General features: G+C 48.5%; 1 protein-coding gene across 2 annotated transcripts; it reads left to right on the forward strand.

The window, feature by feature from the left end:
* Window positions 1-14,498: 14,498 nt before the first annotated feature.
* Window positions 14,499-52,066, forward strand: LOC140467935 (Fc receptor-like protein 5). Of its 2 annotated transcripts, XM_072564000.1 has the most exons (14): window positions 14,499-14,794; window positions 19,157-19,280; window positions 21,206-21,235; window positions 24,876-25,118; window positions 28,323-28,589; window positions 29,184-29,462; window positions 30,677-30,961; window positions 34,990-35,292; window positions 36,401-36,502; window positions 37,529-37,559; window positions 40,049-40,140; window positions 43,218-43,283; window positions 46,324-46,355; window positions 49,298-52,066. In XM_072564000.1, the coding sequence occupies exons 2-14, from the start codon at window positions 19,226-19,228 to the stop codon at window positions 49,427-49,429; spliced, it is 1,917 nt and encodes a 638-aa protein (XP_072420101.1). In that variant the 5' UTR covers window positions 14,499-14,794; window positions 19,157-19,225; the 3' UTR covers window positions 49,430-52,066. The 2 variants fall into 2 exon arrangements, with proteins under 2 accessions (XP_072420101.1, XP_072420102.1); XM_072564001.1 differs by lacking the exons at window positions 40,049-40,140; window positions 46,324-46,355; window positions 49,298-52,066 and having other exon boundaries at window positions 43,218-43,281.
* Window positions 52,067-72,089: the final 20,023 nt, after the last annotated feature.

A 72,089-nucleotide genomic window follows, 5' to 3' on the forward strand; every position in this document is an offset into this window, starting at 1 on the left:
TAAATTGGGGGTTTATGGGGATAGAGTGGGCATGGATATGGGGGGATAGAGTGGAGGATATGGGGGATAGAGTGGTGGGGATAGGGGGAATACAGTGAGGGGGATATGGGGGATGGAGTGGGGGGGATATGGGTGATACAGTGGGGGGGATATGGGGGTTAGAGTGGGGGGATATGGGAGATAGAGTGGGGCATATGGGGGATAGAGTGGGGGGATAAGGGGGATAGAGTTGGAGGGATAAGGGGGATAGAGTGGGGGGATAGGGGATAGAGTGGGGGGATGGCGGGATAGAGTGGGGTGGATATGGGAGATAGAGGGGGGATATGGGGGATAGATTGGGGAGGATAGGCGGAATACAGTGAGGGGAGATATGGGGGATGGAGTGGGGGGATATGGGTGATACAGTGGGGGGATATGGGGGATAGAGTGGGGGGATATGGGGGATACAATGGGGGAATAGGGGGGATAGAGTGAGGGGGTTAATGGGGATAGAGTGGGGGGATATGGGGATAGAGTGTGGGGGATGGGGATAGAGTGGGGGGATAAGGGGGATAGAGTGGGGGAATATGGGATTACAGTGGGGGAATGGGGGATAGAGTGGGGGGGGTATGGGGGATAGAGTGGGGGATATGGGGATAGAGTGGGGGGATATGGGGGATAAAGTGGGGGGATGGGGATAGAGTGGGGGGATATGGGGACAGAGTGGTGGTGGACATGGGGGATAGAGTGGGGGGGATATTGGGGATAGAGTGGGCCGTATACAGGGGATAGAGTGGGAGGATAAGGGGGGATAGAGTGGTGGGGAATATGGGGGATAGAGTGGGGAGATATGGGGAATAGAGTGGGAGGGATATGGGGGATCGAGTGGGGGGGAATATTGGAGATCGAGTGGGGGGGATATGGGGGATAGCATGGGTGGATATGGGGGATAGAGTGGGGGGATAGGGGGGATTGAGTGGGGGGGATGGGGGATAGAGTGGGGAGGAAAAGGGGGAAAAAGTGGGAGGGATAAGGGGGATAGAGTGGGGAGGATAAGAGTGATAGAGTGGGGTGGGTTTCAGGAGGATAGAGTGGAGGAGAATAAGGGGGAGAGAGTGGAGGGGGTTAAGGGGGATAGAGTTGGGGGGAGAAGTGGGATAGAGTGAGGGGGATAAGGGGGAAAGAGTGAGGAGGAATAAGGGGGATAGAGTGGGGGGATATGGGGGATAGAGTGGGGGGATAAGAGTGATAGAGTGGGGTGGGTTTCGGAGGATAGAGTGGAGGAGAATAAGGGGGAGAGAGTGGAGGGGGTTAAGGGGGATAGAGTTGGGGGGAGAAGTGGGATAGAGTGGGGGGATAAGGGGGAAAGAGTGAGGAGGAATAAGGGGGATAGAGTGGGGGGATAAGGGGGATAGAGTGGGGGGATAAGAGGGATAGAGTGGGGGGTCAAGGAGGATGGGGGATGAGTGGGATAGAGTGGGGGGGATATGGGGATAGAGTGGGGGGATATGTGGATAGAGTGGGGGGGATATGGGGATAGAGTGGGGGAAGATGGGGGATAGAGTGGGGGGATATGGGGGATAGAGTGGGGGGATAGGGGGAATACAGGGAGGGGGGATGGGGCAATACAGTGAGGGGGATATGCTGGATGGAGTGGGAGGGATATGGGTGATACAGTGGGGGGGATATGGGGGATAAAGTGGGGGGATAAGGGGGATAGAGTGGGGGGGATAGAGTGGGGAGGATAGGGGGATAGAGTGGGGCGGATATGGGGGATAGAGTGGGGGGATAGGGGGATAGAGTGGGGCGGATATGGGGGATAGAGTGGGGGGATAAGGGGGATAGAGTTGGAGGGATAAGGGGGATAGAGTGGGGGGATAGAGTGGGGAGGATAGGGGGATAGAGTGGGGGGATAAGGGGGATAGAGTTGGAGGGATAAGGGGGATAGAGTGGGGGGATGGCGGGATAGAGTGGGGTGGATATGGGAGATAGAGGGGGGGATATGGGGGATAGAGTGGGGAGGATAGGCGGAATACAGTGAGGGGAGATATGGGAGATGGAGTGGGGGGATATGGGTGATACAGTGGGGGGATATGGGGGATAGAGTGGGGGTATATGGGGGATACAATGGGGGAATAGGGGGGATAGAGTGAGGGGGTTAATGGGGATAGAGTGGGGGGATATGGGGATAGAGTGTGGGGGATTGGGATAGAGTGGGGGGATAAGGGGGATAGAGTGGGGGGATATGGGATTACAGTGGGGGAATGGGGGGATAGAGTGGGGGGGATATGGGGGATAGAGTTGGGGGATATGGGGATAGAGTGGGGGGATATGGGGGATAAAGTGGGGGGATGGGGATAGAGTCGGGGGATATGGGGACAGAGTGGTGGTGGACATGGGGGATAGAGTGGGGGGGATATGGGGGATAGAGTGGGGGGTATACAGGGGATAGAGTGGGGGGATAAGGGGGGATAGAGTGGGGGGGAATATGGGGGATAGAGTGGGGAGATATGGGGGATAGAGTGGTTGTGGGTTATGGGGAATAGAGTGGGAGGGATATGGGGGATAGAGTGGGGGGGAATATTGGGGATCGAGTGGGGGGGATATGGGGATAGCATGGGTGGATATGGGGGATAGAGTGGGGGGATAGGGGGGATAGAGTGGGGGGGATGGGGGATAGAGTGGGGAGGAAAAGGGGGAAAAAGTGGGAGGGATAAGGGGGATAGAGTGGGGAGGAATATTGGGGATCGAGTGGGGTGGGTTTCAGGAGGATAGAGTGGAGGAGAATAAGGGGGAGAGAGTGGAGGAGGTTAAGGGGGATAGAGTTGGGGGGAGAAGTGGGATAGAGTGGGGGGATAAGGGGGATAGAGTGGGGGGATAAGGGGGATAGAGTGGGGGGATAAGGGGGATAGAGTGGGGGGATAAGGGGGATAGAGTGGAGGGGGTTAAGGGGGAGAGAGTGGGGGTTATAAGGGTGATAGAGTTGGGGGGAGAAGTGGGATAGAGTGGGTGGGGATAAGGGGAAAAGAGTGAGGAGGAATAGGGGGGATAGAGTGGGGGGATAAGGGGGATAGAGTGGGGGGATAAGGGGGATAGAGTGGGGGGTCAAGGAGGATGGGGGATGAGTGGGACAGAGTGGGGGGGATATGTGGGATAGAGTGGGGTGTATAAGGGGATAGAGTGGGGGGGATAAGTGGGATAGAGTGGGGGTATAAGGGGTTAGGGTGGGGGGATAAGTGGGATAGGGTGGGTGGGGATAAGGGGATAGAGTCGGGGGGATAAGGGGGATAAAGAGGGGCCATAAGGGGGATAGAGTGCGGAGGGATAGATTGGGGGACATAAGGGAGATGGAGTGGGGGGATAGAGTGGGGGGGATAAGGGAGACAGGGAGTTGCATAAGGGGGATGTTGTAGGGAGGCTTCGGGGGTGCATAAGGGGGATGGAGTTGGGGGGATAAGTGGATAGAGTGGGGGGGTGGCATAGGGGGGATAGAGTGGGGGGGATAGAGTGGGGGGGATAAGGGGAATAGAGTGTGTGAATAAGGGGGATAGAGTGTGTGAATAAGGGGGATAGAGTGGGGGGGGATAGAGTGGGGGGGATAAGGGGGATAGAGTGTGTGAATAAGGGGGATAGAGTGGGGGATAAGGGGGATAGAAATGGGGGGCTGGGGGGTACAGTGGCAGGGAGTATAAGGGTGGATAGAGTGGGGGGTTATGGGGATAGAGTGGGGGGGATAGGGGGATAGAGTGGGGGGGATATGGGGGATGAAGTGGGGGGATAGGGGGATAGAGTTGGGGGATAGGGGAGATAGAGTGGGAGGATGGGGGATATGGGGGGTAGAGTTGGGGGGTATAGGGGATAGAGTGGGGGTATGGGGAGGATAGAGTGGGGGGCATAAGGGGATTAGGGGGATAGAGTGGGGGGATAAGAGGGATAGATTGGAGGGTATGGGGTGTAGAGTGGAGGGGTTAAGAGGAATAGATTGGGGGTATAGGGGGATAGAGTGGAGGGGATAAGGGGGATAGAGTGGGGGGATAAGGGGGATAGAGTGGGGGTATAAGTGGGATAGAGTGGGGGGGAATAAGGGGGATAGAGTGGGGGGATATGGGGGATAGAGTGGAGGGGGTAAGGGAGATAGAGTGGGGGGATATGGGGGATAGAGTGGGGAGATATGGGGGATAGAGTGGGGGGGATAGGGGGAATATATTGAGGGGGGATATGGGGGATGGAGTGGGGGGATATGGGGGATAGAGTGGAGGGATAGGGGATAGAGTGGGGGGATAGGGGAATAGAGTGGGGGGATAGGGGAGATAGAGTGGGGGGATATGGGGGGTAGAGTTGGGGGGGATAGGGGGAATATATTGAGGGGGGATATGGGGGATGGAGTGGGGGGACATGGGGGATAGAGTGGAGCGATAGGGGGATAGAGTTGGGGGGATAGGGGAATAGAGTGGGGGGATAGGGGAGATAGAGTGGGGGGATATGGGGGGTAGAGTTGGGAGGGATAGGAGGATAGAGTTGGTGGGATGGGGAGGATAGAGTGGTGGGGATGGGGGGATAGAGTGGGGTGGATAAGGGTATAAGAGGGATAGAGTGAGGGGATAAGAGGGATAGATTGGAGGGGATGGGGTGTAAAGTGGAGGGGGTAAGAGGAATAGATTGGGAGTATAGGGGGTATCGAGTGGAGGGAGTAAGGGGGATGGAGTGGGGGGGATAAGGGGGATAGAGTGAGGTGGGTTTCAGGAGGATAGAGTGGAGAGGGATAAGGGGGATAGAGTGGGGGGCTAAGGGGGATAGAGTGGAGGTTATAAGGGGGATACAGTGGGGGGGATAAGTGGGATAGAGTGGGTGGGGATAAGGGGGATAGAGTGAGGGGAGATAAGGGGGAAAGAGTGAGGGGGAATAAGGGGGATAGAGTGGGGGGGGATAAGTGGGATAGAGTGGAGGGGTATAAGGGGATAGAGTTGGGGGGGATAACTGGGATAGAGTGGAGGTATAAGGGGGATAGATTGGGGGGATAAGTCGAATAGAGTGGGTGGGGATAAGGGGATAGAGTGGGGGGGATAGGGGGCATAAAGAGCCGCCATAAAGGGGATAGAGTGCGGAGGGATAGATTGGGGGGGGGGGGATAAGGGAGATGGAGTGGGTGGATAAGGGAGACAGAGCGGGGTGCATAAGGGGGACGGAGCTGGGGGGATAAGGGGATAGATTGGGGAGCGATAAGGGGGATAGAAATGGGGGGATGGGGGATAGAGTGTCAGGGAGTATAAGGGGGGATAAAGTGGGGGAATAAGGGGGATAGAGTGGGGGAATAAGGGGGATAGAGTGGGGGGATAAGGGGGATAGAAATGGGGGGATGGGGGATAGAGTGTGGGATAAGGGGGATAGAGTGGGGAGGATAAGGGGAATAGAGTGGGGGGATGGGGGGATAGAGTCGGGGAGATAAGGGAGATGGAGTGGGGGGGGATAGGGGATAGAGTGAGGGGTATAAGGGGGATAGAGTGGGGGGTTATAAGGGGGTTACAGTGGAGGGAATAGAGTGGGGATATGACGGGAATAGAGTGGGGGATAGAGTGAGGGGGATAAGGGGGATAGAGTGGGGAGATAAGCGGGATAGAGTGGGGTGGTTAGAGTGGGTGGATAAGGGGGATAGAGTGGGGGGATAAGGAGGATAGAGTGCAGAGATAAGGGGGATGGAGTGGGGTGGTTAGAGTGGAGGGATAAGGGGGATAGAGTTGGGGGGAATAAAGTGGGGGGATAAGGGGGAATAAAGTGGGGGTGGATAGAGTGGGGGTGGATAGAGTGGGGGCATAAGGGGGATAGAGTGGGGGGGGGATAAGGGGGATGGGGTAGGGGGATAGAGTGGGGGGGATAGGGGGATAGAGTGGGGGGTATAAGGGGGATAGAGTGGGGGGGATGGGGGATAGGGATGAAGTTGGGAGGATAGAGTAGGTGGGGAATAAGGGAGACAGAGTGGAAGAGGGATAAGGGGGACAGTCGGGGAGGATAAGGGAGATGGAGTGGGGTGGATGGGGGATAGAGTGGGGGTGGGGATAAGGGAGATGGAGTAGGGGGATAAGGGGAGGTAGAGTACATGGGATAAGGGAGGTAGAGTCAGGGGGAATGGGGGGATAAAGTTGGGGGGATAAAAGAGATGGAGTGGTGGGGGATAAGTGGGTGGGGATAAGGGAGATGGGATAGGGTGCATAAGGCTGGTAGAGTGGGGGGGATAAGGGGGATAGAGTGGTGGGGGGTAGGGGGGATAGAGTGGAGGGCATATGGGGGATGGACTGGGGGGATAGAGGGATAGAGTGGAGGGAGTGGGGGGGATAGAGTGGGGTTATAGGGTGATACAGTGGGGGTATAGGGCGATAGAGTGGGGGTATAGGGGATAGAGTGTGGCGGAAAGGGGGACGGAGTGCAGGGATAAGGTGGGATAGAGTGGGGGGATAAGAGGGATAGAGTTGGGGGATAAGGGGGATAGAGTGGGGGGATAAGGGGGATAGAGTGGGAGTGATAAGGGGGATAGAGTGGGGGATTGGGGGGATAGAGTGGGGGTTAAGGGAGACAGAGTGGGGAATGATAAGGGAGACAGAGTGGGGGGCATAAGGTGGAGGGAGTGGGGGGTAAGGGGGACAGAGTGGGGATAAATAAGGGGGACAGAGTGGGGGTGAATAAGGGGGATGGAGTGGGGGGGATAAGGGGGACGGGGGGGGGGGGGTGAATAGAGGGGATAATAGACAATAGACAATAGGTGCAGGAGTAGGCCATTCTGCCCTTGGAGCCTACACCACCATTCAATATGATCATGGCTGATCATCCTTAATCAGTATCCTGTTCCTGCCTTCTCTCCATAACCGAGGTAAAAACAATAACTGCAGATGCTGGAAACCAGATTCTGGATTAGTGGTGCTGGAAGAGCACAGTAGTTCAGGCAGCATCCAAGTAGCTTCGAAATCGACGTTTCGGGCAAAAGCTGCTTTTGCCCGAAACGTCGATTTCGAAGCTACTTGGATGCTGCCTGAACTGTTTATCTCCATAACCCTTGACTCCACTATCCTTGAGAGCTCTATCCAACTCTTTCTTAAACGAATCCAGAGACTGGGCCTCCACTGCCCTCTGGGGCAGAGCATTCCACACAGCCACCACTCTCTGGGTGAAGACGTTTCTCCTCATCTCTGTCCTAAATGGTCTACCCCGTATTTTTAAGCTGTGTCCTCTGGTTCGGCACTCACCCATCAGCGGAAACATGTTTCCTGTCTCCAGAGTGTCCAATCCTTTAATAATCTTATATGTCTCAAGCAGATCCCCTCTCAGTCTTCTAAACTCAAGGGTATACAAGCCCAGTCGCTCCAGTCTTTCAGTGTAAGGTAATCCCGCCATTCCAGGAATTGACCTCGTGAACCTACGCTGCACTCTCTCAATAGCCAGAATGTCTTTCCTCAAATTTCAAGACCAGAACTGCACACGATACTCCAAGTGTGGTCTCACCTGGGCCCTGTACAGCTGCAGAAGCACCTCTTTGCTTCTATACTCAATCCCTCTTGTTATGCAGGCCAGCATGCTATTAGCCTTCTTCACTACCTGCTGTACCTGTATGCTTACCTTCATTGGCTGGTGTACAAGAACACCCAGATCTCTCTGTGCTGCCCCTTTCCCTAAATTGATTCTATTAAGGTAGTAATCTGCCTTCCTGTTCTTGCCACCAAAGTGGATAACTATATATTTATCCACATTAAACTGCATCTGCCATGCATCTGACCACACACCTAATTTGTCCAGGTCACCCTGTCATCTCCTAACATCCTCCTCACATTTCACCCTGCCACCCAGCTTAGTATCATCGGCAAATTTGCTAATGTTATTCCTAATACCATCTTCTATAACATTAATATATATTGTCAAAAGCTGCGGTCCAGCACTGATCCCTGAGGTACCCCACTGGTCACTGCCTGCCATTCCGAAATAGAGCAGCTTATCACTACTCTTTGTTTCCTGTCAGCCAAACAACTTTCAATCCAAGTTAGTACTTTGCCCCCAATACCATGAGCCCTAATTTTGCTCACTAACCTCCGGTGTGGGACTTTATCAAAAGCTTTCTGAAAGTCCAGGTACACTACATCTACTGGATCTCCCTCATCCATCTTCAGAGTTACATCCTCAAAAGAGGACAGAGTGGGTGGGATAAGGGGGATAGAGTGGGTGGGGGGATAAGGGGGCAGAATGTGGGGGGATAAGGGGGGCAGAGTGCGGGGGGATGGGGGGACAGAGTGGGACGGATAAGGGGGATAGAGTGGGGGGAGTATAAGGGAGATAGAGTGGGTGGGATAAGGAGGATAGTGTGGGAGGGATAAGGGGGATAGAGTGGGGGGGATAAGTGGGATGGAGTAGGGGGATAATGGAGTAGAGTATGGTGGATACGGGGGGATAGAGTGGGGCGATGGGGGATAGAGTGGGGCGGATGGGGGGATAGAGTGAGGGTGATAAGGTAGATGGAGTAGGAGGGATAGAGTGGGGGATAAGAAAGATGGAGTAGGGGAGATAGAGTGGGGGGATATAGTGGGGGAGAAAAGGGAGACAGAGTGAGGGTTATAAGGGAGACGGAGTGGGGGGGATAAGGGGATAGAGTGGGGGTGGATAGAGTGGGGGGATAAGGGGGATAAAGTGGGGTGGCTAGAGTGGGGGGGATAAGGGGAATAGAGTGGGGGTGCATAGAGTGGGGGGATAAGGGGGATAGAGTGGGGGTGGATACAGTAGGGGGATAAGGGGGATAGAGTGGGGGGATAAGGAGGATAGAGTGGGAGATAAGGCGGATAGAGTGGGGTGGATAGAGTGGGGGGATAAGGGGGATAGAGTGGGGGGATACGGAGGATAGAGTGGGGAGATAAGGGGGATAGAGTGGGGGTGGATAGAGTGGGGGGATAAGGGTGATAGAGTGGGGGGATACTGAGGATAGAGTGGGGAGATAAGGGGGATAGAGTGGGGGTGGATAGAGTGGGGGGGATAAGGGGTATAGAGTGGGGGTGATAAGGGGCATGGAGTTGGGGGTTGGGGGGATGGAATGGGGGGATAAAAGGAGGATAGTGTGGGGGGGATAAGGGAGATAGAGTGGGGGTATACGCGGGATAGAGTGGGAGGGATAGGGGATAGGGAGATGGAGTAGGGGGCACAGAGTGGGTGGGGATAAGGGAGATGGAGTAGGGGGATAAGTGTGGTAGAGTAGTGGGAATAAGGGGGATAGAGTGGGGGTGGGGGGTAGAGTGGGGGGGATAAGGGGGATAGAGTGAGGGATATAGTGGGGATAGAGTGTGGGAGATAGAGTGGGGGGGAATAGAGTGGGGTGTTAGGGGGGATATAGTGGGGGGGGAATAAGGGAGATGGAGTAGGAGAGATAGAGTGGGGGGTAGAGTGGGGGGGATAAGGGAGACAGATTGGGGGGATAAGGGGGACAGAGTGGGGGATATAAGGGAGCCGTGTTGGGGGTGGATAAGGGGGTTAGAGTGGGGGGATAGAGTGGGGGGGGGAAGGGAGATGGAGTAGGGGGATAAGGGGAGGTAGAGTACGGGGGATAAGGGGGATAGAGTGGGCGGTAGAGGGATAGAGTGGGGGAATGGGGATGGAGTGGGGGGTTAGAGTGGGGGGAATAGAGTGGGGGGATAGGGGACATGGAGTAGGGGGATAGAGTGGTTGGGAATAAGGGAGATGGAGTAGGGTGGATAAGGCTGGTAGAGTAGGGGAGATAAGGGGGATAGAGTGGGGGGTAGGGGGATAGAGTGGAGGGCATGGGGGGATAGAGTGGGGGTATGGGGGATAGAGTGGGGGTATAGGGGATAGAGTGGGGGGGATAAGGGGGATGGAGTGCGGGGATAAGGGGGGATAGAGTGGGGGGATAAGAGGGATAGAGTGCGGTGGGTTCAAGGGGGATAGAGTGGGTGGTTTAAGGGGGATAGAGTGGATGGGGAAAAGGGGATAGAGTGGGGGGAGTATAAGGGGGATAGAGTGGGTGGATAAGGGGGATAGAGTGGGTGGTTTAAGGGGGATAGAGTGGGTGGATAAGGGGGATAGAGTAGGCGGGAATAGGGGGATAGAGTGGGTGGGGTGGGGGGGATAGAGTGGGGGGTAAGGGGGACAGCTTGGGGGGGGAAGGGGGGACAGAGTGGGAGTGATAAGGGGGATCGAGTGGGGGGAAGGGGGATAGATTGGGGGAGGATGGGGGGATGGAGTAGGGGGAATAAGAGAGACAGAGTGGGGGAGGATAAGGGAGACAGAGTGGGGGGCATAAGTGGGATGGAGTAGGGAGGGATAAGGGGGACAGAGTGGGGGATAAGTGGGACGGAGTGGGGGGGATAAGGGGGATTGAGTGGGGGATAGAGTGGGGGATAAGAGGGATAGAGTGGGGGGAATAGAGTGGGGGGATAAGGGGGATAGAGTGGGGGGGAATAGAGTGGGGGGATAAGGGGGATAGAGTCAGGGTGGTTAGAGTGGGGGGATAAGGGGGATAGAGTGGGGGGGAATAGTGTGGGGGGATAAGGGGGATAGAGTGGGGGTGGATAGAGTGGAGGGGATAAGCGTGATAGAGTGGGGTATAAGGGGATAGAGTGAGGGTGGATAGAGTGGGGGGATAAGGAGATAGAGTGGGGGTGGATACAGTGGGGGGAATAAGGGGGATAGAGTGGGGGTGGATAAGGGGGATAGAGTGAGGGGGATAGAGTGGGGGGATAAGGGGGATGGGGGGATAAGGGGGATAGAGTGGGGTGTTGGGGGGGTGGAGTGGAGAGAATAAAAGGGGGGTGGAGTGGGTGGGATAAAAGAAGGATAGAGTGGGGGAATAAGGAGGATAGAGTGGGGGTATAAGTGGGGTAGAGTGGGGGTATAGGGGATAGGGAGATGGAGTAGGAGGCATAGAGTGGGTGTGGATAAGGGAGATGGAGTGGGTGATAAGTGGGGTAGAGTAGGGGGTAGGGGGCTAGAGTGGGGGGGGATAAGGGGGATAGAGTGGGGGGATAAGGGGGATAGAGTGGGGGGTGTGTAAGGGGAATAGAGTGGGGGATTTGAGGGAGTGTGTGTGTGAGAGAGGGAGTGTGTGTGCGAGAGAGAGTGTGTGAGTGTGAGTGTGTGTGTGTGTGTGAGTTTGTGTGTGTGCGCGTGTGTGTGCGCGGGGGTGTGCGAATGTGTGCGCGCGTGTGCCAGGGAGGAATTGTTTGCCTTAGAAAGGGGTTGAGGCCAAATAATTGAATGTTATTTAGGAAGGAGCTGGAGAAATGCAGGAAGCATCTGTGGTGGGGGGGAGAGACAGAAACATTTCAGTCCAGTCACCCTTCCTCAGAACTGAGGGACAAAGTTCAAATCCTAGACTTATACTAGCTTCATCAATCCAAAGGCCAAATCCTTAGTAATCCCGAGAATGTGGTCATCAACTCGACTCGCTTCACATTAAAGGAAGATGACCAGTTTTTACATTCATTCATGGGACGTAGGTGTCACTGACCAAGTTAGGGTTGGCCAACCCCATCCCTAATTGCCCCAGAGGGCAGTTAATAGTCAATGGCAGGGAGTCGTAGAAGCCTACAGCCCAGAAAAAGGCCCATCGGCCCATTGAGTACGTGCTGGTCAGAAACAGTCACCTCACCATTCTCTCATCCCATTTCTCCAGCACGTGGCCCATTGCCCTGGTGTGTGAGTGCACACCTAAACCCTTCTTCAATGTGATGAGGGTTTCTGCCTCTCCCCTCCTTACAGGCCGCGAGCTCCAGATTCCCCACCCTCTGGGTGAACAACATTCCCCTCGGGCCCTCCTGACACACACACACACACACACACACACACACACACAGACACAATTGGTGCTGTAGTGGACAGATTAGATGTTTACTTAGATTACTTACAGTGTGGAAACAGGCCCTTCGGCCCAACTAGTGTACACCGACCTTCCGAAGAGCAACCCACCCAGACCCATTCCCCTACACCTAACACTACGGGTAATTTAGCATGGCCAATTCAACTAACCTGCACATTTTTGGACTGTGGGAGGAAACCCACGCAGACAGAGGGAGAATGTGCAAACACCACACAGAGAGTTGCCTGGGGCGGGAATTGAACTCGGGTCTCTGGTGTTGTGAGGCTGCAGTGCTAACACTGTGCCACCCGCAAAGTGAAGAAGCTCATCTGGGAATGCAGTGAGATTTTGATCGAGTGAACTAGTCAGCTGAAGAATGGCAGATGAGTTTTATTTGGATAAATGTAAACTGTTGCATTTTCGTAAGACAAACCAGAGCAGGACTTATACAGTTCATACTGGATTAGTCGTGCTGGAAAAGCACAGCAGTTCAGGCAGCATCCAACGAGCAGCGAAAGCGATGTTTCGGGCAAAAACCCTTCATCGGGGCTTTTATTCCTGATGAAGGGCTTTTGCCCGAAACGTCGATTTCGCTGCTCGTTGGATGCTGCCTGAACTGCTGTGCTCTTCCAGCACCACGAATCCAGTATTTGCTTTCCAGCATCTGCAGTCATTGTTTTTACCTTATCCAGTTAATGGCAGGGCCCCGGGGGCTGTTATTGAATAAAGAGATCCAGGAGTACGGGTTCACAGCTCCTTGAAAATGGAGTCACAGGTAGGCAGGGTAGTGAAGAAGGATTTCAGTATGTGTACTTCCATCGGTCAGAGCATTGTGTACAGGAGTTGGGATGTCTTGTTGCCGCTGGACGGGACGTTAGTGAGGACAGGTTGGAGAGGCTGAGAGTCTTTGCCTGGAGTGTAGGAGGCGAGGAGTGACCTTGTAGTGGCCAAGATAATCGTGAGGGGCATAGACAGGTTAGATAGCTGACAGCTCTCCCCCAGTAGGGAAATTTAAACCTAGAGGGCTACACTTTAAGGTGAAAGGGGAGAGGGACAAGAGTCCAGTGGTAAGTTTTTCACACAGAGGATGGTGAGAGTCTGGAACAAGCTGCCTGAGGTCGTGGTGGAAGTGAGTATCGTTTTGTTACTTCAGAAACATTTCAGCAGATACATGGTTGGGATAGGTGTGGAAGAATATGGACCAAACACAAGCATATGGAGCTAGTTTAAATTGGGAAAACTGGGCGGCCAGGGCACGTCGGGCTGAAGGGCCTGTTTCTATGCTGTCGACATCTACGCCTCTATGTCTCCACTCACTCACACACTCCGTGTCTCTCTCTCACTCACTCACTCACACAGACACAGTCTGTCTCATGCACATTCACACATGCTATTTTCTCTCAGATGCACATACTATCCCTCACACACACTCTCTCTCTCACTCTCACACATATCCACACATGCCATTCTCTCTCTCAGACACACACACACTCCCTCCCTCTCTTACACACACATACACACTCTGTCTCATCACATCCACACACACCATTCTCTCTCACACACACACTATCCCTCACACACACACAGTCACATACATTGTCACACACACAGTCTCTCTCTCTCTCACACAGACACTCACATACACTGTCACACACATACTCTTTATCTCACACACACACTATCCCTCACACACACACTCACATACACTGTTACACACAGTCTCTCTCACACACACAAACACAGACTCTCACACACATACTCTCTCATTCTCATTCTCTTTCTCTCACACACACACACACACACACTCTCTTTCACACACACACACTTTCTCACACACACTCTCTCTCATGGTCTCTCATGCACACACATTCTCTCTCTCTCTCTCTCACTCTATCCCACACACTCTCTCGCACACTCTATACCACACACTCTCACACACACACTCTCTCACACACACACTCTCTCACACACTCACTGTCTCACACACACCCACACTCTCTCTCTCTCACACTCACTCTCTCACAGTGTCCCACACACACACTCTCTCACACTTTCACTTTCTCACACACTCTCACACTCTGTCTCACACACACACTCTCTCACACACTCACTCTCTCACACACACCCACACTCTCTCTCTCACACTCACTCTCTCACAGTGTCCCACACACACACTCTCTCACACTCTCACTTTCTTACACACTCTCACACTCTCTCTCTCTCTCTATCTCGCTCCCACTCTCTCTCTCACTCTCTCATACACACATGTCCTATCCATTCACGAAGCCACCCCCTGCCCTTTACCTGAAAACTAGACTTTGAAAATAAGGAGAAACTTGGGAGTTCTGTGTAAAATTGACTCGCTGTGCAGTTAACAATTACACTGCCCAAGTACAGAAAACAGAGGGCTGAAGTAACAGCCAAATGGATCACTTGCAAAGACAGTGTAATGAACAGATTAGCAAAATGTTAAAAAGTCAATAGAAAGGGCAACACAAATGTTTCTTTTAAACATAAATAGAAAAAGAGAATTGAATCCAGGCTGGGACAGCTTAGAGTCAGAAAGAGAGGACAAATAATGCAGATTTGTGGTGAATGCTGATTTTACAGAGAGGAGGGAACAAGATAATGTTGTTCCTCAGGGAGTACATATCACCCACTGAAGAGGATTAACACAAAGTCTGCCCAGAGGGGATCTCTAATCACACATCTGTTTGGTGCTGTGGTTCACGTGAACATCTTCAAAAACACTATCAGCATTTTGCAAAGGCACGGAGATTCTCTGAAGTCCTCGAGCAGTTGAAAAAAGTCGTTGCTTGGATTCCAGAGGCTGAAGCAACCTTTGAGAAAGTTGAAACACATTCCCACGGAGAGTTTCCTTATCAGAGGGATCGGGAAGTCAGCGTCTGTGAGTCACAAAAAAAATCGCATCAAAGTTCAGCAGGTGATAGGGAAGGCAAACGGCCTTCACTTCGAAAGGTACGGTTTATAAAAACTCAGGCGGGTTACTGAAAACGACGCAAGGCACTCGTCTGACCACAGCTGGGAGACTGTGAATAGGTGTGGGGTACCTTCTCTCAAGGAGAGACTGGGTATTGGAGGCAGTCCAGAGAAGGGGTGGCATGGTGGCTCAGTGGTTGGCACTGCTGCGAAACAGCGCCAGGGACCCGGGTTTAATTCCTGCCTCAGGCGACTGACTGTGTGGAGTTTGCACATTCTCCCCGTGTCTGCGTGGGTTTCCTCTGGGTGCTCCGGTTTCCTCCCACAGTCTAAAGGTGTACAGGTCAGGGTGAATTGGCCATGCTAAATTGCCCGTAGTGTTAGGTGCATTAGTCAGAGGGAAATGGGTTGGGATGGGTTACTCTTCGGAGGGTCGGTGTGGACTGGTTTCCACACGGTAGGGAATCTAATGTAAAGGTTCACTCAGCTGATCCCGGGGCTGGAGGGACTGTGTGATAAGGGAGAGGTTGAGCAGGTTGAACCTGTCCTCATTGGAGTTTAGAAGCATGAGAGGTGACCTTATTGATGTTTCTCAGAGAGACTTGACAGGGGAGATGTGGAGAGAAGTTGTTTCCCCTTGTGTGGGAGAGTCTGGGACCAGAGGGACATCATCTCCGAATAAGGGAGGGTCACCCATTGAAGACGGAGATGAGGAGGAATTGTTTCTCTCCAGGGGGAGTGAATCTGTGGAATTCTTTATCACAGAGGCTGCGTCTTTCAGTATATTCAAGGCGAAGATAGGGAGATTTTTAATCAGGAAAGGGAATCGAGGGTTACATTGGGGAAAGGTAGCAAAGTGGAATTGAGGATGATCAGTTCAGCCACCATCTCTTTGAATGGCAGAGCAGGCTTAATGGGCTGAATGGCCTTCTCTTAGTCTTACAGTCATATGGACTCCAGTCCCATAGGGATGGAGTCACATACTCTTCTGTTTCCTTTCTGACAGAGTGATACAAAGTTATTTTCAAACCTGTCAACCCCCATCTTTCCTCTTCAATTGAACAGCAGCGGACACACTTTCACCAGGAGTGGGGCCACTAGGGTCTGAGACAACGAACACACTGTGTCAGGTTCCAAAAGTAACAGAGTGCAGGATTCTGGAGATCTGAAACCAACACAGAGAGCACTGGAGGAACACAGTAGGTCTGGCAGCATCGGTACAGAGAGAGAAAGAATGAGTTAATGTTCCAGATTATACAATACACACAAAAAGGTGCTACAGAAATTCAGCAGGTCTGGAGGCATCTGTAGAGAGAGAGAGAGAGAGAAACAGAGTTAATGTTGCAGGTTATAAATAGGGAAAGTGCTGGAGAAACTCAGCAGGTCTGTCAGTATCTATCTATATATATAATATACACACACACACACATATATATATATATATAGAGAGAGAGAGAGAGAGAGAGTTAACATTTTGAGTGTATTGACTCAGTCCTCTTGCCTTCCTGTGGCAAGTGTTTCTGTCAGATAAGGAACTCGCTGTGTCAGCTGATGAGATTCAGTTCCCCTTCCTTTGTGTTTCAGTTGCAGGCCATCCACAAGACTTGTCTCTCTGTGGTTAGTATCATTGCCTGTTCTCTCTAACCCAAGATGGTCCCACAGACACCACTACAGTTTCCCTGTGAGCGGACAGGTGAAGATTCTAAGCTGCGGACCGATTGACAGATTCTGGAGCCTGATCTCCCCCTTGAGATTGTCTCTCTGGTTCCTGGGGTGGGAGGAGGACAGGGGGAGGGTCAGTCCCTGGACGACCATGTGCCCTTTGGAAAGGTTGTGTACAGATAGGACAGGTTTATCTGGCTTATTAATGGGAGAGAAATTAGATTAGAGTCCCTACAGTGTGGAAACAGGCCCTGCGGCCCATCTAGTCCACACCAACCCTCCCAAGAGTAACCCACCCAGACCCATTCCCCTTAACTAATGCACCTAACTCTATGGGCAATTTCCCATGGCCAATTCACCTAACCTGCACATCTTTGGATTGTGAGAGGAAACCGGTTCAAACGGGGCGAATGTGCAAGCTCCACATAGACTGTGAGGCAGCAGTGCTAACCACTGAGCCACCGTGAGGTCCCAGTGAAAGGGAAATGAAAGGAGGCGAATCACTCTCTTTGAAGAATCCATGGAGAGATTGATCCTGGTGAGAAGTCCTCGAATGAATGAAATAGAAACGCCTGAGATGCTACTGGTATTATTAAACTAGAAAGAGGCAGAAAAAGATTGAAAAGGAAGGGAGGGTTTGAGTTAGAGGGAGAGGCTGGATAGGCTGGAATTTATTTTAACCCTGGAATGGAGGAGGGTGAGTGGTAGAGTCATAGAGATTTACAGGACAGAAACAGACCCTTCGGTCCAACTCGTCCGTGCCGACCAGATATCCCGACATAATCTAGTCCCATTTACCAGCACCCGGCCCATATCCCTCCAAACCCTTCCTATTCATATACCCATCCAGATGCCTCTTAAATGTTGCAATTGTACCAGCCTCCACCACTTCCTCTGGCAGCTCATTCCACATACACACAACACCCTCTGGTGTGAAAAAGTTGCCCCTTAGGTCCCTTTTATATCTTTCCCCTCTCACCCTAAACCTATGCCCTCTAGTTCTGGACTTCCCTACCTCAGGGAAAAGATTTTGCTTGTTTACCCTATCCATGCCCCTCATGATTTTGTAAGCCTCTATAAGGTCACCCCTCAGCCTCCGACGCTCCAGGGAAAACAGACCCAGCCTGTTCAGCCTTTCCCTGTAGCTCAGATCCTTCAACCCTGGCAACATCCTTGTAAATCTTTTCTGAACCTTTTCAAGTTTCACAACATCTTTCCGATAGGAAGGAGACCAGAACTGCACGCAATATTCCAACAGTGACCAAACCAATGTCCTATACAGCCACAATATGACCTCCCAACTCCTGTACTCAATCCTCTGACCAATAAAGGAAAGCATAGCAAACGCCTTCTTCACTATCCTATCTACCTGCGACTCCACTTTCAAGGAACTATGAACCTGCACTCCAAGGTCTTTGTTCAGCAACACTCCCTAGGACCTTACCATTAAGTGTATATGTCCTCCTAAGATTTGCTTTCCCAAAATGCAGCACCTCACATTTACCTGAATTAAACTCCATCTGCCACATCTCAGCCCACTGGCCCATCTGATCAAGATCCTGTTGTAATCTGAGGTAACCCTCTTCACTGTCCACTACACCTCCAATTTCGGTGTCATCTGCAAACTTACTATCTATACCTCCTATGCTCACATCCAAATCATTTATATAATCATTTACATCTGAAGTTTGAAAGTTCTCATTCATAGATTTAAGTCCCACTGTGGCCTCAAAATGTGAGACCTCCTCCATCCTCAACAACATTACACCTCTCCCACAAAAAAAATCTCAATTCCTCTTCTGGCAAACACTCTGCATTCTCATTGAAGATTCCACTTTCCAAAATTCCCTCCCCAAAGCCTCCCCACCCTGGTTTCTTTTGAAACCCATGCCTTTGACAACCTAGGAATAGAAGAGTAGGTGACCAATATCCCTTAATTTTATTTTTGTTGAGCAAAAGGTATTATCTGTCCCAGGTTTAAAATTAACTGGTCGAATAGTTTTGAGCCATTCCTTCCCGATTACCTGCCTTTACATCTCATTGTATTAAGATACCACATTTACATATACACACACATAAACATGCTGTCGATACAATCTAACCCAAGCTGAATAAATAAGCAAATATTAACAATGATCTCTAAGCAGGGAATTCGCTAACATGGTTATGCTGAGGAGATTGGTGACAGTTTATAAAATTGCGAGAGGCATGGATAGGGTCAATAGCCAAAGTCTTTTCCCCATGCGGATGGGAGAGCAAAACTAGAGGGCATAGGTTAAAGGTGAGAGGGGAAAGATTTAAAAGGGATCTGAGGGTTTTCTCACAAACGGTGGTACGTATATGGAATGAGCTGCCAGAGGAAGTGATAGAGATGGGCACAATTACAACATGTAAAAGACATTTGTACTGGATGGGATTGGACTGGAAAGGTTTTCACAGGAGAGGGGCCAATCGCAAGCAAATGGGACTAGTTGAGTTTGGGAAACCTGGTCAGTATGGCAGACCTGGGCCGAAGGGCCTGTTGCCATGCTGTATGACTCAATGTTTGCTGAGTTCCTTTACATTCTGCAGTTAAAGGGAGAAAATTAATGGAAAAGGGGGAGGTGAGGCAAAACCATTTTGTAATGCACACAGGGAGAAAGATAGTCACAGATTTCAGGTTTCTATCACTGGTAGATGGACCAAGTGGACTCATTCCCTGCTCAATGAAGCCACAAGCCCATTTATTTTCTTTCTCAGGAAGGCCACAGGAGAAACTAACTGCCTCCCTGAAGTATTTACCCGTCCAGACAGAAAGAGCTCAGCGTTATGTTTGGATTCCACACGACGATGCATGTGAAGGTGTTTTACCTGCTCACTTTCTGTAAGTGGATGTTCCAAGTTTATATTGAAATGAAACATTGGTGTATGTTTGTCTCTCAGATGAATGAGATGCCAGAGCCATGCTGTGTTAGCAGGAGCTAAAATGATTTAAATTGATTTGTGTGTTCGAGGTTTTAAGTAAAATTTCTGTAAGAGAGGAGAGTGGGGCGAGAGAGAGAGAGGTGGGAGCAGGATTAACAGAGGGGGAGAGAGTTGGGGGCAGAATTAAGGAAGAGAAAGGGATGGTGACAGGATAGAGAGAGAGATGGGGGCAGGATTAATGGAGGGGAGAGAGGTGGGGGCAGGTTTGAGGGAGAGAAAGGAATGGTGACACGATAGAGAGATGGGGGCAGGATTAATGGATGGGGAGAGAGATGGGGGCAGAATTGAGGGAGGAATGGAGGGAGAGAAAGATAGAGCAGGATTGAGGGATACAGTGAAAGAGATGGGGTAGAATTGAGGAGGAAAGAGAGAGATGGGGGCAGGATTAAGGGAGTGAGAGAGAAAGATGGGGCAGGATGAATGGAGGGGGAGAGAGATGGGGACAGGATTGTGGGACAGAAAACGATGGTGACAGGACAGAGAGAGAGAGAGAGAGATGGGGGCAGGATTAAGGGAGAGAGAGAGAAAGAGATGGGGGTAGAATTGAGGAGGAAAGAGAGACAGATGGGGGCAGGATTAATGGAGGGAAAGAGAGATGGGGCTGAAATGAGGGATAGAAAGAGATGGTTACAGGACAGAGAGAGAGAGAGATGGGGGCACATCCAGTGTTCTGGTGCTGCTTGCTTTCTGGAGCATTGAACCCCACAGGCTCCGCACTCTCTGGGTGAAGAGATTTCTCCCCATCTCAGCCCTACCCCATCTCCTTTAGACTGGGACCCCCTGGTTCTGGACATCTCCACCCAGTGACTGGGAACGTCCTTCATTTTTGGCGGGGACAGTCAGGATGGGTCGAAGCGTCTCTCCTGTACTGAGAGAGCTATTGGAGTAAAGTGTACATTCCTTATCACCTACTGTTACCCAGATTTCTGTCTTGCCTTTCTCCAAAACTAGACAGCAGAGGTTTAGGGTGAGAGGGGAAAGATTTAAAAGGGACTCGAGGGTGAACCTTTCCACACAGAGGGTGAGTGCGTGTATGGAACAAGCTGCCAGGGAAAGTGGTGGAGGCTGGTATAATTACAACAGTTAACAGACATTTGGACAGGGACATGGATTCGGAAGGTTTAGAGGGATATGGGCCAAACTGTAGGCAAGTGGGTGGAAGTGGGGACTGCAGATGCTGGAGGTCAGAGTCAAGATTAGAGTGGTGCTGGAAAAGCACAGCAGGGCAGGCAGCATCTGAGGAGCAGGAAAATCGACGTTTCAGGCAAAAGCCCTCCTGGTAAGTGGGACTAGTTTAGTTTCGGAAACTTGGTTGGCTGAACGAGTTGGGCCGAAGGGTCTGTTTCCATGCTGTATGACTCTACTGTGGGATATCCCAAGTTATGGATCTATGCAGATTGAACAGACATCGCCATTCTTATGAAGCTCTGTCCCCAGGACCCTTCCTTATCACCTCTCTGTTAAACTCTCCCACTTTCTCTTCTCTTCTCCATTTGGAAAGGATTCCCCAGCTCCGTTCTGATATTCCGGACTCAGCTTTCCATTTGGACATTAGTCTGTGGAGTCCCTGAAATACATCATTTCCTTATGAGCTGCAGTGTTTCGAACACAAACGTACGAACTCAGGGCAAAAGCAAACAGTGCATCCCTTTGACAAACAGGAATCCTCCCCCAAATCCTGCCGCCACACGATTTCAAACAGCAGAATCCTCTTTCAGCAGACGACACACGATCGTGCGGGGGGTGTGCATCATCTGACAGAGTTTACTTTGTACTCACCTTTTGTAAACCTGACGGTGAAGTCTCTCTCTTTTCTTTTCACAGTAAGAGGCGTTTCGCATGTGGAGGGATACGGTATGTTGGAAATGTTCCGTGACCTGATTTACACACAAAGGGAGGGAGAGCTTTGGAACTCTCACCCACAACCCACACGGGAGGCTGGCACAGGTGTTAGTTTTCAATCTGAGAGAGATTGCATTTGCTAAGGCATTCATGAGATAAGGGCCAAAGGCAGGTCTATGGAGATAAGCCACAAACCAGCCATCGCTTAAAATGTGTTGCTGGAAAAGCGCAACACTGCACTGCACAGATCAGCCATTGAATGGCAGATCAGGCTCAGGGCGTGGCACGGGAGCTCAGTGGTTAGTACTCCTGCCTCACAGCGCCAGGGACCTAGGTTCGACTCCAGGTTCAAACTGTTTGGAGTTTGCACGTTCTCCCTGGGTCTCAGTGGGTTTCCTCTGGGTACTCTGGTTTCTTCCCGCTGTCCAAAGATGTGCAGGTTAATTGGATTGGCTGTGGGGAAATTGCCCATTGTGTCCAGGGATGTGCAGGTTAGGTGGCTTACCCATGGGAAATGCAGGGTTACAGGGATAGGGTCAGGGGGTTGGTCTGGGTAGGATGCCCTTCACAGAGTTGGTTGGGTTTGATGGGCCAAATGGCTTGCTTCTGCACTGGAGGCATTGTGCGTTCCTGTGGATCCCCAATGTCGAAAATTGATTGATTGATTGTGTTTTCCTCGGTACTCACACAGTGTGGAAATTCACTGCTCTTGTCCACTGCACATCATAAATGTATAACGGCTAGAAGGCAGAGGCCATTCAGCCCCTTGGGAGCCTACTCTCCCATTCCATATGGTCACAGCTGATCCCATTTCAGCCTCAATTCCACTTTCCTGCTTGTGCTCCATTTCACCCATCAATGATTAAAACTATATCTGTCTCCCCCTTCAATTTAATCAGTGTCCTGGCACCCACCCCCCCCCCTCCCCACCCCCACCAACGCTTGGGGATCTGGTGGGGGATATTCCCATAGATTCATCCCCCCCACTCAATGAGAGAAGCCACTCCTCCCCATCTCTGTTTTCAATTTGACCCAGCCCGTTCTCCTGAAACAGTGACCCTCTCGTTTTAGATTGTCCCACATGAGGAAACCTCCCTTTAGCGCTCCAATCCTCCCTTTAGCGCTCCAATCCTCCCTTTAGCGTTCCAATCCTCCCTTTAGCGTTCCAGTCTTCCCTTTAGCGTCCTATATCCCTCAGTTAGATTTCCCCTCGTTCTTCTAAGCCCCAGAGCATATTGGCCTAAACTGCTCAATCCCTTTCCCTAAGATAAATCTCTGGAATAAGTCAGTCTCTTTGGCTCCGATGATGTTGGGGTGCAGTGGGGATTAAGGCTGTTTGAACTGTAATTACCCCCTGCTCCAGATCAGCTCCCAATTCTGCCAACAGACGGAAGGTGGTGGGGGTAGCGGGGGAGCGTGGAAGGAGAGGAACTTGGATGGCTGATTTGTAATACACTGGAATGCCAGTAGCGTGGGTTTAGTTCCCACACCAGCTGAGGTTACCATGAAGGACTCTCCTTCTCGGCTGAGGAGCAATGACCCTCAGGTTAAACCACTACCCAGTCATCTCTCTGTAAAAAGAGAGGGCTGGTAAGACTGTGGTGAATTTACCATGAGCTTTAACTGACAGCAATGTTCCAACAAAATATTTCTTTTTTAAATGTTCAAATCAGCAGAAAGCTGTATTTTGTACCAGCCGTTTCTGTGAATGTGGATCTTATTGACATTGCCTCCCACATGGTGGAATCATTCTGTAAGTAGATCTCGAGGCAACTTCGGGAAGTTGCAAATCTTTGCTGCTAATCCCTTGGCAGTACTGTGCCTGGGAAATGAACCCATTCTGTTTGAAGTTTCTTATCTCGTTTCAATCAGGACAGGAAAGCAAGAATGCCAAATTTCAACATCTTAGCAGGTCTATGGGGAGAGAGAGAGAGGAACAGAGTTAGCATTCCAGATATTGGAGAAACTCAGCAGGTCTCGCAAATCTATGGGGAGAGAGAGAAAAAGAGTTAACATGTCGAGTCCAGTGACCTTTAATCAGGCTGACCTTTAATCAAACTGCCCTTTGAAATGGCCGAGTGAGCCATTCTATTGTATCCATCGTTATGAGGCCTCAACAATGAAATGAAATTGGATGGATCACCCAATATCAAACTAGAAATTGGAAAAGACAATGGTGAAAACAGCCCTGTTGACTCTGCAATGACCTCCTCTGGGGGCTAGTGCCAAAATTGGGAGTCATTGTCATACTCCGGAATCCTACCTTCCAGACAATGTCCCAAATCCCACCACCACCATCCCTGGATAGGTCCTGTCCCACCGTCAGGACAGACCCAACAGAGGGAGTGGCACAGTGGGATACAGTGGGAGGGGGTTGCTCTGGGAGTTCTCAACATGGACTCCGGACCCCAGCGAGTCTCACAGATTCCGGTTAAACATGGATAAGGAAACCTCCTGCTGATTACCAAGCACTGTCCTCCCCCAGCTAATGAATCAGTACTCCTCCATGTTGAACAACATTTGGAGGAAGTAGTGCAGACGGTAAGGGCACATTATGTACCCTGGGTGGGGGATTTCAATGTTCACCACCAAGAGTGGGTCAGCAGCAGGACTACTGACCGAGCTGGTCGGGTCCTAAAGGGCATCGCCGCTAAACTGGGTCTGCAGCAGGTGGGGAGGGAACCAAGAGGGAAAAACATCCCTGACCTCACCCGTACCAATCTGCCAGCTGCAGATACATCTGTCCATAACTGTATCAGTAAGAGTAAGTGAGGACTGCAGATGCCGGAGATCAGAGCTGAAAAATGTGTTGCTGGAAAAGCACAGCAGGTCAGGCAGCATCAAAGGAGCAGGGGAATCAACGTTTTGGAAATAAGCCTGAAGAAGGGCTTTTCCAGCAACACAGTTTTCAGCTCAGTATCAGTAAGAGTGACCACAACACAGTCCATGTGGAGATGGAGTCCCATTGAAGATCATTTCTGCTTACGGGACATTGGGTGTCATTGGCTGGGCCCAACTTTTATTGTTCCTGTCCCTAGTTGTCCCCTTGAGAAGATGGTGGGGAGCTCCCTTCATGAACCACTGCAGTCCACATGCTGGAGGTAGACCCACAATGTCCTTAGGGAAGGAACTCCAGGATTTTGACCAAGCAACACTGAAGGAATGGCTGATATATTCACAAATCAGGATGGTGAGTGTCTCAGAGGGGAACCTGCAGGGGGTGGTGTTCCATGTAGCTGCTGCCCTTGTCCTTCTAGGTGGAAGTGCTTGTGGAATTTGGAAGGTGCTGCCTGAAGATCTTTACTGAATTCCTGCAGTACATCTTGTAGACGGCACACACTGCTGCTACCGAGGGTCAGTGGTGGACAGAGTGGATGTATGGTGCCAATCAAGAGGTCTGCTTTGTCCCTGGATGGTGTCAAGCTTCTCAAGTGTTGTTGGAGGTGCACCCATCCAGGCGAGTGGCGGATATTCCCTCACACTCCTACCTTGTGCCTTGTTGATGGTGGACAGGTTTTGGGGAGGAGAAACATTGAGTAACTGACCAATTGCAGTTTTCCATCGGGCAGAAACAGCATGAACTCCGATGAAGAGTGAAAGGTTTCGATTAAAGTTTTGCTCATTTGAAGTGACTGTTATTGTTCTTCTGCAGGCCAATCCCCAAAGGTCGTCATAATTGAGCCCAGTGATGGTGTCATCAAAGAAGGGGAGTGGTTCACTCTGAAGTGTCTGTACAAGAGCAAATTTGTGAAGGCTAACTGGTATAAGAACAGCTATTACGAGGATAAAGTTAGCGGAATAGCTGTCAGTGAAACTGGAGGCTTTTACCAGTGTCAAAGGGATGACTGGTGGAGATACCATACACGGAGTGAACGTTTGGAAGTGGTGACTATTGGTACATAAACATTGAGTGTTGGCATACGTACTCTGTGTCGAATACTACGCCTTTTTGCAGAGAGATCCCACAACATAACATACTGCACGCTGTTCCATTCATCGAGTCCTAAAGGATATGGTGAAGCACAGAAGCTTTCCATCCCACTCCCCAAGGCAGGGAATTCTCAAGCTCCCCAGATTTTAATGTTCACAATCAGGACCAGAAGAATTCGGAACAGGAGTAGGCCGTTCGGCCCCTTGAGCCTTGCCCAGTCAGATACATGACTGACCGGGGATCTGGTTTCAGGACCCACCTGTTCCAGGGCGATTTAACCGCTTCGCTGATGAGGATGGGCTGCTTTGTAAACCGGGCCTCACCTTAAACTGAACCACATCCCAAACTGGGACTCATCTCAAACTGGGCCTCATTCCAAACTGGGCCACCTCGTCAACTGGGCTTTATTCTAAACTAGTCCACATCCTAAATGGGCCTTGTTCTAAACTGTAATACATCCTAAACTTGGAAATATTCTACACTGGCCACATTCCAAACTCAACGGGGCCTGATCCTACCCCGGGTCTGATCCTACACTGGGCCTGATCCTAACCCGGGCCTGATCCTACCCCAGGGCCTGATCCTACCCCGGGCCTGATCCTACCCCAGGCCTGATCCTAACCCAGGCCTGATCCTACCCAAGGCCTGATCCTACACTGGGCCTGAACCTACCCCAGGTCTGATCCTACCCCAGGTCTGATCCTACCCCAGGCCTGATCCAACCGCAGGCCTGATCCTACCCCGGGTCTGATCCTACCCCAGGCCTGATCCTACCCCAGGCCTGATCCTACCCAAGGCCTGATCCTACCCAAGGCCTGATCCTACCCAGGGCCTGATCCTACCCCAGGGCCTGATCCTACCCCGGGCCTGATCCTACCCCAGGGCCTGATCCTACCCCGGGTCTGATCCTACCCCGGGTCTGATCCTACCCCAGGGCCTGATCCTACCCCGGGTCTGATCCTACCCCGGGTCTGATCCTACCCCAGGGCCTGATCCTACCCCAGGGCCTGATCCTACCCCGGGTCTGATCCTAACCCGGGCCTGATCCTAACCCGGGCCTGATCCTACCCAGGGCCTGATCCTACACTGGGCCTGATCCTACCCCGGGCCTGATCCTACCCCAGGCCTGATCCTACCCCGGGTCTGATCCTACCCCGGGCCTGATCCTACCCCGGGTCTGATCCTACCCCAGGCCTGATCCTACCCCGGGCCTGATCCTAACCCGGGCCTGATCCTACCCAGGGCCTGATCCTACCCCAGGGCCTGATCCTACCCCGGGCCTGATCCTAACCCGGGCCTGATCCTACCCAGGGTCTGATCCTACCCCAGGCCTGATCCTACCCCAGGCCTGATCCTACCCCAGGCCTGATCCTACCCCGGGCCTGATCCTAACCCGGGCCTGATCCTACCCTGGGCCTGATCCTACCCTGGGCCACATGCTAAATTCAAAAAGATCCTACACTGAGCCACAGTGGAAACTAAGCCTCACCCTGAACTAGGCTGCATCCTACACTGGGTAACATTCTAAACTGGGTCACATCTCAAACTAAACTTTATCCTACTCTGGCCATATCCAAAACTGGGTCCCAACCTAAATTATGCCTGATCCTAAACTGGGCTTCATCCTACACTGGTTTATACCCTAAACTGGGTGTCACCCTATACTGGGACACATCATAAACTGGGCCTCACCCTACACTGAGTCCCATCCTAAACTGGGCTTCATCCTAAACTGGGCCACATCTTAATAAGGGCTTCATCTCAGACTGGGCCCCATCCTAGACTGGGCCCCATCCCACACTGGGCCCCATCCCAGACTGGGCCCTATCCCAGACTGGGCCCCATCCCAGACTGGGCCCCATCCTAGACTGGGCCCCATCCTAGACTGGGCCTCACCCTACACTGGGCCACATCCTATCCTGGGCTTTATCCTATACTGGGCCTCACCCTTCACTGGGATACTTCCAAAACTAGGCCTCACTCTACCCTGGGATACATCATAAACTGGGTCTCAGTCCATACTGGAATACATCTTAAACTGGGCCTCACTCTACCCTGGGCCCCATCCCACACTGAGCCTCGCCCTACACTGGGATACATCCTAAACTGGGCTTCATCCTACACTGGGCCCCATCCTAAACTGGGCCTCACCCTACATTGGGCCTCACCCTAAACTGGGCCCCATCCTACACTGAGCCTCACCCTACACTAAGTCCTATCCTGCACTGGGCCTTACCCTACACTGGGCCCCATCCTAAAATGGGCCTCACCCTACACTGGGCCCCATCCTAAACTGGGCCTCAGCTCCTCCTTTAGAAAGCATTCTCTGTTTGGAGTTTAGCTGATAGATTCTTGACGCGCTGATCATCCAGAGATTTCCAAACATGTCTCTCCCTGTTCTGCCATCTAATGGGATTGTGGCTGATCCTCACATTCCCCTTTCCTGCCCTCTCGCTTGATTCACTGACTGATTAAGAATCGATCTGTCTCAGCCTTTAACATACAGAAGGACTCTGCATCCCACACAGCTCTCTTTGCTGAGGAGTTTCAAAGACTCCCAACCCTCTGAGAGAACAAATCCCTCCCCACGTCAATCTTTGATCAGTGCCCCTTTATTCTGAGACTGTGCTCTCTGGTCTTAGACTCTCCCATGATGGGGAACCATCCTCTAAGCATTGACCCTGTCAAGTCTCTGTATATTTCAATGAGGTCACCTCTCATTCTTCTAAATCCCAGTGACTAGACTCGCAAACTTTGTAGGAGACAGTGAGGACTGCAGATGCTGGAGAACAGAGTTGAGAGTGTGGTGCTGGAAAAGCACAGCAGGAATGATGAAGGGCTCCTGTCCAAAACATCAATTTTCCTGCTCCTCAGATGCTGCCTGACCTGCTGTGCTTTTCCAGCATAACTGTCTCAACTCCCAACCTGTATAGCCTTTCCTCATAAGGCATCCCCTCCATCCCAGGGATCATCCCAGTGAACCTTCTCTGAACAGCCTCCAATGAAATAATATCTTTCCTGAAACAAAGGGACAAACCTGCTCCCAATGTTCTGGATGTGGTCTCCCCAGCACCTTGTATAGTTGCAGTAAGTCTTTCCTACTCGTATATTATAATAAGGACTATTAAAGATTTGTCAGATCTTACAAGGTGTATTTTCTTCTTTAAGCTTCGGATGAGACATTGACTGTGCAATTCCGTTCAAGGCCTCTGCTGCTTGGGGAAACCTCTGTTCTGAAATGCTCCAGGTATCCCTGGGCATCTGAAAGAGATCCTACCTTCTTTTGGTATCGAAACAATTCCTTAATTGAAGGAAAACATGAACCAGAATACACGATTGCAAAGGCGAGATTTTCAGATGGAGCAAATTATCGATGTGAACGGAAAGTGGGTTTCAGGAAATGGATCTCACGCGATGTAAGCATCATTGTAAGAGGTAGGTTTCTCCTGTTGGGTTGCTCTGACTTGTGTTAAATGGCTCACAGGCAAAGGTGTTAATATTGCTTCAAAAACCCTTGTCAGCTGTTCTCCCAAGAGAATTGTGATCATGTGATAAAAATTTTGTGAAGGTATAGGTGGCACAGTAGCACAGTGGTTAGCACTGCTGCCTCACAGCGCCAGAGATCCAGGTTCAATTCCCACCTCAGGCGACTGACTGTGTGGAGTTTGTACGTTCTCTGTGTGGGTTTCCTCCAAGTATCCTGGTTTTCTCCCACAGTCCAAAAACGTGCAGGTTAGGTGAATTGACCATGGTCAATTGTTGGGCTGGGGGGCCTGTTTCCACACTGTAAGTGAGTAATCTAATATGGCATCAGAGTGCAATGTGTAGAAATAAATACAGTTCCCTTATTTCTATATTTTGGCAGGATTGCTGTTCCAAAGATGGGACAAAGGACTCAAAACGTTAATTCTGGTCCTCTCTCCACAGATGCTGCCAGATCTGCTGCGTTTCCCTTGCATTTTCTGCATTTTGTCTCAGATCGCCAGCATTCGTTGTGCTTATATCTCTGTGTTTTTTGTTCTGTTATAGATTTCTGCTCCGAGCCAATGTTGCAAGCTGACCCCAAGGCAGAAGCATTCGTTGGTGAACACTTCAAGCTTGTCTGTTTGGCTGAACCCTTTCAAGATGATCATCCCCTGTTGTACACATTTTACAAAAATGGGGAATCTCTCAATTTCCCCTCGGAGAAGAGTAGTTATACAACAGAGGAGGCAACACTGCACCACTCGGGGACTTACCAATGTGAAGTCATGATTAGCGACAGTAAACTGAGGAAAAAGAGCAACATAATTCCCTTTTCAATCAAACGTAAACTATGTCTCCATTTATTTCATTCTTTTTCCTGTTATTCAAACTGTTGCAAATGTAAGGGTTAGTCAGCTCAACCTGTCACTGTCAGCAGAGGATAACGTTGTTTTTTTTGTGCTTTAGAGTTTGCACTTTCTCTTGTTGATTTTGTGAACACGTATTTATTACTATCTTCAGACCCTCTCCACACCTCGCAAGTTCTCCACCCTCTCCAGCCGCTTTGCAGCTTTCTTTTGCGAATTGCCAGTGTTTCTGCTTCCCGGGCCTGGATTTCATGTGAAGATTGAGGGCTTTTTTTGTGTTGTATTAGCTCCAGCCTTTGGCAGGTTCAGAGGAGCAGAGGGATCTTGGGGAGCTAGTCTTTAGATCGCTGAAGGAGGCAGGACAGGTTCAATGGGAGGTAAAGAAGGCAGACGAGACACTTGCCTTTATCAGTCATGGCATAGATTATAAAGCATTGGGCGGTGATGTCAGGACTGTACAAACCTCAATATTTGCTGCTCTCTCTCTCTCTCTCTTTGTCTTCCTCTTTCTATGTATCTCTATCTCTCTCCATAACAATGTAAATCTCCATGCCTGTCTATGATTCTGTATCTATTCATCTCAAAGACTCTCTGATTTTGCATCTCTCTATGTCTCTCTCTGACTCTCTAAGACTCTGTTTCTTTATACCTCTCTTTGTCTCTCTCTCTCTATGTTTCTCCATGACTCTCTATGTCTCTTTCTGACTCTCTAAGTGTCTCTGTATCTCTCTCTGATTGTGTGGTTGGAAATGCAGCTTGCTGCTGAACATTATGTACACATGACTGAGGTCTACAGGATCATGAAGGGTATAGACAGGGTGGATAGACATAAATTATTTTCCCAGGGTGAGGAATTCAATAATGAGACATGCGTTCAAGGTGAGAGATGAAATGTTTAAGGGGGATACATACAGACAGTACTTCACGCAGAGGGTGGTGGGCATTTGGAACATGTTGGCAGCAGAGGAGTAGAGGCTGGCATGATAGATTCATTGAACATGCGTCTGGATAGATGCATAAGTGGGTGGGGAGCAGAGGGATACAGATGCTTATGAATTGGGCGAGAGGTTTAGACTGTGGATTTGGATTGACTCAGGCTTGGAGGATCTGTTCCTGAGCTGTAAATTTTCTTTGTTCTATTACAACAATTCCTGCTTCAGGAAAGTACCTAACAGTTTGGTCCAATCACAGGCATCCCTGTGTCAGTCCCAGGGCTGAGTGCCCACCCTGGACACAAGGTAGTGGAGGGAGACAGCACCTCGCTAAACTGCTCCGTGACCAGTGGTTCGACCCCAATTCAATATATTTTCTACATAGAGGATGAGGAAATTTCCTGGGAATACTCCAACCACAGCAGAACCGTACACACGATCATCAACATCAGTGAAACTCAGGAGGGCAATTATCGCTGTGCTGTTTCGAACCAGGAGGGACGATCTCTCCAGTACAGCAAATTCATCGCCATTTCAGTGATCAGTGAGTTTCTGTCTACAAATCCAAATGATCAGACTGAAGTGATAGCACTGGGGGTAGGTGCAGAGGGAGATTTACCAGGGTATTGCCTTGGGGGCTGGAGAGTTTCGGTGATGGAGAGAGATTGGACGGACTGGGGGTATTTTCCTTCCATCAGGGGTGGGGGACTAGGGTGGGGGTCATGATTGAGGTGTATGAAATGATAAGGGGTGTCAATTGGGTAGACAAGAGGAAGCCTTCCCCACTTAATGGAGGGATCAGTGACTGGGGGGGTGGGGGGGAGCATAGATTGAAGGTAAGGGGCAGAAGGGTTGGAGAGGCTGTGGGGGTCATGTTGTTCACCCAGAGGGTGGTGGGAAATCTGGAACTCACTACCTGTACGGGTGGGAGAGGCAGAAACCCCCATCACATCGAAGAAGGTTTCAGATGTGCACGAGTGTTGCCAAGGCGAGAGTCAGAGCAAAGGGTTCTCGACATTTCACTTGTATTTTCCTGCTGAAATAGGGAGTTGGATACGGTGAATAGTCAAGGTCTTTTCCCCAGGGCAGGCGAGTCCAAAACGAGAGGGCATTGGTTTAAGGTGAGAGGGAACAGGTTTAAAAGGGACCTGAGTGCTATCTTTTTCCCACAGACGGTGGTGCGGTTATGGAAGGCGCTGCTGGTGGAAGTAGGTACAATAACAAACCTTTAAAAGGCATTTGGAAAGAGACAGCGATAGGAAAGGTTTAGAGGGATATGGGCCAAGTGCAGGTAAATGGGATGAGTTCAGTTTGTCAAACCTGGTCTGCAGGGACCCATTGGGACGAAGGACCTGTTTCCATGATGAACATAAGTGCTGGGAAAGTGGGATCAGAGAATAGAGAGCTGGTTGCTTTTGATCAGCATGGAGCCAGTCGGCCGAAGGGCATTTTTCTGCGCTGTGTATCTCTGACTGTACGATCCAAGGTGAAGCAATTCATCAGAGGAAGGTCAAAGCTCAGACAGTAGGAGATGGAAGGAGGCTGGTAACCACCAGGATGTTGGTAGTGGGGGTGGGGGTGGGACAGTGAGGGTAACCCCAGGATGTTGATAGTGAGGGTGGGGTGGGGGTGGGGACAGTGAGGGTAACCCCAAGGATGTTGGTAGTGGGGGTGGGGGCGGTGGTGGGGACAGTGTGGGAAACACCCAGGATATTGGTTGTGGGGTTGAGGTGGGAGGGGTGACAGTGAGGGTAACCCCCAGACTGTTGGTAGTGGGGGGGGGACAGTGAGGGTAAACCCCAGAATGTTGGGAGTGGGGGTGGGAGGGGTGACAGTGAGGGTAACCCCCAGGATGTTGGTGGGGGGGGGGGGGGGGGGTAGGAGGGGTGACAGTGAGGATAACCCCCAGGATGTTGGTGGGGGGGGGGGGGTAGGAGGGGTGACAGTGAGGATAACCCCCAGGAAGTTGGTAGTGGGCTTGGGGTGGGAGGGATGACAGTGAGGGTAACCCCCAGGATGTTGGGAGTGGGGGTGGGAGGGGTGACAGTGAGGGTAACCCCCAGGATGTTGGTGGTGGGCTTGGGGTGGGAGGGATGACAGTGAGGGTAACCCCCAGGATGTTGGGAGTGGGGGTGGGAGGGGTGACAGTGAGGGTAACCCCCAGGATGTTGGTGGTGGGGTTGGGGTGGGAGGGGTGACAGTGAGGGTAACCCCCAGGATGTTGGTGGTGGGGTTGGGGTGGGAGGGGTGACAGTGAGGGTAACCCCCAGGATGTTGGTGTTGGGGGGTGGGGACAGTGAGGGTAACCCCCAGGATGTTGGTAGTGGGGTTGAGGTGGGAGGGGTGACAGTGAGGGTAACCCCCAGGATGTTGGTGGTGGGGTTGGGGTGGGAGGGGTGACAGTGAGGGTAACCCCCAGGATGTTGGTGGTGGGGTGGGGACAGTGAGGGTAACCCCCAGGATGTTGGTGTTGGGGGGTGGGGACAGTGAGGGTAACCCCCAGGATGTTGGTAGTGGGGTTGAGGTGGGAGGGGTGACAGTGAGGGTAACCCCCAGGATGTTGGTGGTGGGGTTGGGGTGGGAGGGGTGACAGTGAGGGTAACCCCCAGGATGTTGGTAGTGGGGGTGGGGTGGGAGGGGTGACAGTGAGGGTAACCCCCAGGATGTTGGTAGTGGGGGTGGGGTGGGAGGGGTGACAGTGAGGTTAACCCCCAGGATGTTGGTAGAGGGGTTGGGGTGGGAGGGGTGACAGTGAGGGTAACCCCCAGGATGTTGGTAGAGGGGTTGGGGTGGGAGGGGTGACAGTGAGGGTAACCCCCAGGATGTTGGTAGAGGGGATGGGGTGGGAGGGGTGACAGTGAGGGTAACCCCCAGGATGTTGGTAGAGGGGTTGGGGTGGGAGGGGTGACAGTGAGGGTAACCCCCAGGATGTTGGTAGTGGGGTTGGGGTGGGAGGGGTGACAGTGAGGGTAACCCCCAGGATGTTGGTAGTGGGGTTGGGGTGGGAGGGGTGACAGTGAGGGTAACCCCCAGGATGTTGGTAGTGGGGTTGGGGTGGGAGGGGTGACAGTGAAGTTAACCCCCAGGATGTTGGTAGTGGGGGTGGGGTGGGAGGGGTGACAGTGAGGGTAACCCCCAGGATGTTGGTAGTGGGGTTGGGGACAGTGAGGGTACTCCCCAGGATGTTGATGGTGGGGGTGGGGACAGTGAGGGTAAACCCCAGGATGTTGGTAGTGGGGTTGGGGTGGGAGGGGTGACAGTGAGGGTAACCCCAGGATGTTGGTGGTGGGGTTGGGGTGGGAGGGGTGACAGTGAGGGTAACCCCCAGGATGTTGGTAGAGGGGATGGGGTGGGAGGGGTGACAGTGAGGGTAACCCCCAGGATGTTGGTGGTGGGGTTGGGGTGGGAGGGGTGACAGTGAGGGTAACCCCCAGGATGTTGGTAGAGGGGATGGGGTGGGAGGGGTGACAGTGAGGGTAACCCCCAGGATGTTGGTAGTGGGGTTGGGGTGGGAGGGGTGACAGTGAGGGTAACCCCCAGGATGTTGGTAGTGGAGTTGGGGTGGGAGGGGTGACAGTGAGGGTAACCCCCAGGATGTTGGTAGTGGGGTTGGGGTGGGAGGGGTGACAGTGAGGGTAACCCCCAGGATGTTGGTAGAGGGGATGGGGTGGGAGGGGTGACAGTGAGGGTAACCCCCAGGATGTTGGTAGTGGGTGTTGGGGACAGTGAGGGTACTCCCCAGGATGTTGATAGTGGGGGGGTGGGGACAGTGAGGGTAACCCCCAGGATGTTGATAGTGGGGGGGTGGGGTAGGGGGTGACAGTGAGGGTAACCCCCAGGATGTTGGTAGTGGGGGTGGGGTGGGAGGGGTGACAGTGAGGGGAACCCCCAGGATGTTGGTGGTGGGTCGTGGGGACAGTGAGGGTAACCCCCAGGATGTTGATAGTGGGGGGGTGGGGGTGGGGGTGACAGTGAGGGTAACCCCCAGGAAGTTGGTAGTGGGCTTGGGGTGGGAGGGGTGACAGTGAGGGTAACCCCCAGGATGTTGATAGTGGGGGGGTGGGGGTGGGGGTGACAGTGAGGGTAACCCCCAGGATGTTGATAGTGGGGGGGTGGGGACAGTGAGGGTAACCCCCAGGATGTTGATAGTGGGGGGGTGGGGGTGGGGGTGACAGTGAGGGTAACCCCCAGGATGTTGATAGTGGGGGGGTGGGGTTGGGGGTGACAGTGAGGGTAACCCCCAGGATGTTGATCGTGGGGGGGTGGGGTAGGGGGTGACAGTGAGGGTAACCCCCAGGATGTTGATGGTGTGGGTGGGGACAGTGAGGGTAACCCCTTTGAATATTAAGAGGACGATGGATGGGTGATGCACCATTTGACCATCCATTGTTTAGACAAATTTTTCAAAGTGTAGATTTTGCAAAAACAGATACTTTGCAATGACGTGAAATCTCACTCGACTAATTTCTCTTTTCACTCAGTTATTATCCTGTTGTTGAAGACAACATCAGGGAAATAATGACAAATTGAACAGCCGATCTTTGCTTCCTTCTTTATCTTGTTTTGTTCCAGTTCCTGTTGCTGGGGTTACCCTCACCAACAGAGCCAATAAAACAGAGATTCTGATTGGGAGCCGTCTCGTTCTGGAGTGTGAATTGAGCCGAGGTACAGGACCCTCCTTTCAATGGTACTTTCAGCAGGAAGCCTTCAACAATGCTAGTGGGAATTACAACTTTAGCTCAGACAGGAGCGAGCTGGCCATTGAATCCTTCCAGTCCCAGCACCAAGGCCGATACCAGTGCGGCGCAATCAACAGGGCTCCCGGTGGAGCGATATTTAATGTGACCAGTAATTTCATCGACCTCACAGTGCCAGGTAATTCATTCTTCATCCGTGATCCATTCTTGTTCTTCACTGGGCTCTGGCTGAGGACTTGGTTTGAACACTTAAAAAAAAGTTTGCTGGAGAAACTCAGAAGGTCTGGGAGTACCTGTGGAGAGAGAGAGAGAGAGTGTAATATCCTTCCTTCATAGTGAGAGGATTCGAGTTCAGGAGTGGGGATGTCTCGCCCCAATAGACAGGGTGAGACCACACCCTGGAGAACTGTGTGTGCCGTTTGGAGTCTCCATATCCCAGGAAGGACGGTCTGGTTACAGAGGGAATGCAGCAAACATTTCTCAGACTGATTCCTGGAATGGCAGAACTGACCGATGGAGGGTGAGGATTATGTCCACTGGGGTTTAGAAGAATGAGGAAGGAAATCTCATTGAAACCTAGAAACTTCTAACAAGGACTAGACAGAGTAAACACAGCGAGGGTGACTGGGTGGAGAGTCCAGAACCAGGGGGGTCACAGTCTAAAGGAGATGGGGCAGGACTGAGGTGGGGAGAAATGTCTTCATGCAGAGAGTGGGGAGCCTGTGGGATTCTCTGTCACAGAAAGCAGTCAGAGCCAGAACACTGAATGTTGTTCAGGAAGGAGTTGGATCGAACTCTTAGGGGCGAAAGGGAGAGTGTGGGGAGACAGGGGACTCCGCTGGTTGATCAGCCATGATCCCATTGAATGGGTGAGGCAGGCTGGAGGGGCTGAATGGCCTCCTCCTGATGATGCTTTCGATATTTCTCTGTGAATGGCCCAGTTACGACCGACAGGTTGAGGACAAAGGGACGTTTTTTGCCTCGATGTATGCAGAGTGAAAATGAGGGATAATAACTTCTCGTCGAAAATTTGGGGGAGTGGGTGCAGAGCGATCTTTTGAGTCTGGCACCAAACAGTCTGGGTTGGATTGGTGGGATGTTGTTCTTGAGAGAGGCTGCATACAAACAGCAATGTCACTGATCGTGAGGGCTTGGAGGGAATTTTAGGGACACAAGGGTTTCCCTCCAAATGGGTGTTGGCAGGGGGTCGACGCAATAGGGAACACTGGGGTTGGTGTTTGCTGAAGAAATGATGTTATTGACAGGAAATCCCTCTCTGAATCCAGCACAGGCACACAGCGCTGAGATGGCAGTACTCATTGTCCCACTGTTTCTGATCCTTTCTCTCCTCATATTGCTTCCCATTAAACTCCGGAACAGGAAACAAGGTGGGTGAGACACTCAACAGGTAACCTTGGCAACCCTTGTCCAGTTGGGACTTGGTTTGGGTTTCAAACTCATGTTGCTCACATAGAGTATGCGAGGGTGCATGTATGAGAGTAGTATACATCTGTGAGTGTGTTAGATTGAGAGTATGAAGGTGTGCATGTGTGTGAGAGAGACACACACACACCCACATTCCCATTGACATTCTCAAACACACTTCCACACACTCATGCACACCTACACACAGACACACACACACACCCCCACGCCACACTTACTCACTACTGCAGTGCACCTTGTAGACAACACTGAAGAAGTTGCACACCAATCAGGGACTATACAGATTGTGCTTGATTGGCACCACATCCACAAGTCTCCCCTCCCTCCACCCATGCTCAGTAACAGCAGTGCGTCCCATCTACAAGATGCACTGCAGAAATTTACCAAAGATCTTCAGGCAGCACCTTTCAAACCAATGACCATTTCCATCTAGAAGGACAAGGGCAGCAGATGCATGAGAATACCACCTCCTGCAAGTTGCCCTCTGAGCCACTCACCATCCCAGCTTGGAAATATATCAGCCATTTGTTTCGTGTCTCAGAGTCAAAATCCTGGAAGTCCCTCTCTAATGCTATTAAGGGTCTACCTACAGCACAGGGACTGCAGTGGTTCCAGAAGGCAGCTCAGCCCCACCTTCTCAAGGGGCAACTAGGGATGGATAATAAATGCTGGACCCCAGCCAGTGATCACACAAGTGAATAAAAACAGTAATAAAACACTGTGTGTGGGAAAATGCTTTGTGAGGATGTGAGCAGGCTGAACAAGTGGCAGATGAGATTACTTGGGGAGACACACAAAGTGATGTGTTGTGTTCAGAGGAATGGTCAGCATAGATATAAAATCAAGATTAATCTTTGAATAATTGTTGCTTGCGCATCAGTCAAAGAAGCCAGATTCGTTTGCAAACAGGTGACCCTGCATATTTACAGTAAAATTTACCCATGTTCTTTCTGTCTTATTTTCTCCAGCTGATTCGTCCAGCAGTTCCCAGCAGCACAGGTAAATTAGCGAGATGGTTCACAACTTCTCACAGCGTTCAGGCACGATCCGAATGGGCTGAACATCACTCTGGGGTGCAAACCCAGCAATTTACATTTGTCAAACAAATTGGAGCCATTGGCCATTGTTTGCGAATCTAGAACGTAACAGTTCAAATCGAGGACACTCTCTCAGTCCCATTAGTGGTGAGGTTATCCATTGTAGCTGGAAGACTTGGAAAAAGGAAACTTATCATCTGAATGGGAGACAAAGTTCAAAATGTGTCAGTGCAGAGGGATCTGGGATTCCTTGTGTATGAATCTCAGAAAGCTAACACACGGTGACATTATGGAATAAGAAAGGCACTAATTGCGAAAGGAATGGAGTATGAAAGTAGGGAAGTGTTCCTGCAACTGGACCAGGCATTGGAGTTTCCACATCCCAAGGACTGCGTAGAGTTTTGGTCCCTTTACTTGATGCGGGATGGAGTTGATTTGGTGGGAGTTCAGAGGAGATTCACTGAATTGATTGCGAAGTTGAAACATTAGTCTGATGAGAAGAGACGGGTTCAAATTTTGATTTCTTTATTTGAGGACAGATGTAGCTACACTGGAGGCAGTTCAGTGCCATTTCCAGAGACAAAGGGTTTACCTGAGATGAAAGTTTAAGCAGGTTCTCTGGAGTTTATTAGAGGAGATCTAATTGAGGGATATAAGAACTAAAAGGGAGATTGACAAAGGAGCTGGAGAGAGATGTTCCCTCATGTAGAAGAATCTTTCATGAGAGGGTCATCATTTCAGGAGGTGAAGGTGAGGGAGATCAAAAACCAAGGTAAAGAGGAATGAATTCTCTCCAATGAAGAGGGAGTTGTGATTTGATGGAAACCTCCCCACCGTTCCCCATCCCCCAACAATGCTGGGAAATGAATAAATTAAAGGAGGAGACCGACAAAGTGTTAATCTGTGACATGTCAAAGGGAGCAGGAACAGCAAAGTGGAGTTCAGGCTGACATGGGATCCACCACCATTGTATCGATTTGGGGAGCAGTCTCCCAAGGGACTGAATGGACTCAATCTGGAGTTCTATTGTTAGTTAGTCGTGAGAAAAAGAATCAAAACTACAGGAAGGGAGAAAATGAACTTGGACTTAACAAAACAGGTTTTGATTTGTGTACATTAGAAAATAAAGACAGAAATGATTCAACACAAATTTGTTGCTGAACGTTGTTTGGAAGAAATGGAAAGACAATGTAAAGTGGGGGCTACAATTTTAAAGGGGGTGCTGGAAGAGAGGGAGAAATGGGCACATGTCAGTTAAGGTGGCAGGACGGGGAGAGAGGTTAAGAAAACACAGTGTCCTCGGTTTGATGAATAGGGGTGTAGAGTCCGAGAACAGGGAGGTGATGGAGAATTTGCACAAGACACCTGTTAGACTTCCGCTGGAGTGTCAGAGAGAGAGAGAGACAGTGATAACTGATAGGTGGTGGTTTAATCTGTGCCTTAGACAAAGGGAGATGTTCAGAAGAAGAGTCCTTCATGGTAACCCAGCTGGTGAGGGATTTGAACCCATGCTGTCGATTTTACTCAATATTCCAAACCAGCTATCCAGCCAAATAAGCTAATCCAAAACCCGACATAAAGCAGAGGGCAAGAAAAGAAATTATTTCTGGTCAGAACACAAGTAGTGAATGGAGACTTTTAGATCACGATGATCAGTTGAAAGGTGAGAGATACGTCTTTGATCTCTTGGGTATTTCTTTGTGTGTGTGGGAGAGAGAACCTTACCTTTGTGGGCAACAGAAGCTAAATTTAGGAATACAGCTGAAGAAGGGAGTTAGGTTTCTATTATCCAGCCCGGTTTTGTGCAGTTCAGGAAGATGTTTTTTAAGGAAGGATGTTCAAACCCTGGAGAGAGTGTGAAGGAGATTTGCTGGAATGATACCAGGAATGAGGGAGTTTAGATTCAGGGAAAGGTTGGAGAGATCGAGCTTATTCTCCATGGAGCAGAGAAGATGACCTTATTGAGGTGTTGAAAGTTATGAACCATTCTGACAGGGGAAAGAAGGGTATTCTATTCCCCACACACAGGCCTATCAGGAACGAGCAGGTCCGAATTTCAAGATAATTAGTGAGACAGTGAGATGAGGAGAAACCTCTTTCCTCAGAGGGGTTTTTGGGTTTGGACTGTGCTACCTGGGAGAGTGGTGGAGGCGGGGTTCCATCGGAAGATGATGTTCGAGCATGACGGAGATAGGGATGGAAAGTGGGACTACCTGGGTAGCTCTTTCAGGAGCTGGTAAAGATACAAATGGCCTCCTTGCATACGGTAAGATTTTATGAATGTCGACATTTGCAGCTACTTTCCGAACAATTCCAGGAGAGTCATTCCTTGCGACCTTGGACACGGTGAACTTGTTGCCAGGGGGTTTTTGGACATAACAGCGGCAAATCGTTGTCATGGGCGGGATTGGAACTTGGTTGGGTAATGATCCAGAAATATTTTATTCCAAGGGAGGCGATGGGAAATCGAACTGTGGGCACGAGTGAGGACAGACCTGCAGGAAACTTTGACTACGCAGCTGTCAGGCCAGGTCGAGTGAACAGTAAGTGTGAATCTGTGAGCTGCTGATTCTACACCGTCACATGTTGGTCAGTGCTCACGCTGGTATTTGTCTGATTGGGAAGATCAACAAAAACCGATCTCTCTCTCTCTCTCTCTCTGTAAGGGATGGAGGGTAGTTTGGGTTGTTTCCTTTACAACAGAGAAGGTTGATGGGGGAGGGGGACATGATAGAGGTGTATAAGATGGGCAGTGTTGAAGAGCAGAAACACCTACAGGTTCAGGTACATAATTCTTTGAAGTTTGTGTCACAGGTAGACAGGGTGCTTGAGAAGGCATGTAGCGCACTTACCTTCATTGCTCAGACCACTGAATATAGGAGTTGGCACGTCATGTTGAGGTAGTACAGCCCATTGGTGAGACCACTTTTGGAGTACCATGTACACTTCTGGGTGGCTTGTTCTAGGAAGGATATTATTAAGCTGGAGAGGGTACAAAAACGACTTACCAGGATGTTGCCAGGACTGGGGAGTTTGAGTGATAGGGAGAAGCTGGATAGGCTGGGACATTTTGTACTGGAGGATAGGAGTTTGAGGGGTGACCTTATTCAGGGTTTTAAAAATCATAATGGGCACAGATAAAGTGAAAGGCAAGTGTCTTTTCCGTTGGGTGGGGTGGTGTTCCAAGACTAGGGAGATATGTTTCAGGAGAAAGCGAGGACCGCAGATGCTGGAGGCCAGAGTTGAAAAGTGTGGTGCTGGAAAAACACAGCAGGCCAGGCAGCATCCGAGGAGCAGGAGAATCCTGAAGAAGGGCTTATGCCCGAAACGTCGATTCTCCCGCTCCTCGGATGCTGCCTGGCCTGCTGTGTTTTTCCAGCACCACACTTTTCAACTCAGATATGTTTCAGGTGGAAGGAGAATTTTTCTTTTAAATGACCTGAGGGGTTTTTTTTTAATAACAGAGGGTGGTTCACATGTGGAATGAACTTCTATAGGAAGTGGTGGATACAGTGACAGTTACAACATTTAAAAGACATTTGGATAAGTACAATGGAGAGATAGGGGCTAAGTGCAAAAAGGTGGGACTAGTTTAATTTGAGATTATGGACAGCATGGACTGGTTGGATCGAAGGGTCTGTCTCCTTGCTGTGTGACTCCATTATGAGGGACATGGATGGGGGGACAAGAAGCAGCTGTTTCCCTTAGTTGAAAGGTCAAGAACAAGGGGGGGGGCATCATTCTAAAATGAAGGGTAAGAGGTTTACAGAGGGATTTGAGGATTATTTCACCCAGAGGATGGCAGGAATCTACAATGTGTAAAAACAAATACTTGGGCTTTCTGCCTGTATTTCAAATCACTAATTGCTCTGATATGTGGAAATGCCACTTTGTAACTGTGTGTGGGGGAGTGGGGAGGTTGCATAACTTATGAATGTCAAATAGTTATTTAACAGAACAGGAAGGGGCCATTGAGCCTTCAGTGGATGATCAATGACCTCACTCCATAGCCCTGCCTTTGGGTGTACTCTGAGAATTATTATTAAACGGCAGAAACTCAAAGGGTTTCTGTATATCTGAGGGAGGCTGTGTGCAATGGATATGGCTCAACTTATAATGTTTAGGGTCGACCCCGGTGTCGTCCCGTTTCCCACCAGCCCTCCTTGCCCCAGTCAAAGGAAAACGCTCAGAGACACAGTATAGTTTTACCTCCTTCATCTTTATTCCTAGCCCTGGAGGTTGAGAGAACGATCACCCGTGTGCACAGGGACATGAGTTCATGATCTTCTCTGGAACAGCAGTTTCTCAATGTCATTTTACAGGGACGAGCATTCAGATAAGGCAACATGCATGGTAATTGGGTGACCCTTATAATCAACGAGTAAAGATTAAGCTATCTACTGTTACACAATGAATAAGTGCTTCACATTATGAATGCTTTCCACCTTGTTAACTGACTTTACATTCTGAATACTACCTCCTCTTGTTAAATGACTCTACATAATGAATGTTTTTCCACCTTGTTGACCCATTACCCTTACTTCGACACCCTATTGTTAACTGCAAGTTCTTATCTGACCTGAGTCATGCTCAGTTGAACCTCTTGTTTCACAAAACTCAGAACTTAATTCTTTCCTTACCTGCTCACACCTGATGCACATTCTCATCGGGATCCACCTGAGGAAGACAGAACAAATTGATTCTTCATGATTTCATTCTTTTATTCCTTAGGGTGATACATACGGTCAGAATCTGCCCTGATTGAGCCATTATAAGTATCTCAAGCACAAGGAAGGAGTGTGAGGGAATAGTCCCCACTTGCTTGCATGGATGCAGCTCCAACAACACTTGAGAAACTCGATACCATTCAGAGACAAAGCAGGCCTGCTTATTGATACTACATCCCCAAGCATCCACACCCTCCACAACCAAATATCAGTAACAGCAGTATGTACGATCTACAAGGTGCACTGCAGAAATTCACCAAAGATTCTGAGACAACACTTTCCAAACCCATGGCCACTTCCATCTAAAATGACAAGGGCAGCAGATACATGGGAACACCACACTCTGCAAGATCCCCCTTGAGCCACTCAATGTCCTGACTTGGAAATATAACACCACTTCAGTGTCGTTGGGTCAAAATCCTGGAATTCCCTCCCTAAGGGCATTGTGTGTCTACGTGCAGAACGAGGACTGCAGCAGGTCAAGAAGGCAGCTCACTATCACCTTCTCGAGGTGCAACTATGGATGTGTTGGGCGATAAACGCTGGGCCCGACCACTGATACCCACATCCCAGGACTGAATAATAGTAAATAAATTGGACATTTCCCCAGGGCGTCCGCCTTCCCTATTGTGGGCTTGCTCTGGGAGGGTAGGTTCAAACTTTGTAGTGAATGTTGATGCAAAATACCCATTCAATGTTGAGTCACCTGGTTTGTGAACTGCTTTGAGAAAGATCAATACACAGCCATGAGTTTCAGTTTATATTCCTGCTGGCTTGCCTCTCTGACCTTAATTATCACGCTGTATTTAATTTTGAGGCTTCATTTGCAGCTGTTTTAACATTCTGTTCTCTAATCCTTCGATTCACGTTACTTATTGTTTCTGAATTTTTAGATGACTCCAAAACAGATGGCAGTTTGGTGTACTCGGTCGTCACCATCTCAACGCCAAGAAACGCTGGTAAAGGATTCAGTATATATATTTTTTATCACATTGCTGGCTCAGTGAAAGTGGAGATTTTCTCTGGTTTATCTCAACTTTTAAACAGCGCTGGTGTTGCTCTTGGCTATCATAATAGAGCAAAGCTTTCCAAATTTTTTTACATCATTCCAATTTATTAATAACTAATAATGTTTGCAATTCAGCTAAATCACAGTCATGTTCCATCGATGTCAACCACATTGCCAACAGGGAAATGTGAGTTGGATGAGAGTAAGTTACACTAATGGCTAATTGCTACATCATTCATCTTGTTTTAAGGGGACACTTAAACTTTAGGCCCTGGGGTGTCAATCTTTTTATTGCCAAAATACTACAGCTTAATGTCTGAGAGTGGCCCCTTCTTGCCTTGGTCTCTGGGGCAAGGAGGCATTCACTCAGGGTCTAGCATCATTCACACGGGGAGTATTGCCATTTCATTGTCCTGAGTATTTGTTTGATCACACAAAGGTAGGTGGAAGGACAGGTCCTTGTTGAGGAAGCAGGGAGGCTGCCGAAGGATTTGGACAGGCAACGAGAATGGGCAAAGAAATGGCAGATAGAATCGAGCATGGGAATGTGTGAGGTCATGTACTCTAGTAGGAAGAATAGAAGCATAGACTGTTTCCCAAATGGGGAAAGGTTTCGGAAATCTGAAGCACAAAGGGATTTGGGAGTCCCAATTCAGGATTCTCTTCTGGTTAACATGCAGGCTCAGTTGGCAGTTAGGAAGGCAAATGCAACGTGAGCATTCATTTCGAGAGTGTTACAATACAACAGCAGGGATGAGACTATATAAGGCGCTGGTCAGACTATGTTTGGAACACTGTGAGCAGTTTTGGGTCCCCTATCTAAGGAAGGATGTGCTGAACTTGGAGGGGGTCCAGAGGGGGCTTCCAAGAAACATCCCAGGGCTCAAGAACTTGTCATATGAGGAGAGATTGAGGACTATGGGTCTGAACTCAATGGAGTTTAGAAAGATGTGAGAGAATCTGATTGAAAATTACAGGATAGTGAGAGGTCAGGATAGGGTGGACATGGAGCTGATCCTTCCACAAGAAGGAGAGACTAGGAGCTGGGGGCAGAGCCTCAGAGTGAAGGGACGTCCCTTTACAACTAAGATGAGGAGCAACTTCTGCAGCCAGACAGTGAGGAATCTGTTGAACACATTACTGCAGAGGGCTGTTGTTAAATGTCTTTAAGACAGACATAGATAGGTTCTTGATGTGTAAGAGGATCAAGTATTACAGAGAGAAGGCAAGAAAATGGGTTTCAAAAACATATCCGCCATGACAGAATGGCAAAGCAGACTTGATGGCTGCTATATCTTATGGTCTTGGTTAGTAAGTGACTAATAGCCTGTGATGCATCGTACACTTTAGCCCCTCAGATTCAGAACTTTCTGAGCATGTGCTATGAGCCGCCCACACTAAAAGGTGTTCAGGGAGCTGGACGACCAACTCAGCATACAGGCCAGGAGCCCTCGGGAGCCTGCTGACCTTCCCCACCCCCTCTCCACCACACATCACTCACACACACACACACACACGTGCACACACTCACACACATTCACACACACACACTCACACTCACACACACTCACTCACACACTCTCTCACACACTCACTCACACACTCTCTCACACACATTCACTCACACGCTCACACACTCACTCACACACACACACACACAAACGCTCGCGTACACTCACACACACTCACACTCACACACACACGCACTCACTCACACACTCACACTCACGCACACACACAGTCACACTCACACTCACATGCTCGCACACACTCACACACACACACTCACACTCACACACTCACACCCACACACACTCACACACACTCTCTCACACACACACTCACTCACACACAGACACACACACACACAGACACACGCGCACTCACACACACACACTCACACTCACACACAGTCACACTCACACTCACATGCTCACACAAACACACTTACACACAAACACACACACTGTACGGCTGCAACTGATCTCATACCAGCCTCAACTCCACTTTCCTGTCCCTGCTCCCTTTAACCCCTCACTGATTAACAATCTGTCTATCCACTCCTTCAACCTATTCAGTGGCCCAACATGCCCCACGCATTGAGGGATGAATTCCCACAGATTCCCAACCCCTCTCCCTTGGAGAGAAACCATTCCTTCCCGTCGCTGTTTTCAATCTCTCCCACCCCCTTCTCCTGAAACAGTGACCCTCTCGTTCTAGATTGTCCCACATGAGGAAGCATCCTCTCTCTGTCTCCTTTGTCAATCCCACCCCCTTTACTGTCCTATATTCCTCAGTTATATCTCCTCTCATCCTCTAATCTCCAGAGAGGATCGACCTAAACTGCTTCATCTCTCTCTTCCAAAGACAAAGCCCTCGTCTCTGAACATGAAATGTACAAAAACACTTTACATTTTGATAGTGTCTTGGATGTAGAATACACATCTCCAAGTGAGTTAGTCACAGTTTTTGAGAGGACTACAGCCCAGAACAGGGCCCATTGAGTCCGTACTGGACAGAAACAGCCACCTCTCCATTCTCTCATCCCATTTCCCCCAGGACGTAGCCCATTGCCTTGGCGTGTGAGTGCACACCTAAACCCTTCTTCAATGTGATGGGGGTTTCTGTCTCTCCCACCCTTACAGCCAGCGAGTTCCAGATTCCCCACCACCCTCTGGGTGAACAACATTCCCCTCACATTCCCCTCGAACCCTCCTGCCCCTTACCTTCAATCTATGCCCCTCCCCTGGCCATTGACCTCTCCATCAACGGGGGAAAATTTCTTCCTGCCTACCCTATCTATTATTTTAAATATTCCTCTCTTTTAATCTACACTGTTATAAGGACAACAAGTTCGGTCTGTCCAATCTCTCTCCAGCAATGAAACTTTCCAGCCTCCAAGACAATATGCTGATAAATCTCCCTGTGCACTCTCTCCCAGTTCATTTAGATATGTACCGTTCGTAAAATATCTTTTTGTTTATTTACAGCTCACACTGATGGTACATCAGGAAGGAAACATGTAAGTTATTTTGCAGTGAAAAAGACGGCAGTTAATTTTAAATCAGCAATGTTATGTTTTTAGCAGGTCGTTAACGTAAAGTCTCTGTTGCCTCGCTAGAGAGAGGGAGAGAGGTCTGGGGGAGAAAGAGAGAGAAAAGGCCACAACTGTTTTACCGTTTAATCTAAGAGTCACCACATCTAAAGCACAGGGAATGATCATTCACAACAATCTCAACCAGAGCAGGAACTGAACCGCACGCTGTCAGCAAACCAAGCACAGAAACAACTGAGCTAACCAATCGCGACATGGCCAGTGGCAAAAACATTGGGCAGCAAAGTGGCTCAGTGGTTAGCACTGCTGCCTCACAGCGGCAGGGACCCAGGGACAATTCCAGCCACGGGTGTCTGTCTGTGTGGAGTTTGTATGTCAACCTCGTGTCTGCATGGGTTTCCTTCCACAATCCAAAGATGTGCTGCTTAGGTGAATTGGCCATGGGAAATTGCCCGTAATGTGAGGGATGTGCAGCCTACGAGGGCTGGCCATAGGAAATGCAGGGTTACAGGGATAAGGTAAGGGGGGGGGGGGCTCGGTCTATGTCAGATAACATTCAGAGGGTCAGTGTGGACTCGATGGGCTGAAAGGTCTGCTTCCACACTGTAGGATTCTATAATGGGCAGGTTAGAGAGATTAGCCACGGTTAATGCAGAGGTTGGGACAGGGTCTGGGTGGGATGTTCCATACAGGCTTAGTGCAACCTAGATGGACCGAATGGACTCTTTCCACACTGCGGGGGCTCTTGTGACACCGATGTTTAGCTCTATGGTGTGGGGCAATTTATTCTGACCTCAACATTGCATTTTGATGCAATTCACTTTCAATTTCTGAAACAATGGGGAAGTAGTATTCTATGACTGCTGATGCTGGGAACCAGATTCTGGATTAGTGGTGCTGGAAGAGCACAGCAGTTCAGGCAGCATCCGAGGAGCAGCGAAATCGACGTTTCGGGCAAAAGCCCTTCATCAGGATGCCTGCCTTGAAGAAGTTTTCCTCCTCTCTCTATAAGAATCTCAGGGAGTCCCTCTCCAACTGCAACTCCCAGCTCATTTACTCTATGCGACTCTCTCCCCACCCCCACCCTCCTCGAGCTTATCTCTCCACCCTTCCGGCTCTCTGCCTTTATTCCTGATGAAGGGCTTTTGCCCGAAACGTCGATTTCGCTGCTCCTTGGATGCTGCCTGAACTGCTGTGCTCTTCCAGCGCCACTAATCCAGAAAGTAGTATTCTATGTTGTCAGCTGCCCGCTCCTGGGTATACCCTGAGGACATGAATTTAAATCTTGCTGTGGCAGGTGGTGAATTTAGAATTCAACTTTAAACAAAAACAGATCTGACGTTAAGACTCTAATGATGACTGTTGTCAGGAACAAACAACCATCTGGTTCCAAATTGAAGACTGAGATGAGGAGGAATTCCTTCCCTCAGAGGGTTGGGAGTCCGTGGAACTCCTTGCCAGGTAGATCTGTGTGTGGGGATGGGGAGGCAGGTCTAATTCTGGGATAGACAGACTCTTGATCATTCGGGGAATCAAGAGTTACGGGTTAAGTGTAGGAACGTGAAGCTGAGGAATGGGGCATCAGCCACGATGCTATTGACTGGCTGAGCAGGCTGAATGGCCTTCACCTGTTCCTGTCTGCGATGGTCCTTAACGGAATGAAATCTGACCTCCTTACCCGCTCTGCTCTTCACCTGACTCCTAACCCTTTGCAAACTCTTCACTGCCTTCTGGCCAAGCAAGTCAATTAGTTCAAGGACATTTCGGAATTGCATCCACTTGCCACCTTAGCAGAGATGGCCACATCCTGTTCAGAGTACAGAGAAATAACATTTGGCTGGGTCAGCTTTAGGCTTGTTCAAATCACCTGCGTTGCCAAGAGAAATTGGTCTGTATAATGATCCCAGATATTCACAGCTCCTTCTGCACATGCTTGCTGTCTCACAGGCAAAGGTTGTTATTCTCATCCATTGTCATAGAGTCATACAGCACAGAAACAGGCCCTTCGGCCCAACTCTGTCCATGCCGACCAGGTTTCCCAAACTCAGCTAGTCCCATTTGTCTGCATTTGCCCCATATCTCTCTCAACCTTTCTTATCCATGTACCTTTCCAAATGCCTTTGAAATGTTATAATTGCACCTACCTCTACCACTTCCTCTGGCAGCTCATTCCATATACGCCCTGCCCTCTGTGAGATAACTTTACCTCTCAGGTCCCTATTTAATCTTTCCCCTCTCACCTGAAACCTATGCCCACAAGTTTTGGACTCCCTTACCCTGGAGAAAAGACTATAGTTATTTATCTTATCTCCGCCCCTCATGATTTTATAAACCTCTATAAGGTCACCCCTCAGCCTCCGACACTGAGGGTAGAAAAACTCCCAGCTTCTCCTTATACCTCAAACCCTCTAGTCTTGGTAACAGCTTTGCAAATCTTTTCTGTCCCCTTTCTAGCTTAATAACATCCTTTCTACAGCAAACTAACCAGAACTGTGGACAGTATTCTAAAAGTAGCCTCACCAACATCCTGTATAGCTGTAACATGATGCCCAACTTGTGTTGTCAATGCTCTGACCAATGATCACAAGCATGTCAAATGCCTTCTTCACCACTGTGTCTAGCTGCAATGCCACATTCAAGCAATTATGTACCTGTACCCCTAGGTATCTTTGTTCAGCAACACTTCCCAGAGCTGGACTATTAACTGTATAAGTCCTGTCCTGGTTTGCCATACCAAAATGCAACACCTCACATATATCTGAATTAAACTGCATCTGCCATTTCTTGGCCCACTGGCCCAGTTGATCAAATTTCCATTGTACTCTTAGATACCCTTCTCCTCTGTCCACAGTGCCACCAATGTTGGTCCTGCTCCTATCGACAGTGTTTCTGTGTTGTCCTGTTTTCAGGCTGACCAAGTGGAGCAGCAACAATTCTGCATCACATACGCTACCCTGAGGCACACAGATACAGGAGGGGATGAGGAACCAGGTCAAGATGAAGAAGGAAACATTTATGCCAACCTTCCGCGGATATCATGAGACAGCAGAGAAGACAGCCTGTGAAGCTTCACAAATAAATCAATAGTAATCCTACCTTCCAGCAAATAAGGAGAACCAGGAAGAGAAGGTGGAGCTATGTTCACATTTCTACGGCTAGGTTAGGCTAGACTTTGTGTCAATTTCAGTCAGTAAGATGTCACTTCCAAAGATAGACTTATCTTGAAAAACCATCTGAATAGTTGTCTCTCTCTCAACCCTCAGTGGGTCAATTTATCCGCTGTAGTGCAATCTAACTGTTGATGGCAGAGATTTGAGATTCTATGCTGTCCATTCCTAACTTGAGCGTCCATTTGATCTCCTAGTCAATGGGTCGAGGTAGATGAGCCAATGAATTGAATGTACTCTAATCTTTTGCTTAAATTAGGGTGAGATGGAAATGATCCAAGACAGGATCATTCTCCAGCCCTATCTTCATTGACCTCAAACTTCATCACTTTCAATACATATCCAGTTCTCTTTTCATACCTCGTATGGAATCTACATTCACCCTGATCCCAGGATATGCGTTCCCAATCCTAACAACTCTCTGAGTAAAGAATTTCTTCCTCTTCTCACTCCTAGCTTTCTTGCTGACAATCTTGAAATTGTGACCCCTAATTACTGACATACCAACTCTTGGAAACAAAATATTCTTCTTTCTGCTGTCAACATTCTTTATAATTGTGAACAACTCCCATAAGGTCCCCCTGTTAATTTTCTCTGTCCATGGAGAAGAAGCCTAATGTCACTAATCTTACCTTGGATGTAAAATCCTTCATTCCTGCTATCATTCTCGTAAATCTCCCGTGAACCCTCTCCAGAACTTCAATATTCTTCTTTAAATAAAGTGGCCCGAACTGAGCACAAATGCACAAATGTGGTCTGACCAATGATTTGTAAAGATATAACACCACTTCCTCAGTTTTATACTCAATGCCTCTGTTTATAACCACAAGGATTGTTTGAGCCTTCTTCACAATTGTTTCAGCTTGCCTGGCCACCTTCAGAGAATGATCCATGTCAACACCAAGGTCCCTCAGCTCCAGTACCCCCCCCCCCTCAAAGAGGTACCATTGAGCCTGCATTGTTGGTCTGTGTTTCTGTGAGCAAAATGCCTTACCTCACATTTCTCTGCAGAGGAATTAATCTGCCAGTTTTCTGTCCATTTGGTCAACTTGTTAATCTCCCTGTGAAGTCACCCAGTATCGTCCTCACTATTCACTCTTCTCCCTGGGTAAGTATCAACTGCAATTTTAGAGATCATATCCTCAACACCCAATTCCTAATCATATATATAACCAATGTAGCTATCAATCTCTACCTGTCAGTTTTAGCTGCGTGAATATCCACATATATTTATCAGTATGCAGGTGTCACTTTCTCCTGTGTGATTGTGTGAGTGTATTGACCCGTCTGGTCCTGCTGTGTGAATTGAGACTGTCAATATTAATCTGTACCTGTCAGTTTCTCCGATGTGAATGTGTGCGCGCAGTTACCAATCTCTGCCTGTCAATCTCTGCTTTATTAAGATGTGAATTTACTCGTCAGTTTGTACCTGTCAGTTCCTGTTTGGTGAATGCGAAGAGTGCAGGTACCAAATATGTATCTGTGAGATTCTGCTCTGTGAAGGTGAGAATGTAGTTATCAGCTTGTACTTGTCAGTTTATGCTGTGTGAAACTGGGAGTGTGGTTATTATTCTGTTTCCATCAGTTTTAGCTTTGTGAATGAGAGTGTCATTATTAATCTGTCCCTGACAGTTACTGCAATGTGAATGTGTGACTTAAGTGAACAGAAACCGACCAATGGCGACTGAGAGTCACACATTTGTTTCACAGTAACTATGTCGTCATCATTTGTTTGTCTGTTTCTGAATGGGAATGAGTAAATGTAGTTATCAGTCTGGACTTGTCAGCTTCTACTCTTGTGTATCACAGTGGACTCATTCTCCCAAAGTCAATAATATCTGCTGTGTCTGTGTGATTCATTCTGTGATCATTAGCATTAGGGTGTTGAGACTCGGTCTTAATCTCTTCTGCATTTTGTGGTTTATGAGTTGACTGTCAGTCTTTGGGGCTGGTAGGGGAGAGAGAGGAGATAAAGGGAACTGCTTTATTCTGAGAACCATTCTGAATCATGGTCACACACTTCCTGTTTGGGTGAAGAGTCTGAGATCCGTGGTATCACTGAGACATTTAGCTTCATTTTGTACCCAGACATTGTTGATTTTTTTTTGTGAAAGAGAGCTTTATTCTGAATGTAAGTACATTTCTGCATGAGATTTTTTATACCAATATACAACATAACAGCAAATCATCTCCATTCTCACCAATATCAGAATCACTGATATGGTACAGCACAGAAGCAGACCATTCAGCCCATCGTATCTGTACTGGAACATTCCATGAATGTATCAGTTGTGCAGTAAATGTTGGAAACGTGAACTTCATCCACTCATTGCCAGTCTGTGTACAGAAAGGAGGAAATGACATCAATTCTGAGTTATCTGACTTTTAAAACTTTAGTGCCAGTTTTGATATGTTTCCCACAGTCACAGATAGAGTATATGGATCTTATTCTCCTATGTCCAGTTGTGGTTTTGTGTCTGAGTGTAGCATAAAATCTGTGAATAAACTCTTTTCAATGCAAAAGAAAGGATTCGGTGTTGTTCTTTAGAGTCAAGCTTGGAAACAATGGACCTTTGTATCTAGTATCGTGTGCAATCTAATAGAGTAATGATATTAAATGTTTTTCTTCAGAATGCCAAGAATTTTCTTCAGTTCATAGTGGTGTCTTTTTCTGAATACTGCTGAAGTAACAATCAGTGTAAAGTGAATCCATTTGCAACTAAGTGAAAGGGCGATGAACAATTCAACTGCATTGGAACTCACTGACCACAATGTTCCTTGTACAGAAAAGACAACTGACTAATTAATTTCTATTCTCAGAAGAAGGCAGGATATTACCCTGCTATGTACCATTGGCAGTACTCTTGTGTTGCTCTATGATAGGGAGGAGGAAAGCAAAGAGAGTTTTATTCTCGATCATGCAGTGCAGAATATTTAAACTGTCAAATTCAATTAATTGAACAAGCAACACTGTTCAACTCTGCTAGAAAACAAAATGAGCAGTTTTACAAACCTACCAATTGTCGCTATTTTAGTTTTCCTTTCTCCAATGCTTTGAAGGATGGTTAATAGATTCCATTGATGCATTGTGAAAATTGCAGTGAGATTTCATGCTTCTTTTTTTGTAACACATCCTGGGGAGGGTGAGGAGGAATGCGGGGCTCTTTGTAGAAAATTGAAAGTAATTTTGAAGGAGGTACACAATTATATAAAAAATGTTTCTTGCTGGACTGAAACAGACAGCCCAATCTACTCGTGCTGCATGAAGGCTTGCAGAATGACGTTGTGACAAAGGTGGGGATCACAGCTCCTCAGTGACCATGGTACATTGATGCAAATGGAATGCTGGCTGATCAGGATGAGAATTGTTAGCTGGTTGTTTCTGATTGGTGCGGACTCGAATGTTTTGAAGGGCCTGATTCTGTGGTGTAGGCTTCCTTGCCAAGGAATATGTGAGGAGAAATCATTTTGATGTAACATTTTCTGTTACTTGCAATGTCAATGGAACTGCAAAGCTGTTAAACATTGTAACGTGTGTCAGGATGATGCATGGCTTTGTAACCCATTGTAGTCAGAGAGAGGGAGAAAGAACGTACGTACATTAATCAGTCTCTCTATGCCAGACATTTGACACAGAATGTGCATTTGGAATTCACATTTTTCAATTGTATCTAGAAGGCGGCATATGGCATTCTTGCCTTTAATGATCAGGGAATTGAGTACACGAGTCAGGATGTCATATTGCAGCTTTATAAGTCTTTGGTTAGGCCATACTTTGAGTATTGCATTCAATTCTGATTGGCACATGACAGGAAGGACGTGGAGGCTTTGGAGAGGGTGCAGAAGAAGTTTACCAGGATGCTGCCTGGATCGGAGGGCAATGAGCTACAAGGAGGGACTAGAAAAACTCAGATTGTTTCTCCTGAGGAGTGGAGGCTGAGGGGAGACTTGATAGAAATCTATCAAATAATGAGATGTGCAGATAGGGTTGACGGTCAGAATTTCTTTCCCAGAGCTGACACTTTTAAAACTGGGAAGCATGCATTTAAGGTGAGAGGGGGAAAGTTCGAAGGAGACACGGGAGGGCAATTTTTTTTCCACAGAGTGTGGTAGAGGTTTGGAATGCACTGTCAGGGGTGGTGATGGAGGCAGATATTATAAGGGTAATGAAGGGCTTTTAGAATAATCGCATGAATATGCAAGAAATGGAGGGATGTGGACCAAGGACAGGCAGAAGGGATTAATTTCATTTAGCGCCATGTTTTTACAACATCACTGGTTGAAAGACCCGTTCATGTACTGTTCTATGTTATTTGTTCAGATTTAATGCAGTTCCCAAGCGTACATTTCGGATGAGGATTCATTCAAATTGATTGGAACCGTGTGGCATGCTTTGAGATTATAGATAACAAATATAAACCTGTATTTCCTCGGTGATGTTTGATTATTAGTTTGGACATATCTCTCTGGAAATGGAGCTCAATGTGAGCCTGGCTCCATTTGCTCTGTAACTGTGGTAAGGATGTTCTTCAGTCTGACAGCGGTCACAGACCTGCTGGTTGTTAGAAGGAACTGATCACACTTGGCTTTGTGCCAAGGACATATGACACTGTCTTGGTCCTTCAAGTATTCGTCTGGAGGAAGTCAGAAGAGACATTTCCTGTAAGTTAACCACAGCTGTGCTCGGCAACATCAATGTAACATTCAGTTAATCATCTTTTGATTTTTTTTTATTTAAAGCCAGCAATTTAAACAGAACCACGGGTTTGATCCCACTCCTGCCCTGAGCTGCTCCTTGTCAGATTTTTTCTTCCAATTCTAACACCAATTGAGTGAGATCCAGACACCAAACAACACTCACACAGCTCCAGGAATGGGACTACCTGATGCAAGTGGGTATGTGGATATGTGAGTTTAGTTATCGATCCATACCTGTTACTTCCTGCTTGGTGAATGTGTAAGTGTAGTTATCAAACTGGACCGTTCAGTATAGGGTAAATATATTTACATATTCACACAGCAGAGACTAAGAGTATCATGAAAATAGCACAGCATAGAGGAGGTCATTCAGCCCATTTTGCCTATGCCAACCCAAAGATCCCTCGAATGACCTTTCTCATCCAATCTTCCTGCCCCAGCCAGTAGCCTTGCAGTTTACAGAACTTGAGGTGCAGTTCCAGGGATTTTTGTTTCAAGAGTTTAGAGTCTCTGCCTGCACCACCGAATCAGGCAGCAAATTCCAGATACCCACCACCCTCTGCATAAAAAACATGTTTCCTCACATACCATCAAATCCTTCAGCCACTTTGCTTGAATATGTGATCCCTTGAGTTTGAACTCTCAGCCAAATGGAACAGTTTCCTCCTGTCTACTCTCTCTCTCTCTCCCTTCCACTATTTAGTATTCCTTAATCATGGCATTCCTCAGCCTTTCCTGTTCCAAGGAATACAATCCCACCTCTCCAATCTCTCCTGATAGCTTTAATTCTCCAGCCCTGGCAACATAGTAGTAAATCTCCTCTGCACTCTCTCCAGAGCAATGCCGTCCTTCCCGTGATGTGGTGACCAACCTGCACACAGTTGTTGCCTCACCAGACCCTTAGACAGTTTCATCGTTATGTCCCTACTTTTGTATTCCATCCCTCTGCCAGTGAAGAGAGCATTCCATATGCATTCTTTACAAACCCCATAAACCTGTACTGCTACATTTAGAGACCTGTGCATTTGCACACCAAGATCTCCCACCTCATCTACCCCTCTCAATATATTCCCATTTACTGTCTAATCCCATTTACAGTTTGACTTTCCAAAATGCATTGCTTCGCAGTTGTCAGAGCTGAACTCCATCTGCCACTTTCCTGCCCACCCAACCAAACTATGTATAAAATACAGCTTTGAGGCAAACACCTATCCTCTACACTTTCCACTGCACTGCCAATTTTTATGTCATCTGCAAATTTCACAAATTTGCCCACCGCATTGAAGGCCAAATCGTTCCTGTATAAAACAAACAGCAGAGGTCCCAACACTGAGCCATGCAGAGCACGACTTGAAACAGCTTTCCATTCACAAGAGCAGCCATCAACCATTACCCTCTGTTTCCTGTGACTGAGCCAACTTTGGATCCAATTCAACACATGTCCCTGCATCCCATGGGCTTTTACTTTTTGGACCAGTCTGCTGTGATGATGCTGCTCCTTTAACAAGTTTATAAAAGACAAAAACTCCAAAAAGTCTAAGTTGATGGGTTTTAGGGGCACTTTGATTATAGCTAACAGATAAGGCCTCAGGAAAAAAAGGCTTTAAAGTTTTTAAAAAGAACACTTGTACAATGAAAGGGGAGCGGCCAGTTCTCCCAGCTCAGCTTCTCTCTGGGTTGATTGGGTTTTTGGCTGTCTGGCTAGTGACTGCAAGCAGTCAGGCAGCTGAAGAAGCTGCTCGACCCAAAGAAGCAGGACCATGCTGGTCCTCTCTCTCTCTCTCTCTCTCTCTCTCTGACATCTCTCCTGTAAGACTCTGGGTTTGATTTTACTTTGTGTGCCAAGGGGTGTTGATGGGGATTGTTGTAAGTGTTGTGAACAGCGTCATTTGGTCGGGATGATGTGTTGAGTTTTGGATAGGTTAAGTTATTCAGTATTCTGATTTCTTTTGTTTGTGTTTCATTGAATAATCTTGTAAATCAATTCTGTTTTGTTTAAAACGATGTGGCTTGATCAGCGTTACACCTGCTTAAAACAACGAGCAAAGTTAGAGTCTGGGCTACCTTCTGGAAAGGTTTTGAGGGGATTGGCCTGGTCCATAACAGACTGGGGGATCTTTGCAGGATTTGTTCTGTCATTCCGATTTAGGATTAGGGTTGTTGGACTTGAAGGCAGTGAGTGGTAGGTGCTAGTGTCTTCTGTTCTGGGTGTTGACGTCGGTCAGTCGATGTAAACAGAGTTTGGGATAGCAATGGCTCTTTCAGTCACCAAGAGTTTTCTGGGGTGGATGAAGTGACCTTGGGTATTTTACAAAAGGTGGTTAAGGCCAAGCTGCAGGAATTAACAGACAAGGTGGGGTTGGAGCTGTCTCCTTCCATGAGGAAAGGAGAGATAATTACAGCAATAGCTCAGCATTTAAGCTTACTGGAAACACCATCAGGATCTTTAGATTTGGCTAAAATTCAATTGGAAATGAAGCAGCTTGAGTTAGAGGCAAAAGTCAAGGAACTACGATTAAAAGCAGAGGAGAGAGTAAAAGAGAGAAAGGTAAGGAAGAAAGAGAGGGAGTTTGAACTTTGGAAATTGGCACTTTGACAGGAGTTCAATATTTACTTCCTGAAGTTGTGAGAACTTATGGAAGAGCAGAAAGTTAAAGCAGCAAGATTAGCAGCTGAAATGGCTGATGGTTATGAATTGCATCGTAAATCAAAGTTTGGCTTCCAAAATCAATTTCAATCCATGAGGGATAGAAATTGGAGATAAGAGCAATCCTCACGTGGAAATGGAAAGGTAGATCCTGGTTCTGTAGGTTAGAGTCAAGATTGGAGTGCTGCTGGAAGAGCACAGCAGGTCAGGCAGCATCCAAGGAGCAGGAAAATCCACATTTCGGGCAAAAGCCCTCCATCAGGAATGAGGCTGGGAGCCTCAGGGGTGGAGAGATAAATGGGATGGGAGGTGGGGTTGGGGTTGGGGAGAAGGTAGCTGAGAGTGAGATAGGTGGATGGAGGTGGGATAAAGGTGATAGGTCAGAGAGGAGGGTGGAGCAGATAGGTGCGACAGGTCATAAAGACGGAGCTGAGTTGGAAGGACGGAACTGGGATAAAGTGGGGGAAGAGGAGATGTCCACACTGATGCCCTGGGGTTGAAGTGTTCCGAGGCGGAAGATGAGGCGTTCTTCCTCCAGGGGACTGGTGATGAGGGAGCAGCGGTGAAGGAGGCCCAGGACCTCCATGTCCTTGGCAGAGTGGGAGGGGGGAGTTGAAATGTTCGGCCATTAAAGTCCCATTAGGCCTCTTGTATTGAAATAAATACAGTTTAATTTATCAGTCCGACCTCATTCTCTGCTTTGTCCCTGCCTGCCCTGTGGTTGGTTGGTGCGGGTGTCCTGGAGATGTTCTCTGAAGCACTCAGCGAGAAGGCGCCCAGTCTCCCCAATGTAGAGGAGACCACATCGGGAGCAACGGATACAGTAAATGATATTAGTGGATGTGCAGGTAAAACTTTGATGGATGTGGAAGGCTCCTTTAGGGAGGAGGTGTGGGCAGAGGTTTTGTAATTCCTGACAGCGACAAATCAGAATTGTGTTACCTCCCTGGTGCCAAGATCAAAAATATCTTGGAGAGAATGTCGAATATTCTCAAAAGGGAGAGGGACCAGCTGGAGGTTGGAACGAAGAACATAGGAAGGGAAAAGGATGAGATTGTGAAAGGTTGATATAGGAAGTGAAGCTATTATTTAGAAAGGAGGTTCTCAAGGGTAGTAACATCTAGATTATTCCTGTTGCTATGAGCTAGTGAGGGTAGGAATCAGGTAATGGATCAGAGGAATGCCTTTCCTGGGAACTAGAGCAGGTTCATGTTTTTGGATTATTGGAATCTCTTCTGGAAAAGAAATGACCTGCATGAAAAGGACAGATTGCACGTGAACTGGGTGGGGTTGAATGTCCTGGCCGGGGCTTTTCCTGTAGCTGTTTGGAAGGAGTTCACCTGGTGAGGTGAGGGTGTGGGCTCAAGGGAGATATTGAGGAAAACGATCCGTCTGAGACTGGTACAGCTGGGAAAAGAAGCAAGTCGAACAGTCAGGGCAGGCCGGGACAAAGCAGAAAATGAGGTAGGACTGATAAATTAAACCGCATTTATTTCAATGCAAGAGGCCAAACGGGGAAGGTGAATGAGGTCAGCGTTTCGTTCAGAAAATCAGATTGGGATGTCATCGCAATTCCAGAGATGGACACTATAATGTTCCAGGATACAAATGCTACAGAAAGCATAGAGAGGGTGGCAAGAGAGGAGGGGGAGTGGCGTTTTTGGAGGGGATAACGTGACAGCTGCAATTAGGATATTTCCTCCAGTACATCCAGGGACGTTATTTGGGTGGAACTGAGAAATAAGAAAGTGATGATCACCTTATTGCAATTGTACAATAGATATGCAAAGGTCAGCAGGAAATAGAGAAACAAATTTGTCAGAAGATCTCAGTAATGTGTAAGAATAATTGGGTGGTTCTGTTGGGGGATTTTAGCTTTCCAAACATAGATTAAGGCTGCCATAGTATTAAGGGTTTAGATAGAGAGGAGTTTGTTCAGTGTATAATGTAGCTGATTATTTCAAATGTAATATATTACATCGCGATTTGTAATTCTGCACAGACACGAGTGCTACATAATGCAATATTTGTATTTCGTCGACCTTTTCAGGAATGATACTTGTTTAGTTTCGATTCTGGGGTTTTGCTGCTATTTTAACGCTCTGTTCTTTCTATCTGCCTGTTACAGACAGGTCAGGAGCAGTTAAACTGTGTTTGGGCTGATTATAATCTGGGGGAAATAAGAAGTACCGATCTAGTCGGGTTGTGTAATGTTACCGCCGGGTACTTCGGCGGGATTGTTGACATTGATTCATGGCGGGTTGTTCAATTCGTTTGTGTGATTTTTCATTTTGTACACCCCAGTCCAACGCCGGCATCTCCAAATCAGTTGGTGTGGGCTGTTTTATCAGTTTTTATGAGAGTCGCAGAAGGTTTTTAATTTTTTTCTATGTAATTTATTATCATGACTATTTGGTCGGCTTTTTGAAATTGACCAAATGTCATTCCAAGTGAACCAATCAGGCTCCAACAATTCCTTTTCCTGCCTTTTCTGTACCTTCTGGAGTTGTTTCTCTGTGGGCGAAGGGACAGGGCTGTACCCAATCCCAGCTCTAGGGCGGGCTCTCCATTCCCTTCCAGAGCTCGGCTGTGCTCGCCCTGCAGGAGGCCAGCCAGGGAGGAGACCAAGCTGGGCGACGTGGCTTGGCTGGTGGTGAGAAGGGCTCTGCCTGTGAGATCCTTCATGCACGCCCGGACTCTCAGCCGCACCGCACGCTGCCCTCGAAGTGGCTGCGGGGGGGACGAGACTGTCACACACCTCCTTCTGGAATGTGCCTATGCAGAGGAAGTCTGGAGAGGAATGCAGTGGTGCTTGTCGAGGTTCGTCCCGAGCAGCGCCGTGACGCGGGACTCCGTGCTCTACGGCCTGTTCCCCAGGACTCACACCGAGACGAACATTAACTGCGCCTGGAGGATCATCAACTCGGTGAAGGACGCTCTCTGGGCGGTCCGAAACCTGTTGATCTTCCAGCTGAAGGAGTTGACCCCGACCGAGTGTTGCAGACTGGCACATTCCAAGGTCCAAGACTACGTGTTGAGGGACGCGCTGAAGCTTGGGGCAGCTGCCGCCAAGGCGCGGTGGGGAAAGACCACCGTGTAAGATCGGCCTGCCTAAAGAAGAACAGGGGGCCCATGCGGACGTTTTTTGGGCTCTGCAGATGCCTCAGCCAAATATATGCATAAGATTGAGAAATGCACAGACCTGTATATGACAAGGATAAATTCGAATCTGTGTTTGTAAATGTGGACATATGTATGGCATGACCAAATGTACAGACCATCAAATCATTTTATGAATAAAGTATATTTTTGAAATAAAAAAAAACCTGGGCGCCATCCACGCCAAGCAGCTCACCATCATGCCAAAGACATGGGCATGGACTGCCCGGATCGGTGGGGAGCCCGAGTGGCCCTGCACATTCACCCCTGAGACAGACAGACAGACAGAGAGAGGGAAACACAACGGCTCTTTGCAGAGGCACAAAACCATCCCGAGAGAGAGAGAGAGAGAGAGAGAGCAGCAATCCACAGGGGACACTCCCGTGTCGTTATCAGAAACCCATGATTTGCTGTTGTTCCACTGGGTTAGTACAGCTGTAATTGACGGAACTGAATCGACCCGAGAAGTTAGTGCACAGGGACTGACTGATAGATTTGTGTGACATTAATTATAGACAAGTGGCGGTGAAGTTACAAACGGAGACTCTAACATTGATCACACAGAGTGTGATGGAAGCCGAGGCTCTCTGTCTGCAGGAGGTGAGATATTCCGGGGAAAACCTCTCTCTCTCCTCATTGTCCTCCAGCTGTAACTATGAATGTGACTGAGGAGGAGAGTGGGGAAAATTGGAGCCACATCATCACCCTCTTTCTTTCAAATTAGAAAATCCCGCCAATATGGAGAAACGAGGAGGCAAATTGACAGAAGGATGCATGTGTACTCGATCGTTTTTAAATCACACCCTCTTCGACCACTCAGTATTATAACCTCTTTATTGGGTCATTTCCAGCTCTTCCTAATGTGGTTCGAGGGAATGTGAAACTGGCGATGATGCATTTACAGAAAGATGATTAATGACGGACTACACAGGCAGATAAAATGCAATAACAAATACATGTGATGTATTCCGAAGAGAGGTGAATGGGGCATCATGGTGGCTCAGTGGTTAGCGCTGCTGCCTCACAGCGTCAGGGTCCCAGCCTCAATTCCCCCCTCAGGCGACTCTCTGTGTGGAGTTTGCACGTTCTCCCCGTGTCTGTGTCGGTTTCCTCGGGGTGTTCCGGTTTCCTCCCACAGTCCAAAAATGTGCAAGTCAGGGAGAATTAATTAGGCAATTAGGTGCATTCGTCAGAGGGAAAAGGGGTTCAATTGGTTTATTCTTCGGATCAGTGTGGACCTGTTGGCACAAAGGGCCTGTTTCCACACTATAACGAATCCAATCAGGATTCCTGCCCACCTTCCAAGGATCCCTTCTCCGGCCTCCAACACACCCCATCCACCTGGACACCCCGTACTGGCCTGCTACCTATCCTCGATCTCTTCATTTCCTACTGCTGCTGGGACATTAACCGCCTCAACCTATCCCCCTCCCCCACTCCAACCTCTCACCCTCACAACGCGCAGCCCTCCAATCCAACCCCAACCTCACCATCAAACCAGCAGATAAACGAAGCGCAGTGGTAATCTGGTGCACTGACCTCTACACCGCTGAAGCCAGACGTCAACTCAAGGACACCTCCTCCTACCACCCCGCGACCATGACCCCACCCATCATCTCCCAGACCATACACAACCTCATCACCTCAGGAGATCTTCCAACCTCATAGTCCGGGAACCCCGCACTGCCCGGTTCTACCTCCTTTTGTACAGTCAATGGAAGAAACACAGACAGTGGATCCACAAGCCTGACCACCCTGGCCGACCCATTGTCTCAGCATGCTCCTGCCCCACTGAACTTATCTCTACCTACCTCGACACTGTCCTATCCCCCTAGTCCAGGAACTCCCCACATACGTTCGAGACACCACCCACGCCCTCCACCTCCTCCAAGACTTCCATTTCTCCGGAACCCAATGCCTCATCTTCACCATGGACATCCATGACTAGGTAGAACAATCCATCTTCTGTAGTTACACCGACACCACTCCCCATCTCACCCCCCCCCGCCACACTGATGACTGCATTGGTGCCACCTCGTGCTCCCACCAACACCAACCTTAAATTCACATGGACCATCTCTGACACCTCCCTTCCCTTCCTGGACCTCTCCATCTCCATCAATGATGACCGACTTAACACTGACATTTTTTACAAACCCACCGACTCCCACAGCTACCTGGATTACACCTCTTCCCACCCTACCTCCTGCAAAAATGCCATTCCTTATTCTCAATTCCTCCGCCTCTGTTCCCAGGAGGACCAGTTCCACCATTGAACACACCAGATGGCCTCCTTCTTTAAAGACTATAATTTCCCATCCGATGTGGTTGAAAGGTGCTAGAGGGTATCTTCATCCACGTCCTGCACCTCCACCCTCAAACCCCACCCCTCCAACCACAAAAAGGACAGAACCCCCCCATCCTCACCTTCTAGCCTCCCAACCTTCGCATAAACGGCATCATCAACCAACATTTCCCCCCACCTCCAGGGATATATTTCCTTCCCAACCCCTTTCCGCAAAGACCATTCCCTCCATGACTACCTGGTCAGGCCCACACCCCCCTACGACCCACCCTCCCGTCTTGGCATCTTCCCCTGCCACCGCAGGAACTGTAAAACCTGCGCCCACACCTCCTCCCTCACCTCCATCCAAGGCCGCAAAAGAGCCTTCCACATCCATCAAAGTTTTACCTGCACATCCACCATTTATTGTATTGTATCTGTTGCTCCCGACGCGGTCTCCTCTACATTGGGGAGACTGGACACCTCCTAGCAGAGCACTTCAGGGAACATCTCCAGGACACCCGTATCACTTAACCCCATTGCCCCATGGCCCAACTTCTCAACTTCCCTCTCCCACTCTGCCAAGGACATGCAGGTCCTGGGCCTCCTCCCTCACTACCCGACACCTGGAGGAAGAACACCTCATCGTCCGCTTCGGAACACTTCAACCCCAGGGCATCAATGTGGGCTTCACCAGTTTCCTCATTCACCTCCCCCACCTTACACCAGTTCCAGCCTTCCAGCTCAGCACTGTCCTCATGACCAGTCCTACCTGCCTATCTCCCTTCCCACCTATCCACTCTCCACCCTCCCCTCTGACCTATCACCTTCATCCCCACCTCCATCCACCTATTGTGGTCTTAGCCCCCCCAATTATCTCTCCACCCCAGAGGTTCCCCGCCTTACTCCTGATGAAGGTCTTTTGCCCAAAACATCGATTTTCCTGCTCCTCAGATGCTGCCTGACCTGTTGTGCTTCTCCAGCACCACTCTAACGTAGACTCTGCAACTGCAGTCCTCATTCGACTAATGAATTGTGTGTGTTTGGCTTTTTTTTAAACTGTTTGTTTACATTGTACAGTCAATGGAAGAAACACAGACAGTGGAAAGATGATAATCGTGGAAAGGAGCACCTTAAACGTCTCAAGTGAAACGTGTGAAATAGCTCCCATTGTTCTTCTCTTCAAGACTGAGTGTACTGGGAGCTGGATATTGAACAGTGAGCATTCTGGTAGTTATGTACAGGGCGTCCCATTCATAGAGTCATGGAGTTGTTGCTCAGATACTGGATCTCATCCAATTGGTATATTATAAAAGGGGGGAGATCCCCAGGCAAGGAGCAGTTCAGGGCAACAGGGGACTCTCACCTGTGGGTCAGTTTCAGATCATCACGTGTAGATTCAGAAACACAAGGACATAAAAGCCAGACAGTGTAACCTATATGATCAGGGTTTAAAGCAATACAGACCACCAGCAGCAGGGAAAACACACACTTCCTTCCAGCATCAGCTGATTGTGTAAAACTATATTTCTGTCCAAGTACTTCTGGATGTGAACACTTGTAAAGTGACTCACCAAATCATTGACCACATTAGAGGCTGCTCATATGAGATGGTAGATTCCTATCCTGATCAGCAGCTACTAATAATGTCGACTGCACACACAGAATGTCAACAAACGCTGAGATTGAATGCAAGAAAATTAAGATTAATGGGTCATTTAGCAAACTGAATTGTTCAGAGGCAATTTGAAACTGACATTTATGCAGAGACACTGGCAGTGATTGGATAAATTTCTTAAGCCAAACAATTATTCCTGGAAACTGGTATGCAGAATACAATGTCCCAATGCAGACAGAATGGGCTGAATACCCTACTTCTGTGCTGTACTAATTCTGTGATGCTGATTCTGATGTATAAGAGTTTCAGTATAAAAATATCACGATAATAATGCAGAATAAAACGCTGACCCCCCCCCAAAAATCAATGATGTCTGAGCACAAATGAATGTGATACCACAGAATATTAAGAGAGGAACAATCCCACACTGATGGGCAGAACCAGCATTTTAAATAAGATGGTTTGTACGTTTCTGTGATATTTTTAGATACATACTCTGCAGAAGAGGATGTGTTTTTTTTTATCATCAGAATCACAGATTGTGTACAGCACAGAAACAGTCCAATGAGCACATTGTGTCTGCAGTCAGACATTCTCTTTGTCTGTTCTGCAGACCAGGTTCCACTCATTCTTGGGACTGAACTGTACACCCATCTGCTCTCCCATTCCCCACACCCACAAACTAACAGAAACCTCAATCACAAAACGGGATGGAAATTAAGACCTAGTCTCAACAGAATGAACTGCAGTTACAGAGAATATTACTGGCCGCAGAGAATTAAGACACTGTGATACACAAGAGTGGAAAGTGATTGGTACAGATTGAGAACTTCACCCACACAATCACACAGGAGAAACTGACATGTATAGATCAATTACTAAATTCCCAAATGGACAGAACTGAAAATTTTGTGGTGGGGGTGTGCAAGGATGAACACTTTAACTCCCCCTCCCACTCCGCCAAGGACATGCAGGTCCTTGGCCTCCTCCATCACCAGACCATGGCAACACGATGCCTGGAGGAAGAGCGCCTCATCTTCCGCCTCGGAACCCTCCAACCACAAGGGATGAATGTAGATTTCTCCAGTTCCACGTTTCCCCTCCTCCCACCTTTTCTCAGTCCCAACCTCGAACTCAGTACCTCCTTCTTGACCTGCAATCTTCTTCCTGACCTCTCCGTCCCCACCCCCTCTCCGGCCTATCACCCTCCTTGCACCTATCGCATTCCCAACGCCCCTCCCCCAAGTCCCTCCTCCCTAATTTTTATCTTAGCCTGCTTGACACACCTTCCTCATTCCTGAAGAAAAGCTTATGCCCGAAACGTCGATTCTCTTGCTCCTTGGATGCTGCCTGACCTGCTACACTTCTCCAGCAACACATTTTTCAGCTCTGGTTCCTGGAGTCAATGGTATGAGTGAATTGGAGAGTTTGGACAAGAACATAGGACTTAGGACAGTACAACACAGTTCAGGCCCTCGGTGTTGTGCCAACATTTTATCCTACTCTAAGATCAGACTAACCTACACACTCTACATTTTATTATCATCCATGAACCTTTCCAAGATTCATTAAAATGTCTCCAAAGTCTCTGACTCTACTCCCACTGCTGGCAGTACATTCCACACACCCACCACTCTCTGTGTAAAGAATCCGCCACTGACATCTCCCCTAAACGTTCTTCCAATCACTTTAAAACGATGTCCCCTCGTGATAGTCATGCCCACCCTGGGAAAACGTCTCTGACTATCCACTCGATCTATGCCTCTCATCATTTTGTACACCTCTAATAAAAGTTGTGTCTCGTCCTTCTATGCTCCAATGAGAAAAGCCCTAGTTCCCATGACCTTTCTTCATAAGACATGCTCTTCAGTCCACGCTGCATCCAGGTAAATCTCCTCTGCACCCTCTCTAAAGCTTCCATATCCTTCCTGTAGTGAGGCAACCAGAACTGAGCACAATTTTCCAAGCGTGGTCCCACCAGGGCTCTATAGAGCTGCAGTATAACCTTGTGGTTCTTAAACTCAATCCCCCGCTAATGAAATCCAGCACACCGTGTATCTTCTTAATAACATGATCAACTTGGGTGGCAAGTTTGAGGGATTGGTGGACATGGACCCCAAGATCTCTCTGTTCCTCCACACTGCCAAGAATCTTGCCTTTAACCCTGTATTCCTGCACTCAAATTTGACCTTCCAAAGTGAATAACTTCACAGTTTTCCAACTGAAACCCCATCTGCCACTTCTCAGCCCAACTCTGCATCCTGTCAATGACCCACTGCAACTTACAACAGCCCTCCACACTACCCACAAGTCCACTAACTTTAATGTCATTGGCAATCTTACCATCCCCCCATTCCACTTCCTCATCCAAGTCAATTATAAAAGTCACAAAGAGCAGAGGGCCCAGAGGAATCCCTGCAGGACACCACCAGTCACTGAGCTCCAGCTGAATGCTTCCCCTGAGCTACTACCATCTGTCTTCCATAGGCCAGCGTATTCTGTAGCCTGACAGCCACATTTCCCCTGTATCCCATGACCCCCTTACATTCTGAATCAGCCTACCATGGGAAACTTATCAACACCTTGTAAAAATCAATGTACACCAAATCCACTCCTCTGTCTTCCTGAATGAATTTGGTCACATCTTGAAAGAATTCAAAAGCCTTGTGAGGTATCATGTACTCCTCACAAAACCATGCTGACTGTCTCTAATCAAGCCATGACTTTCCAAATGCTCATAAATCCTGTCTCTGTCACAAATTACACACCACCAACATATGACTGACTGGTCTATAATTCCCAGAGTTATGTTGATTCCCTTTCCTGAGCAAGGGAATAACATTTGTCACCCTCCAATCATCTTGTACTGCTCCAGTGGAAGTGAGGATGCCGTAACAATCATCATAGGCTTTGCAATCTTTTCCCTCGTTCCTCATAAAAAACCATCTGGCCCAGGGAACTTATCTATCCTCACGTTTTTTGACATTTCCAACATATCCTCCTTCTTAATATTAAACTGTTCAAGATTATCAGCTTGTTTCGCGATGTCCTCATAAACGACATGGTCCATCACACTAGTGAATAATGGAGCAAAGTATTCATTAGGGACATCCCCTACGTCTTCCAACTCCAAACACAAGTTCCCTCCACTATCCCTGATCGGCCCTGCTCTCACTCTGGCCATCCTCTTATCCCTCACCTGAGTGTAGAATGGAATCCTACCCACCAAGGCTTTTTCTTGCCTCCTTCTATATCTCTTAACTCCATTCCTCAGTTACTTCATGGAACATTCTAGACCCTTGTCTGATCCACGCTTCCTCAACCTTAAGTAAACTTCTTTCTCCCTCTTGACTGGATGCTCTACATCAGTTATCATCCAATATTCATTCAACCTACCATTGTCTCAGTGTGACAAACCTAACCAGCACTTGAAGTAAGTGCTCCCTAAACAAATTCCACATTCCTATTGGTGCATTTCCTGAGGATATCTATTCCCAGTTGATGCTCAACAGTTCCTACCTAATAGCATTGTAACTCCCACTCCCTCAATTAAATACTTTCCCATACCATCTACTCCTATCCCTCTCCGTGACTGTAGTAAAGGTCAGGGAATTGTGTTAACTATCACCAAAGTGCTCTCCCACCAAGAGGTCTGACACCTGACCTAGTTCATTGCCAAGCACCAAATCCAATATGGCCTCTCCCTACTCAACCTATCTACATATTGAGTCAGAAATCCTTCCTGGACACACCTGACAAAATGTGCTCCTTCATTATTTGCACCAAGGAGGTTCCAATCAATATTAGGGAATTTGCAGTCACCCATGCCAACAACCCTGTTACTACTGATCCTTTCCAAAATCTGCCTTTCAACTTGTTCCTCTGTGTCTCTGTTGCTTTTGGGGGTCTACTGAAGACTTCCAAAAACGTGACTGAGATTTTTAAAGAGGATTGATGAGGGCAGAGCAGTAGATGTGATCTATATGGACTTCAGTAAGGCGTTCGACAAGGTTCCCCATGGGAGACTGATTAACAAGGTTAGATCTCACAGAATACAGGGAGAACTAGCCATTTGGATATAGAACTGGCTCAAAGGTAGAAGACAGAGGGTGGTGGTGGAGGGTTGTTTTTCAGACTGGAGGCCTGTGACCAGTGAAGTGCCACAAGGATCGGTGCTGGGTTCTCTACTTTTTGTCATTTACATAAATGATTTGGATGTGAGCATAAGAGGTACAGTTAGTAAGTTTGTAGATGACACCAAAATTGGAGGTGTCGTGGACAGCGAAGAGGGTTACCTCAGATTACAACAGGATCTGGACCAGATGGGCCAGTGGGCTGAGAGGTGGCAGATGGAGTTTAATTCAGATAAATGCGATGTGCTGCATTTTGGGAAAGCAAATCTTAGCAGGACTTATACACTTAATGGTAAGGTCCTAGGGAGTGTTGCTGAACAAAGAGACCTTGGAATGCAGGTTCATATCTCCTTGAAAGTGTAGTCGCAGGGATAGGATAATGAAGATGGCATTTCTAATGCTTTCCTTTATTGGTCAGAGTATTGAGTACAGAGTACAGGAGTTGGGAGGTCATGTTGCGGCTGTACAGGACATTCGTTCGGGGCCGCTGTTGGAATATTGCATGCAATTCTGGTCTCCTTCCTATTGGAAAGATGTTGTGAAACTTGAAAGGGTTCAGAAAAGATTTACAAGGATGTTGCCAGGGTTGGAGGATTTGAGCTACAGGGAGTGGCTGAACAGACTGGATATGGGCAGGTTGCTGGCAGGTGGGAGTAGATTGAGTTGGGATATTTTGTCAGCATGGACGTGTTGGACTGAAGGGTCTATTTCCATGCTGTACATCTCTATGACTGTAAGACTCGTTTCCTTTCCTGTGTCTGACTCCCTCCCTATTCCTTTGAATCATCTATTTCCCAGACCACACAATAACCATTCCTGACCCTGTGATTTACAAGGCAAAAGTGAGGACTGTAGATGCTGGAGATCAGAGTTGAGAGTCTGTGATGCTGGAAAAGCACAGCAGGTCGGGCAGCATCCGAGGAATCGACGTTTCAGGCAAAAGCCCTTCATCAGGAATGAGACTGTGAGCCTCCAGGATGGAGAGATAAATGGGAGTGGAGCTATTACGAAGACTTGAAAATATCCAAAAGTATAGCTTACACTGGTAAGAGTTGCCTTTTGTTTCTTTATTGGATTGAGTCCAACTCCAAAGTTTTATTTTCTTCATATCCTATTGTATCAAACCAAAATGCTTCAGTAACTATGGATGTGTATGTATTTTTTCACAAATGAGCTATATTATTGAAATAAAGAAATCTGTCCTGACAATACAGAATCCTAATTGCTCACAATATTCCAAACCTGAGTAAGTACATCTCTGCTCTTGTATTTTTTTTTAGTGCTTATTTTTCCCCAGCACCATGGTGTGTGTGTGTGTAGGTGTGAGACACAGTGACAGACACAAAGTGCACCAATCTTTATTCAATTTCCACCACCAGGAAGATTGGAAAACATCCGAGTGGCCAGTGATAAGCACTGCCCTTTCTCTGCTCTTGTATTCTAACTTTCTTAAAGAAATAATAATAATGTATTTACCATCCAAACTGCCAACCGAAGCTGCATTTGAACCTGAGGATAATCCTTTCCTCATCTGCCTCTGTCCTTGTAATCCCAGTGTATAACCTCAGACACAGTGCACCCTCTAAGTGAACCTGCAGAGAGTCCTGAATGAGGATTTCCCAGGCCTGAGTATGGTTTAATTGTACAGGTTCTGGATGAGTGGTGCTGGATACCTTAATTGTACAGGACCTGTCGTGAGACAGAGATAAAGTGGGAGGCAGCGTCCCCCCCTCAAAGAGCAGAGGGCCCAGAAGAATCCCTGCAGGACACCACCAGTCACTGAGCTTCAGCTAAATGACTCCCCTGAGCTACTACCATCTGTCTTCCATAGGCCAGCGTATTCTGTAGCCAGACAGCCACATTTCCCCTGTACCCCATGACACCCTTACATTCTGAATCAGCCTACCATGGGAAACTTATCAACACCTTGTAAAAATCAATGTACACCAAATCCACTCCTCTGTCTTCCTGAATGAATTTGGTCACATCTTGAAAGAATTCAAAAGCCTTGTGAGGTATCATGTACTCCTCACAAAACCATGCTGACTGTCTCTAATCAAGCTATGACTTTCCAAATACTCATAAATCCTGTCTCTGTCACAAATTACACACCACCGACATATGACTGACTGGTCTATAATTCCCAGAGTTATGTCGATTCCCTTTCCTGAGCAAGGGAATAACATTTGTCACCCTCCAATCATCTTGTACTGCTCCAGTGGAAGTGAGGATGACGTAACAATCATCATAGGCTTTGCAATCTTTTCCCTCGTTCCTCATTAAGAAAACCATCTGGCCCAGGGAACTTATCTATCCTCACGTTTTTTGACATTTCCAACATATCCTACTTCTTAATATTAAACTGTTCAAGATTATCAGCTTGTTTCGCGATGTCCTCATAAACGACATGGTCCATCACACTAGTGAATAATGGAGCAAAGTATTCATTAGGGACATCCCCTACCTCTTCCAACTCCAAGCACAAGTTCCCTCCACTATCCCTGATCGGCCCTGCTCTCACTCTGGCCATCCTCTTATCCCTCACCTGAGTGTAGAATGGAATCCTACCCACCAAGGCTTTTTCTTGCCTCCTTCTAGATCTCTTAACTCCATTCCTCAGTTACTTCGTGGAACATTCTAGACCCTTGTCTGATCCACGCTTCCTCAACCTTAAGTAAACTTCTTTCTCCCTCTTGACTGGATGCTCTACATCAGTTATCATCCAATATTCATTCAACCTACCATTGTCTCAGTGTGACAAACCTATCCAGCACTTGAAGTAAGTGCTCCCTAAACAAATTCCACATTCCTATTGGTGCATTTCCTGAGGATATCTATTCCCAGTTGATGCTCAACAGTTCCTACCTAATAGCATTGTAATTCCCACTCCCTCAATTAAATACTTTCCCATACCATCTACTCCTATCCCTCTCCGTGACTGTAGTAAAGGTCAGGGAATTGTGTTAACTATCACCAAAGTGCTCTCCCCCTAGAGGTCTGATACCTGACCTAGTTCATTGCCAAGCACCAAATCCAATATGGCCTCTCCCTACTCAACCTATCTACATATTGAGTCAGGAATCCTTCCTGGACGCATCTGACAAAATGTACTCCTTCCTTAGTGCACTAAGGAGGTTCCAATCAATATTAGGGAATTTGAAGTCACCCATGACAACAACCCTGTTACTACTGATCCTTATGAAAATTTGCTTTTCAATCTGCTCCTCTGTGTCTCTGTTGCTATTGAGGCTCTGCTGAAAACTTCCAATAAAGTGACTGAGTTTTTTGAGATTTTTGAAGAAGTAACAAAAAGAATTAATGAGGGCAGAGCAGTAGATGTGATCTATATGGACTTCAGTAAGGCATTCGACAAGGTTCCCCACGGGAGACTGATTAACAAGGTTAGATCTCATGGAATACAGGGAGAACTAGCCATTTGGATACAGAACTGGCTCAAAGGTAGAAGACGAGGGTGGTGGGGGAGGGTTGTTTTTCAGACTGGAGGCCTGTGACCAGTGGAGTGCCACAAGGATCGGTGCTGGGTACACTACTTTTTGTCATTTACATAAATGATTTGGATGTGAGCATAAGGGGTACAGTTAGTAAGTTTGCAGATGACACCAAAATTGGAGGGGTAGTGGACAGCGAAGAGGGTTACCTCAGATTACAACAGGATCTGGACCAGATGAGCCAATGAGCTGAGAAATGGCAGATGGAGTTTAATTCAGATAAATGTGAGGTGCTGCATTTTGGGAAAGCAAATCTTAGCAGGACTTATACACTTAGTGGTAAGGTCCTTGGGAGTGTTGCTGAATAAAGAGACCTTGGAGTGCAGGTTCATAGCTCCTTGAAAGTAGAGTCGCAGGGATAGGATAGTGAAGAAGGTGTTTGGTATACTCTACTTTATTGGTCAAAGTATTGAGTACAGGAGTTGGGAGGTCATGATGTGACTGTACAGGACATTGGTTAGGCCACTGTTGGAATAGTGCAAGCAA

Source organism: Chiloscyllium punctatum, chromosome 46 (assembly GCF_047496795.1).
Source record: "Chiloscyllium punctatum isolate Juve2018m chromosome 46, sChiPun1.3, whole genome shotgun sequence".
Classification (NCBI taxonomy): domain Eukaryota; kingdom Metazoa; phylum Chordata; class Chondrichthyes; order Orectolobiformes; family Hemiscylliidae; genus Chiloscyllium; species Chiloscyllium punctatum.

What these genes read in the sequence shown, in the direction of transcription:
- LOC140467935 (XM_072564000.1), top strand. Translation starts at nt 19,226, where the DNA reads ATGTTTGGATTCCACACGACGATGCATGTGAAGGTGTTTTACCTGCTC. An exon ending in TTCGCATGTGGAGGGATACG is followed by an intron (nt 21,236 to 24,875) that starts GTATGTTGGAAA and finishes GTTCTTCTGCAG; the next exon opens with GCCAATCCCCAAAGGTCGTC. An exon ending in CATCGACCTCACAGTGCCAG is followed by an intron (nt 35,293 to 36,400) that starts GTAATTCATTCT and finishes CTCTGAATCCAG; the next exon opens with CACAGGCACACAGCGCTGAG.